The sequence below is a fragment of the Amborella trichopoda genome, chromosome 5 (genome assembly GCF_054954075.1).
Source record: "Amborella trichopoda isolate Santa Cruz 75 chromosome 5, AtrichopodaSantaCruz75HAP2 v2.0, whole genome shotgun sequence".
NCBI lineage: Eukaryota > Viridiplantae > Streptophyta > Magnoliopsida > Amborellales > Amborellaceae > Amborella > Amborella trichopoda.
This window is the reverse complement of record NC_142340.1, coordinates 21,858,637-21,930,725: the sequence shown is the minus strand read 5'-3', so window position 1 is coordinate 21,930,725 and position 72,089 is coordinate 21,858,637.

The following is a 72,089-nucleotide window of genomic DNA, read 5'->3' as shown; positions in this document are numbered from 1 at the left end:
AACTCCACCTGTTTTCGTGCTGCGGAAGGAGAACGAGCACATCTTCTTAGCGACTTACTTAGTGCTCTTCCTATGTAAATTTCTCAGTCAAGAGGGGTAGACATCATTGACCAGGTGCCTCGATCTTGCCTTTTGGATCTGGATGATCGAGCGGCACATGTCTCGGGCTTCAGCGGAGACTCAAGACGTTCTGAGATCGCTCTTTCGGGAACCTTGTCCGAGAACAAGGGTAGGTATAACCAACTGATACAAGAGGAATTTAAGGTGGGTTCTAGACTTACTCGGGCTAGCTCGTGTGGGTGCCCTTTTAGATCACGAAGAAAGCCCCCCAGTCGTAAAACTGGTACAACATCGCCTCCCTTAGCTTGTATTCTCCTGTTTTCTACAATCACACACATACGGAAAAGGTTATAAGATAGGTGGATCAGTAAACCTCACCTTGCCTTCTTGATGAATACATGCAGGCGTACACATTCAAAGAAGAAATGAATAATGAGAGGAGAAAGGTGGGGGAGAAAAGAATTTGATTATGTAGGGAGATCAACACAATGATTAAGCTGAAAGGAAATTGGTCTGACATGACAGTAAAATGGGCTTGGTAACTCAGAACAGCTCAAAAGAGTTAGTACTAGACGTCAATACCGATCCTGACTAGCTAGACATAATGGTTAGTCTATTGTGGCAATAAAGTGGGCACAATAATTTTGGCACAACAATAATACGGCTAGACGACAAGGCTACCATAAGAGGCTACCCTCTTAGTTAAACAAAAGGATAACAGAAGGCATGGAAGAGAATAAGAGGAGAAGAGTGTGAGAGAAGAGAGAAGGAAGGAGAGAGGAGGGAGAAGGAAACAGTCAGTGTCAGACGTCACTGACTGTGTTGAAAGAAGAAGAGAAAGAAGACATAGTCGGTGCTAGGCATCGCTGACTGTGTTAGAAGAAGAAGAGAGAGGACACAATCGATGCTAGGTATCACCGACTGTGTTAGAGAGAGAGGGGCAAGTAGGAGAGAGAGGAAAAGTTTGGTGCTAGGTATTGGCTATGTCAGAGAGAGATGGGGCAAGAAGGACACAGTCAACGCTAAGCACTACCGGTTGATTTTTTTAAGGCGAGAGGAGAGAGAAAAACATAGTCGGTGCTAGGCATTGCTGACTTTGTTTTAAGAAGAGTAGAGAGAGAAAGACACAGTAGGCATTAGGCATTGTCAATGGTGTTTTAAGAAGAGTGGAAAGAGAAAGACACAGTTGACGCTAGGCATTGCCGGTTATGTTTTAAGAAGAGCAGAGAGAGAAAGACATAGTTGGCGTTAGGCATTGCCGACTGTGTTTTAAAAAGAGCGGAGAGAGAAAGACACAGTCGGTGCTAGGCATTGTCAACTATTTTTTTTGAAGAAGAACAAAAACGAGCTAGGGATGAGAAGAAGAGAGAGAGAGAGAGAGAGAGATGAGAAGAATAGAGAGATAGCGAGATAGAGATAAGAAGAAGAGAGAAAGAGAGATAGAGACAAGAAGAAGAGAGAAAGAGAGATAGAGATGAGAAGAAGAGAGATAAAGAGATAGAGATGAGAAGAAGAGAGAGAAAGAGAGATAAAGACGAGAAGCAGAGGAAAGAGAGATAAAGACGAGAAGAAGAGAGAGAAAGAGAGATAAAGATGAGAAAAAGAGAGAGAAAGAGAGATAGAGATGAGAAGAAGATAGAAAGAGAGATAGAGATGAGAAGAAGAGAGAGAAAGAGGGGAGGAGAGAGAAAGAGGAGAGGAGAGAGAAAGAGGGGAGGAGAGAAAGTTACCTTATCGAAGGATATCGGCCCTTTTCTTCTCTCTCCTTTCTCTCTCTCCCTCTCTCCATGACACACCCATGAGCTTAAGCAAAAATGAGGCCTTTATTGAGGATTTTACATTTTTTCTTTACAAGCTTATATAGAATTGGGCCCAAACATGGGTGGATGCCCAAAAAATACTTAGAATTTAAGATAATTACAATTTAATTGAACTAAAATAAATTCTAAAAATGGGAGCAAAAGGACTATTTTGCCCCTTCCTAACAATGTGTTGAATTTCATAACAGTCTTTACTGCTGCTCGAGAACTTGCGTGATCTTCCATGATTGATCTGGGGTGCCCATTTGATGGAAAGATGATTGTTTTCTTGTGGGCTCAGCATGGCCATCGATTTGATACCAACTTTGAGCCATGAATCATGTTTTTAAGCCATGATCATGAAACTTGAAATTTGCTTGAATCTTGAAAACTTTGGATCGATTGTGTGTTCGGTTCTCACTGTTTTTCTTTAGTTTCTTCATTGAATCACACTAATTATACGATCAAGACCATGTTCCAACAAACATAACCTGATTTCGTGTTCGGATGAAGATTTTGTCATTGTGAGCTTTTTGCCTGAATCCAGAAATTTGACGGTCAGAATTTATAGTAGCTTCGTTGCCTCTGTGTGTGAAATCCAACTATTCATCGTACATGGGGGTTGAACCAAAGATAGCCACAGACCTCACACACATAATGTAATTGGTTTCGTGCCAATCGGGTATGCGAGCGCCATGATTTGACTGCTCGAGTGAGGCATGCTACTGTTAAATTTTTTTCAATTTTCTTCATGGATCAGTGACTTTTCTCTAGCTTTTCTCCCTGCTTAGGCATCGTCACGGGGTGTACCACATATCGAAACTTCTTGATGAGAAGAACATGCTCAAAAAATTTGAGAGAGATCTGACTTGAAACGAGTGAGATATATGCCTCGAAAGTCACTGCACATGACTGCAAAAACAACCACCTTTAATGGTATTTTGGTGTAGGGTTGCCACACGGGAATAGCGTGTGGCCTATTCCTTTTGGTATTTTACCCATAAATATGTCCTAGAGTACCCGATTAATCTAAAACTTGATCCATAGAGGTTTTCGACCGTGCCAGATTCAATGGCGGTGGTTCTACAACTGTTTAATGCACCAAATTATAGTTCTAGTTCGGGGTCCATTTCAGGGTGCTAGAGACCGATTTTGCTGAAATTGTTTCCTTGTGTTCACTACTTTAGACATATCTGATCGAGATAAAACTTGATAGGTGGCCTTTTGAGTGATGATGAAGATCTTGATTGATTCTGAGGCTATTCTAAGACTGTCAAACTTTCAACTGTTTTGTAGGCTTTATTGACCTGCTTCCTCTTTATTCCGCATCGGGGACCAAGGTGTTGAAAAATGAATTCAAACAGCTTACTCCACCGAATGTTGCACTTCGAGAGAAGTGAGAAGAACAACATTTAGAAAATTTCATTAAGCTTTATTACTCTTTTTTTCCTAGTCACAAGACCACGTGAACCCCGAGGAGATTCACTCAATAGTGTAACTAGGATGCTCAAACGTAGGGATGCATTGTTTGTGGGTCCATCTTTGGAAGCTTTAAGGGAGAAGAGACTTTTTTAGGGATCTTATCGAAGTCCTCACTCTCGTGTGGACTGTTTGTGAATCTAAAGCTGAGGATTTTGTATGAACCTCGTCAATCAGAATTAGGCCTGTTTGGCAATTGAGTGCCATGTCGAAGTTCATTGTTCCCATTTCGATTGGGCTTCTTTGTCTTAGATATACAACAAAAGACCCTTTAGTCGGTGCTCATTTGTGTAATGCACCAGTTATTCCTAGGCAGGTAGGGTACCTCAGTTTATCGAGATAACCAATTTTGGGTATAACCACCCCTATCCACTGCTTTGCAGCTACGATAATCATCTGATTGCCGCTCCAAAGTTTGGTTGACTTAGCCTTCTCAGGGCATCTCCGGCATCTGGGGGTGTGCTTCATAGCCTCCTGGGAATGATGCTCTCTTTCATGAGACTTGTCTTGCTGTGTTGGTGAGTATTATGTCCTTTCAGTCCTTTTTGCGCCTGGACTCAGGCTTTCAAAATATTTTCCGTAGAGCTCGTATTTCTGGACCCTAGTATTGCAACACTAGGGATTTTTTTTTTTTTTTTTTGAGTGAGGGCTGAAGCCACCTGTTGAGGCGAGCACTGCTTCAACCTGTTTATTGGTCCAAGCGTCCTTTGTGGATTTTCACGTAAACTTTGGGAGTGGCACCATAGAGATGGTTTTCACCAACTTATTTTTATTTGGGGCTCTTTTACCCATGACCTTAAAGTCATGTTCACCCTTATTTTTCCATGCTTACTCACGATGCCCTTTTAGGTTTTCACCGTGCCCGGGTTTTATTCACAGAACTCTTTTCCGCATGGTTTTGTGACCATGCCCGTCCATTATTTTACTCGTGGCGTTACCTTATTAAGGTTTACCCATGCCCGTTATTTCAATTTTTTTTTTGTGAAGGCATGTATAAGGTCTTGCCTTCGGAACTTGTGCGAAGTCCTTTAACGTCATGAGGTCAGGATGTGCACTACAGTTTAAGGTCATAGAGCTAGACCATAATGGAGATGGATGGCAGTTGATAGAGGCCATGGAGTGAGTATGATAGTGGTTTTAGGTCACTTTTGGGGAGATGGCACGAAGATAACTATGAAAGATGGATGAGGTATGAAAGGTGGGTAAAAATGGTGACCCACTAGCTTGCAACGAGTATAAGTGGCGGGATGGTTCGCCATTTTGTGAGCACGGGTGAGACTCACTGGGGAATGATGAAGGATGATGAAGTGAATGGACTCACTGGGAAATGATGAAGGATGATGAAGTCAATGAACTCATTGGGAGGTAGTGCACACGCATGGGTCAGTTAAGGACAATGTGCATGAAGATTCACTTAAAATGGTGTGCACGTGTACGAGGGGACGCGTTTATGATCATACTTCCGGGACCTGTGCAAAGTAGTTTATTGTCATGGTGTTAGGATGTGCACTATGGTTTAAGGTCATATAGCTTGGACCGTTGTTATGCAGTTTAAAGTCACGCAACTAGGACCATGCAGATTAAGGTTGTGCAACTAGGCCTCTGCTACATTTTACAGTTGTATAGTTTGGACGTGGTGCTGAGCCTTTTAGCGTCATGCAGTTAGGATGGGTATTATAGTTTTAGGGTCATATAGATAGACCATAGCTATGAAGTTTTAAAGTCATGCAACTAGGACCATGCAGTTTAAGGTCGTGCAACTAGACCTCCATTACAGTTTAAGGTCATATAATTTGAACCATGGTGCTTAGTCTTTTAACATCATGCGGTTAGGATGTGTATTATAGTTTTAGGGTCATACAGCTAGACAATAGCTATGCAGTTTTAAAGTCAAGCAACTAGGATCATGCAGTTTAAGGTCGTGCAACTAGACCTCTGCTACAGTTTAGGGTCATATAGTTTGGACCATGGTGCTGAGCCTTTTAACATTATGCAGCTAGGACGTGTATTATAGTTTTCGGGTCATACAGCTAGACCATAGCTATGCAGTTTTAAAGTCATGCTGCTAGGACCATGCAATTTAAGGTATTGCAACTAGAACTCCATTACAGTTTAAGATCATATAGTTGGACCATGGTGTTGAGCCTTTTAACGTCATGCGGTTAGGAACTGTATTATGGTTTCATGCAGCTAGACCATAGCTATGCAATTTTAAAGTCATGCACCTAAGACCATGCAGTTAAGATCGTATAACTAGACCTCCGATACAGTTTAAGGTCATATAGTTTGGACCATGGTGCTAAGCCTTTTAACGTCACGTGGCTAGAACGTGTACTATAGTTTGGACCATGGTGCTAAGCCTTGAGTCAAAGCCCGACCCGGTCCAGCCCGTTGTTGAAACTTTACAGGTAGCGATGAAAGTTGCCTCGGGCCTTGGGCCTCGGGTCAATGCCCGACCCGGCTCATCGTGGTTTGGCTTTCCTTGGATGCGGTTGTGATTCCCATTTTGTGAGGGGCGTTTGACGGAAGTGTTGGCTATATAAGGGGGTAAAACCCCATTTTCCCCACTTTTCACTAAAGCTAAAACCTTAAACAAAATTTTTTAACAATGAGCAGAGGGTTCTCGGTGGAAACTCCGACAAGCAGGGGGATATCGATAAGAGATCAAGTGTTCCTGCAAGCCCTACAGGGAAGGTTTCGATAAGCCTGGTAGAAGTTTTGCTGGGGATTGGTGAAGTTCCGGAAGGGAGAGAGAAAAGAGAATTCTTCGAGGAGTTTTTCAAGAAACAAGAGAGCTCCGGCCGTGATGTTGCAGGTTGAAGAGGCGAAAAGTGCAGCAATGCACATTTCTGAGTGCTTTGGGTGTTTTTCCAAGGGCTTAAGTGGTTTCTCGGTGTCTTTGGTGGCCTTACAGAGGTCTTCTAGAGGGGAAGAGAAGTTCGGACGAGAAACTGAAAAGACGGGGAATGTACTGTCGTAGGAGGTGGACCGTCACAGGGAAGTAGAACAGTTGTGAATGGAAATCGTGCAACCACTAGGGAGGAAAATGGACTTATGCCTTGAAAACGAGGAGTCTCGGGAGGTGAAGAGACATAGAAAACAAGGAGTCATCGGGAGGTGAACAGCCGCAGTGAAGCACATGGCCGACGCTGACTTAGGATAAGCAGCCGGCGCTAACAGAAGCACAGCTGGTGCTGATGGTTAGAAGTATAACCAGTGCTAACAGAAGAACAACTGGCGCTGATGGTTAGAAGCATAACCAACGCTGACACGGTCTACGTTGATCCTCAAGAAAGGAAGCCAGCGCTACAAGTTAGGAGCACAGCCGGTGCTGGTCTTTGGAGGAAACAGCCGGCACTGGCTTCCAACAACATCAGTGCATGTGGCACGTGATGACACGCACAGTGACACTCGCATGTGGCAGTAAGTTACATGTGGGAATTGTTGTGCTTGGCAATGGCGTTGACATGGATAGATAAAGGGTGGTGACCAGTGGTAAGGCTCTGCTTTTGATGCCTGTTGGAAGCCATGTGCTTCAACACAACAGTGAAGTCCATGTTGTTCTATGGAAGGGCATCCACTGTGAACAGGGTATGCTCTTCATCATAGGCTTGTTCCTTGCCAGAGAAGTCTGCTTTGTATGTTTGGTGTATTCGTTAGATGAATTGAAGCTGACTAGGAATGGTTGGCTCCTTCTTTTGGCCTGTAACCGTCCTCCTATGGTGGCACTCATCAGATGAATTGAAGCTGACTCTCGCTTCTTCTTCATGATGAGGGTGCTTTTTTAGTGGGTTTGCTTCGCCTAGGAGAGCAATTCTTTCATGGGTTTGCTTCTTCTAGGAGAGAAATTCTTCGACTAATCCTTGATGTATAGCGACACGTAATGAAGGAATTTGAATTTCGACGGATAAAACTGCTTCACCCCCATAGACCAGAGAGTAAGGAGTGGAATCAATAGCATTTCATGTAATAGTACGATTAGACCATAGTGCTTCGCGAAGCTTCTCGTGCCAGTTCTTGTTTGTCTTTGATACTGATTTTCTTAAAACATTGCACAAAGTCTTATTGAAGGCTTCAGCTAAGCCATTAGCCCGAGGGTGGTACATAGTCGAGTACCTCCATTCGAAACCGATCTGGTTAGCCGTGTGATCAATGTGGTGACTCTTAAATTGAGGACCGTTGTCAAATATAATATGGTCGGGCACTCCGAACCGCTATATATGATGTGATGTCGAACGAAGTTGGCCACTATTGTCCCAAGAACTTGCTTAAGGGGGACCGCTTCAGCCCACTTAGAGAAATAATCTATTGCAACTAGAAGAAAGACATGGCCCATTGCTATAGGGGGGTCAATAGGCTCTATAATGTCCATACCCCATTGTGAATAGGGCCATGATGCTACTGTAAGGTGTAAGGGCTCTGGAGGTAGGTAAACAAGACTCGAATGTACTTGGCACACCTGACACTTCTTAGCGTAGTTCAAGGAATCATCAATCATCAAAGGACAATAATACCCCAATTTGTGTATCCTTTCATAGAGCTTAGGACCGGACTAGTTTAGTCCACAAATGCCTGAGTGTACCTCTTCTAATACCTTATTTGCGTCTTACACGTCCACACATCTAAGAAGAATGTCATCAAATGACCATTTGAAGAGGGCATCTCCTTTAAGGAGAGTATATTTGGTAGACATTCGACATACATTGTTGCGTTCAACATGATCTTCCGAGAGCCTGCCATGTTTTAGGAAACTAGTGATGGGCTCTCTCCAATCATCTACCTGCTCAATTTCTACACACATGGGGTTCAAGAATTCTGGTTCTTGGTTTCAAACCTTAGCTCCTTAAATCTGTGCCATTTCTTGTTTAGCCTTGATTACTTCTTTAGCTGTTAGAAGTGCTCCGAATGGATAAGCAAGGCACTCGGGGAAGATATTTCTTTCATCATCTGTGCCTACCTCGGTTCTTAGTTCAATGTGTCTCCATTCTGCCACCCAAACAAGTGTGGGTCCTGATGAGGATAATTGAATTGTAGTGGCAAGTTTTGCAAGTGCATCAGCTTGCGAGTTTAACCTCCTGGGGATGTGACTTAGGGATACGCCCTCCAATTGGGCCATATATCATTTTGCAATACCGTGATAAGGCTTGAGAGTGTCTTTCTTCATATATAGATCCCTTTACGCTGTCGGATAACTAACTCAGAGTCGCCATAGATCTTGAGATGCTCTAAGTTGAGGTCGAAGGCTATCTCCAACCCAATTATGAGAACAGGCCTGAGTGAGAGAGAAGAAAGTGACAATACTCCTCCTCGTGGAGTCTGGAACACTACTTCGGCACCTCCTCCGATCTGATTGGAAGGCTTCATGGAAGTACAATTCCCATGCATGAGCAAGGTTAGCACAGAACACTTCTTCATCTGGGAGGTCGCTCGATAATGGAGATTCCGTCAATACGAGGTGTGCTACAAGAAAATCAGCTAAGGCCTGGCCTTTGATAGACTTCTGTGGGACATATGTGATGTCGAATTCCATTAGCAGTAATGCCCACATAGCAAGGCATCCTGACAAGCATGGGCGTGTCAAGAGAAATTTTACAGGATCTGCTTTTAATATAAGTTTCACTTCATGACCAAGCAAGTAGTGATGGAGTTTTTGTACTGCGTAGATCAGAGCAAGGCGCATCTTTTCTATAAAGGGATAATTCCTCTCGGATCCTTGCATCCTGCGGTTGAGATAATACAGTTTCGTTTCTTTTCCCTCATCATTGTTCCATGCCAACATGCCCTAAGTGACTCATCTAGAGGGGACACGTATAGGATGAGGGGTCCAACATTGGTGTAGAAACTACTGGAAGATTGAGCAAATACTGCTTGATGTCCTCAAGGGCTTCTTGACATGCTTCATCCCAAATGAATGGGGTATCTTTCTTTAACAGGTGCATAAAAGGTTTACAGCGACCGGAGAGGTTTGAGATGAATGTATGTTAGTTGCCCTTGGAGAGAGCGCAGTTCTCGCAGTGTAGTTGGCGACGACATTTCTTGGATCGCCTTGATCTTGACTGGCAAGCCCTCGATGTTTGACAATGAACCTAAATAATTTTCCCGAAAATGCAAAAAGTGCATTTTTGTAGATTCATTTTAAGTTGATGAAAGCGCAACCACACTTGAATACCTTTTCAAGGTCTCTCATATAAGCACCCTTCTCTTCGAATTTAACCACCTAGTCATCTACATAACACTCCAGTTCTTTATGCATCATGTCTTTGAAGATGGTCGTCATTGCTCTCTAGTATGTGGCACCAACATTCTTTAATCCAAAAGGCATAGTTGTGTAACAAAAGACCCCTTTTCGAGTTAGGAACGTAGTGGCCTCCTCATCTTCAAGCACCATTCATATATGATTGTACCTGGAGTGTAGAGACCCTTGATCTTGACATCTCTACCTCCAATAGGGGTGCAGAGTAGGTCACGATGTCTGCGTCTTTCTTGAATAGAGGGACGGAAAGGTCAACCTCAAACATGAAAAGCCTATCAGGCTGTAGAAGCTTGTCTTGAAACTTAGAGGGAAATTGAGGTTTAGCGGTGGTTGCGTAGGAAGCATCTTCGTATGAATCACACGGTATTTGTACGGGTGCCTGCAATGTTTGCCCCGTGCTGGCTGATGTTTCATAGGCTTGTACCAAGTGGCAATCTTCATGAGAATAAAAATTATGCTTGCTTGATTCTTCTAGTCTCTGCTCAAAGTCGGGCTCAGGAGGCTACTGGGGTTTTTATGTTTCTTTGAAGAAGTTTGCTATGCCTTGGCTTTAACTTCCATGGTATCAGCAACTGTTAAGAATCATGCTGCCTGTGTCAGGGTGTTTCTCAATTTCCATTATGTCCTGCTTATGTTGATCCCTTCGAATTCCATATCGAGGGCCTCGAAGTCTGGACATTTCAAGGTTGTACCTACAGGAGACATAGGAGAAGAGAGATGAGAAGTAGAAGAAGAAGAAGGAGAAAGAAAGTGGGGGACTTTTAAGGTCATTCCCGTCAACGGACCGATATAGGCGGCTTGTTACGTCATCAATAGGGTTGGACATTTCCAGAGAATCTTTTAGGTTTTCCCTTACTTAGACAATTGAGGAGTGCTTTTAACGTCGTCACCCTCATTGGACGTGCACTGAGTGGAACATGGAACAAGAACTTCCTCTTGATGTGAAGGAGAAGGAAGAAGGATCATGCCAGGGATAAAGTCCAGCAAAGTTGGCAGTGGGGGAAGGGGCTTGAGAAATTCTTCCTCAACTACTGGTTGAACCGTCTTGTTTCTCCGTCGAGCAGCCCTGGGTGCTTGTCTCCTAATGGTTTTTTGAGGTGGTGTTTAATTCGTTTCACTCCCGGCTTGTGAACAGCCTTAGCTTGGTGAACAGCTTCTCGCCTCAAGGACATGAGTTTGCTTCGCCCGTGGTGGACTATCCATGGATGGGAAGTCAAGGGTTCAGTAAAGTCTAAATCATTGTTAGGAAGGTCTTGTGTTGGGAGCTCCTCCTCTTGCACTGATGGAGTAGTGGCCTGGGGATCACTTACTAGAACATCATAAAACTTCTAACATTCCCTCATTTTCTTTGTGCATATGTCATGGAAACTGGTGCATTCCCATAGATAATGACCACTTATCTAGTGATATGGGCACCAACAGTCCTCAGTCCCCTGAACAAGGTGTCTGGGTTGCCTTGCAGGCTTCGGTGGGATTATGCCTTCGTGAAGCATTATAACAAAGAAGGCATGAAGGATATTAGGGGCTTCGTCTTCTTCCTGGATGGTTATTGCATTGGAGGCTTCTGCTACCCTGAAGGCCTTCTTTAAGTCTTCGAGCTTCATTTGACCCTTCTGGATCAGGGCCTCGATAATATCGTTTAACGTGTAGAAGTCATATGTGGAATGATTCATCCTTCTATGATAAGCGCAATAATTAGCTTGAGTGTCAAGGCCAACTTGCTCAGTGAACTTGGCTTTAAGAAGCCGAATCATATTCTGTTGCAATAATAACTTTAACAGTGCAGGGACCCATTCCTTATCAAAGGGGTAGACCTTGTTTCTATGCCTGTTGAAATAATCATCTCGACTAAGATTCAGCAGTGGCGGTACTCGATTCTATGGCTGTTGTTGCTTGCCTGCCTGAGGCATTGTCTTTGATGTGCTCACCCCTTTGGAGAGGTCAAAAGTTTGAGAGGGGGCCTTCTTTAGATCAGTGACAGTGACAGCTGCACTGATTACTTCTTTCTATTGGCTGCCCCGTGTGTTGTTCCGAGAACTACCATTGCCTCGGTTGTTCTCAGATCTTGCAGGTTGTTGTCGTGACCTACCGTGGTGGTGTGATCGACTTTCTATTCAGACTGATTTAGAGATCAACTCTGACATGGAAGTTTGATTAGAGGCCTCGACGTGTAAAGCACTTTCAGGTCGCATGTTGCGCACACAAGTTTGGACTACTTCCTTCTCAAGCATAGGATTGGGATGGCGAGAGCCCAAATTTCTCCATCTGGATAGGAACTGGTCCATGGGCTCATCGGGATCTTGAGTCAAGGTGAGAAGCTCAATAGTTTGGACCTCTCTCTCGACCTCATAGAAGTGCTGATATAACAGTTTCTCCATCTCTTCCCATATATGTACTGAGTTTGGATGGAGTCGAGCATACCATTGAAAAACTGGGCCGTCAAGGATTTCAACAAATTGATGGAGAAGGAGTCTCCCATCAGCCGCTGTTTCTCGACATGCTTCCTGGAAGTGGGCAATATGTTGGTTGGAGGACATGGTCCTGTTGAATAGGGGAAACTTCCCTTTTTTGTAATCTAAAGGGAAGGGACCTAGTCAATAAATGAGGGATACGACCTTTGATAAGGTGTTGTGCCCTGTAGTCCCAAAATTTGCCTGTTCTTTAGGCTATGGGTCACCATAGCATCAATGGCTACCTGAGAGACGGGGTGAGGGACAAAATTGTCCTATGAGGCCGAGGGAGGGAGCTGCCTTGGAGGTGCACCATCTGAGTGATGGGAATTGACCTCATGGTTAGCTAATTGGCATTCAACGTCTATACGATCGATCTTTTCCATCATCGTGCGCACCATATCTTCGAATTTATTCATGGGCTCTTCAAGTGCTTTTCCAGGCTCGCTCACAACCACTATGCTGATTGTCTCTTTATGGAGGTCAGCGTCAATTGCAGCTGAGGGCTTGCAAACTTGACTGGTCGTAGATCGGTAAGTAGGGGACCAGCGTGCCCCGACTAGACTCGACTCTTGTATGCTGATCGTGTGAGGACAGGTTCTCGAGGGGGCTGGGATCGTGGCTGGGTAATCTTTTATTACGCTAACCACAGTGCAGGGCACATGGCCTTCTTCTTTAAACTTCATCATCTGAAGTGGGTAGAAGGGATTCCGGTGGAGAAGGTTATCAAAGCTGGTTGCACCAACTACCTTGGTCACTTTCTTGGTCAGAATTTGCAGACCTCTATCATGCCTAGCATTGAGGCTTTGATGGACTTCGCGTCAAAACTGTGATCGGGACTGTAGTTGGTCAGGTCTTCTTACACAAGAGAGAGCAGTCTCCATCAGCAAAGGATGAGGGCTTGGGACTAGGGCCATCTTGGTTCGTGGAGGATGAAGCACTCGATCTTCCATCAGGTCATTGCCCCGAGCTCTCTAGAGAGCTCTAGAGACACGACCAAAATGACGGGGCTGGTTCAGGATGGCACTCTTGGGGAAGGTCTTCGAATACCAAGGCTGAAGATGCTTGCTCGAAGAAGTAGCAGCAGGCAAAAGCAGGGTTTACCCATGAGGGGTCTGAGTGGAGGGCGAGGAAATGTCTGTGTCGAAGAAACGTGTGCGCCCCTTCAAGAAGGATCATGGGGGACCTGAGGGTTAGCCCAGGCTTGAGCAAGTGATCTGGCCTTAGGAGGCTAAGCATTACGAGTAGGTGTTTGTAAGAGGAAAGGTGGAGACCTGCCCCTTGCAGGGTGTGCTTGTGTGTGCTGAGTTGAAGGGCGAGGAGGTTGTCTCTTGTGTACTCGGGTTGGCGCAATGACGGCATTGCCCCGAGTAGTGGGATGCATATGAGCAGCGTTTGCAGGACCTGGCCTTGGGAGGTCTGATTCTGGACACAGACTCAAGGTAAAATAAGAGTTGCCCCAAGGTGTGGCTCGGGTGGGTGACCCACGAGCCTTATGGTGTGTGTGAGAGGTGGAGGCCACAGGGCCTCTGCCTCTATGTGTCGAGCCTCTAAGAATAGAGACTTGTGGTGGTGCAAGAAAGCGGGGGCCAGCCTTGCAATGACCCACATAAGGAATGACAAATTGCTTGCCTTCTGTCGAGAGCGACTGAGCAGCCTTCTGACGTAGCACCGACAAGTGACTTACCAGTGGTTGGGTGCATGCTATGTGTGGCAATAGACGTGCTGCCAATGCAGGGTGCCTTGGCGGAGGTTCCACCAGAACGAGGAGATGGGGAGTGAGGGACCTTCAAGTGCCTCCTCACACCGATCAAGGTTAAGACCTGGAAGCTAGACAAGGGATCTTTGCTCAGAAGTATGGTTCAGAACGATCTTGGAGGAACTTGTTCTCTAGGGACACTCGCGAATGTGAGGATGAGAAAATCCTTGATCCAAATGAATGGGTTACAAAATGTGAAAGCCATACGTGATGTGTGAATATAGAAAATAAAAAGGAGAAACTAGTCAAACGAGTATGATCCGACTTAGGGGTAGTAAGTCCCCAGTAGAGTCACCAAGCTGGTTAGGTGCCTCAATCTCGCGCTCCGGATCAGGATGATCAGGCGGCATGTGTCTCGGGTTTCAGGGGAGACCCGGGACATTTTGAGATCGATATCTCGGGAACCATGTTCGAGAACAAGGGCAGGTGTTACCAACCGATGAACGAGGAATTAAAGGTGGGTTCGGGACATACTTGGGCTGGCTCGCATGAGTGCCCTCTTAGATCACGAAGAAAGCCTCAATTGTAAAACTAGTTCGAAATCGCCTCCCTTGGCTTGTATTCTCCTATTTTCTGCAATCACACACATATGGCAAAGGTTATAAGACAGATGGGTCAACAGACCTCAACTTGCCTTCTTAATGAATACATGCAGGCGTACACGTTCAAAGAAGAAAAGAATAATGAGAGGAGAAAGGTGGGGGAGAAAAGAATTTGATTAGGCAGGGAGATCGACACAATGACAAAGTTGGTAGGTAATTAGTCAGACATAGCAGTAAAACGAGCTCGGTAACTCAAACCGGCTCAAAAGAGTTACTACTACACATCAATATTGTTATTGACTAGCTAGACGTGATGGTTAGTCTGTCATGGAAATAAAGCAAACACAATAATTCTGGCACAACAACATTACGGCTGGACGACAGGGCAATCATAAGCGGCTAACCTCAAACCCATTTAGTCAAACGAAAGGATAACGAAAGGATAACAAAAGGCATGGAGAGAATAAGAAGTGAGAGAATAAGAGGAGAAGAGAAAGAAAGAGAGGAAAGGAAAGAAAGAAGGAGAAGATTGTGAGAGAAGAGAGAAGGAAGCAAAGAGGAGGGAGAAGGACACAGTCGGCACCAAGCGTCGCTGGCTGTGTTGGAAGAAGAAGAGAAAGAAGACATAATCGACGCTAAGCATCGCCGGCTGTTTTAGAAGAAGAAGAGAAAGAGGACACAGTTGGTGCTAGGCATTGCCGACTGTGTTAGAAGAACAAAAGAGAGAAAGAGAGATAAAGACAAGAAGAAGAGAGAGAAAGAGAGATAGAGTTGAGAAAAAGAGAGAGAAAGAGAGATAGAGATGAGAAGTAGAGAGAAAGAGAGATAGAGCTAAGAAGAGGAGAGAGAAAGAGAGATAAAGATGAGAAGAAGAGAGAGAAAGAGAGACAAGAAGAAGAGAAAAAGAGAGATAGAGATGAGAAGAAGAGAGAGAAAGAGAGATTGAGATAAGATGAAGTGAGAGAAAGAGAGATTGAGATGAGAAGTAGAGAGAAAGAGAGATAGAGATGAGAAGAGGAGAGAGAAAGAGAGATAAAGATGAGAAGAAGAGAGAGAAAGAGAGATAGAGATGAGAAGAGGAGAGAGAAAGAGAGATAAAGATGAGAAGAAGAGAGAGAAAGAGAGACGAGAAGAAGAAAAAAAGAGCGATAGAGATGAGAAGAAGAGAGAGAAAGAGAGATTGAGATGAGAAGAAGAGAGAAAGAGAAAGAGATGAGAAGAAGAGAGAGAAAGAGAGATAGTGATAAGAAGAAGAGAGTGAAAGAGAGATAGAGATGAAAAGATGAGAGAGAAAGAGGGGATGAGAGAGAAAGTGGAAAGGAGAGAAAAATTACCTTATCGAGGGGTACCAGCCCTTTTCTTCTCTCTCCTCTCTCTCTCTCTCCCTAAGTTGAAGATGCAGCCACGAGCTTAAGCAAAAATGAAGTCTTTATTGAATCTTTAAGAACGAACCCCAAGGGATTTTACAATTTGGCTTTACATTCTTATCTAGAATTGGGCCCAAATATGGTTAGACTCTAAAAAACTACCTAGAATTGATGATAATTACAATTTAATTGAATTAAAAGAAATTCAAAAAATGGGTGTAAAAGGACTGGTTTGCCCCTGTCAAACAATGTGTGGAATTCTAGAACAGTCTCTACTGTTGTCTGAGAACTTGCGTGATCTTCCATGATTGATTCAGAATTTTTTTAATGGCCGTTTGATTGGATGATGATTTTTTTCTTGTGAGGCTCGGCATGGCAATCGATTTGATACCAACTTCGAGCCATGAATCATGTTTTTAAGCCTTGATCATGAAACTTAAAATTTGCTTGAACCTTGTAAACTTTGGATCGATTGTGTGCTCATTTCTTAGTGTTTTTCTATAATGTCTTCACTGAGTCACACTAAGCATGTCGTCACGGTCACATTGCAACAAACGCAGCTCGATTTCAAGTTCAGATGAAGATTTTGTCGTCTTGAGTTTTTGACTAGAATCTCTAAATTCGGCAGTCGGATTTACAGCAGCTTTGACGCCTCCGTGTGTGAAATCCAACCGTTCATCGTAAGCGGGTTCGGACTAGAGATAGCCACAAACCTCATGCACATAATGCAATTGGTTTCATACCGATCGCGTGTGCAAGCATCAATATTTCACTGCTCGAGTGAGATGTGCTGTTGTTGAATTTTCTATAATTTCCTTCATGGATCATCAACTTCACTCTAGATTTTCTCCCTAGACGGGCATCGTTGAGGGCGTACAACATATCGAAACGCTCATCTTGATGAGATGAACATGCTCACAAAATTTAAGAGCGATCCGACTTGGAATGAGGTAGATATAGGCCCCAAAATTCACTGCCTGTGAGTGTGAAAATAGCCACCTTTAATGGTGTTTTGGTGCAGGGTGGCCACACGGGAATAGTGTGTAGCCTACCCCTTTTGGTATTTTACCCATAACTTTGTCTTGAAGTGCTCGATTAAGCCGAAACATGACCCACAGGGGTTTCGACCATGCTAGATTCAATGGCGATGGTCCCATAGCTGTTTAATGAGCCAAAAATATAGTTCTAGTTATGGGCTTCATTTTAGGGTGCTATAGGCCGATTTTACCGAAACTGTTTCTTTGTGTTCACTGCGTTAGATGTGTCTAATCATGATGAAACTTGGCAAGTGGCTTTTTGGAGTGCTGATGAAGATCTTGAATGATTCTGGGGCCATTATGAGACTGTCAAAATTTCCACTGTTTTGTGGGCTTTATTGACCTGCTTCCTCTTTATTCCGCATCAGGGACCAAGGTGCTGAAAAATGTGTTCAAACAGTCATTCATCCGAGAAAAGTTTTCATGGCCAGTGACATGGCACAGGTGAAGAAGTACGTGCTAACACCACTTATTCTGTGTAGTATTTATTCTGGCGTAAGAGCCATTTCCAGGGGAAGACTGTATAAAGAGGAGGAAGGATGGAATGGCATAAATGATGGTGAGGCCTTCCCAAGAGATTTCAAGACTCCTTTCCTAGTCCATTATGTGTATGGACGGCTTGGGTTTATTTTCCAGATACATATCTCAAAACAGGAGAGCTGGAAGATAGCGTGTGCCTGTATTTGTTGAAGATTGCCAAGCAGAGGGCAGTTTTCCATAACCCCGGCCATGCACGCAGCTTGTTCTTCAATGATCACCTCTACATGATCTGGGTGGTATTCTCAGTAGGAAGTCTCATAGATCGCACGTATGTGGATGAGTTAGGCCACCAACTAGATGGTGACTTCACCAGCCCAAAAGAATTGATGTTTATGTTGAGTGTGAGAGGTGGAGTTCTTGCCTATCGCACTGTCCATGGCACCAAGCTTGAGGGCTACTTTTCTCATTGGTTCACTCGATAGAATGCGCTGGATCAGCAGTGCCGGTTCTCCATAGTCTTTGAGAAGCGGCATAGCAGGGCCGCCCAAGGGAAGAAGGACGAGTTGGGAACCCTCAAGGAAATTTGGCTCCCGAGACACATTCGAACCACCTGGAACACATGCTTGGAGGCCAACAAGGTCAGTAAGTATGTGCTGCCCCATTTTGACAGGGAGGTACGGGCCACCAAGGCCGACGAGCACTGGTGGAGGATCAAGAACGAAGGGTATCGGGATGTGGAACCCCCTTGTAAAGGGGAGGGAAGCCGCTAGAGCCAAGACACTAGGCAGCAGAAGATGGCAGTGACCCCTCCCTTAGGCGAAATGTTTACCCTAAGCTTCCTTCAAGATTGGCGCCAGGTCGAGTGGCCTCACCAAACTATCATGGACAAGTCCTCGCCAAGGTTTCTCAACATGCAGAAGGAGACAGAGAGTGTTTTTGACCACTTCTCTACTATCATCAAATGGAAGGAAGGCCCAAAAGTCCCGGGGTATGAGGGGCGTCCGGTCTAGGATTTGAATAAGCTGATAGGGAGCGGCACTCATAACAAGTTAACCGTCAGTTCTTCTAAGTCTAACACCTCAAAGGGTGCTACATCTGAGCAGACAAAAGGGAAGAAGATAAAGCACGCTGCTGCACCCGAGCCCGTAAAAGGAGAGAAGAAAAAGTGGGTTGTTGCGCTTGAGCCGGCGAAGAAGAAAAAGAAGTCTGTTTTGCCTGAGCTGGTGAAGAAGAAAAAGAAGTCTGCTTTGCCTAAGCTGGCGAAGAAGAAAAAGAAGGCTGCTGAGATCGAGCTGCCAAAAGGAAAGGAGAAAAAGAAGACAGCCGTGGCGACTATTCATACCCTAGCCCAGAAGACGATCAAGGCCTCTAGGCACAAAGGGCGTAAGGTCCCTGTGATTCGCGAGCCAGGAGACGGCTCTTCACCATCCGCTACTTCAAAAGGCTATGTGTCAACTACCATTTCCCTGTCACCATCCTCTCTTGAGGTTTCACCTTCTCCATTGCTTGAGCCTTCTCGTGATCTTTCAAAGGTTCAAGCTGATGCCTCAGAGCCTACTGCCCCGATTGAAATTACTTCAGATCAGGAAGCGACGTTCCAAGCTCAAGGGGAGGGCTCAGTCTCGATGAAAGTGAATGGGGCTGGTGAGGCTAATCTTGATGAGGCTGGTCCTGTCGAGGTGGTGGAGGCAGTGAGGGCCTCTAGAATTTTGACAGTCGTTGTGCCTGTCGAGGAAAGGGAAACCCCTGGAGAGGTCTTGATAATAGAAGAGGATGAAGCCCCAAGAGCTGAAGAGGGGCCACCCGAGCAGCAGGAGATGGCTGCCTTGAGTAAGAGATTTGTGGGGGTGCAGATGTAGGATGCCCCATGGGATCAAGCTTGCAGGGCCCTAAGGCGGCTCCCGTGACTGTAGAGGAGGCATGCGCCGTGGGAGAGCCTGTTACTGAAATGATCACTGTGGAAGACAAGGGTAGAGAAGGAGAGGGAGAGGACGTCAAACCTCCCGAGGTGGAGATGGCTCTAAAAGAGGGAACATAGGGAGAGGTCGCTGCCCGGGTAAGGAGACTACCAAGGTGCTACCCGAGACTGAGGTAGTTACTCCTGGCAAGGAGACCAGCCTTGCCTTGACTGTGGTTGAGGTTCCTGCAGAGGACGAGGCAACGGTGCCTGGGCATCAAAGGATCGAGCCTAACATTGTCATGACCATGGGACAGAGCGAGAAAACCGTTGCCGAGGTACCAAAGTAGCTTCAAGTTGCTCTTGAGCAACCTGAGAACTTGGCTGTGGCTGAGGGTGCCAGGTGTTATTCTCGTGATGCTTCAAACTGGCCTCTAGAAACTGAAGGAGTTGTCCTTTGAAGAGCTTGGAGTGACGATCCAATAGTTGAGGGGGATTGCGTTAGGGAATGCATCAAAAGTCCTTCCTTATTTTGACAGTGTTGTCAATGAGCTAGAGGGATGGAGGGTGAAGGCTCTGCGAAAAGAAGCAACTGTGCAACAACTGGAAATCTCGTGGTTGCCCCCTCTGGAGTCTTCTCTTCTGCACTACCGTGAATTGATAAACACTCAATTGCAGCAGCTGGATGCCACGAAATTCTAGAGATCAAGCCTTGCTGTGGAGGCCATCGCCGACTAGTGCTAGGTGATGGCTCTAAGGTCGCAGATTTAAGAGCTGACACAAAAGCTTGACAAGCTGGAGAAGGAGACTGTGGATTGGGAAGCGAAGGATAAAGTGCTTCTTGATAACACTTTGACCCTCCAGTCTTCTTTGGGAGAGGTGACCGCCTTGATAGAGCCGGAGGCGTGGCTAGTAGCAGAGCTGAAGAATGAAATTGAACGGGTGAAAAAATCGGTTGCAACGGACAGGGGAAAGATCGACGAAGCAATTGATTGATTTTGATGATGCCTTAGTTTTTTTTTTCATTTCTTTTCATTGTAAAGGAAAAAATCTTGTAACACCCTCTTGATTTGCTAATGAAACAGTTCTTTTGGCTTTTCTTTTTATTTCATTACCTTCTCCCTCTCATGGTTTGAGATAAAAAGGAATAGCCCACCCCTTGCTTTGCCTTATGACAGTCGGCTGTGGCTTCAGCAACCTCGAATGGGGGAGCAGTTGCTTCCTCACCCCTGAGTGTTTGATTGGAGAGGGGCTCATAATTCATGATTCTCATGATTTGATGAGCCTGCTAGCTGTAAATGCTCAAGTTTGTAGGCGCTTTGGTTTCGATTCGAGGTGCATTGGTCTTGAGCTCATCATAATTCTTAATCTTAGGGACAAACCTCTTTAAGTGCTTTGAAGCAATGCTCATGTCCTTTAATTTGCTCTGGAGGTTGTGAACCTCTCTTCTCAGCTCTGCCATGGGGTCTTATTCTTGGGAGCCTGAGGGAAGAATGTTGTCTAGCTGTACTTCTTCAACATCCCCTGAGAAATGTATGACCTTCTTTTGGTTGCTGATGACCCCCTTATTAAAGGAGGATGGGACTTTGAGTACCTTCCTTGGTGGTTGGTATGCGAGTTCTACTTCTAGAGGAGCGATGGGAACATGCAGGATCTTAAGTTGTAGGTGGTGCTCCTTCATGCATACCTAGACGATGCACAATGACAGCCCCATTCAGGAGTGTTCTGGTCAGGGTGATGGTCTCGCACGGTATTGGCTTTCCCTTTGGTGATGGTAGAACATGTCATTGTGTTGCGAACAGCGATGGCTGCGCATGGTGTTGAGTTGCACGCGGCGATGATCATGGACGACAATGTTTTGTGGGGGTCAAGAGTGATGAAAAAGGAGAAGGTTGTGTCGTCACGGTCTATTGGAAGCCATATCCTCCAGCACAGCCTTGAAGTCCATGTTGTTTGGTCGTTGGCCTATCCCTTAAAATTGAACCACACCTCGTCAGATGAATTGAAGGTCACTCAGAAATGATTGGTTCCTTCTTTTGGCATGTAACCATCCTCTTTGGTGGCACTGAAGCTAACTTCTCCAAGTGGTTTTTCCTTTTCTTCGTGAGGAAGCATTTCTTTGGTGGGTTTGCTTCTTCTTTGTGAGGAGGGCGCTTCTTTTTGGCCTGTAACTATTCTCTTATTCTCGAATGCAAGAGCTTTGTAACTTCCCTAGTAATGGGCTTTTGATTGTAACTTGTAACGCTTTTGAATGCAATCAAAGAAATGAACTGCACAGGCTTAATGTTGTTATTTTCCATTTCCTTTTTTCTTGCTGCATACACCGCATTTTAGGGATACATCAGGGATAATACTTCTTTACGTATCATCCATTAGGCATCGCCTCTCCTCCATCTGAGTTTGTCAGTACATCTGCCCCATTACGAGTGGCCTTTTTTACTATGAACAGACCTTCCCATTTGGGCTGAAATTTTCCTTTGTGGCACCCATGCATGATAATCGGTCTCTTAACTGCTAAGACTAGATCCCCAAGAGCAAACGAGTGAACCTTGATAGACTTGTCAAAGGCCCTCTTCATTCTTCCTTGATTGAGCTCGAGGTTTTGCTTGGCCTCTAGACTCTTTTCTTCAAGTGCATCCAACTCTTGGTAACGGATCTTAACCCTCTCATCTTCAGTCAGTCCTTGACGTATAACAACATGGAGTGAAGGTATTTGTACCTTGAGTGGTAGGATCGCCTCACCTCCATAGATCAGGGAATAAGGCGTGGAGTTTGTAGCATTATGAGTGGTGGTGCGAGAATCCCACAAAACTTCAGGCAGCTTCTCGTGCCAAACCTTCTTTGACTTTGAAACTGACTTATGGAGCACCTCGCACAAAGTTTTGTTGAACACCTCGATCAAACCGTTGGATCGAGGGTAGTACATAGCCGCGTACTTCCCCTCGAAGTCGAACTGGTTGGCTAAGCAATCAACTTGATGGCTTCAGAACTGGGCGCCATTATTGGTTAGGTGCCTCGATCTCACACTCCAGATCTAGGTGATCTGGTTGCACGTGTTTCGGGTTTCTGGTGAACCCGAGATTTGAGACTGCTCTCCTAGAACCTTGCTCGAGGGTAAGGGCAGGTATACCAACCAAAGAGAGAGGAATTTTAGGTGGGTTATGGACTTACTCAGGCTGGCTAGCATGGGCGCCCTCTTAGATCATGAAGAAAGCCCCTCAGTTGCTTGATCTAGTTCAAAATCGCCTCCCTTGACCTGTAATCCTCTTGTTTTTTTGCACAACACTTCTATGGTTAATTTTTAAGAGAAGTGGTTCGAAGGGACCAACCCTTGTCTTAGAACAATGCAATTCACATGAGAAGGTGCAAGGTTTGATGAAAGATAGATAGGAGAAGAGAGCTTGACGTAGGGGCGAGAGTAGTATGAGCACCATAAATTACCTACTCGGAGTTGTAGCAAGGCGGGCATGGTTATCAGGACCAGTACGACGGAAATACTACTCAAAACAGAGGTCGGAGCGTCGGTGATAGGCTAGGTCTACCCACAGTCAAGTGAGAGGAGAAAGAGGTAAGAACGAGATGGCAAAGAGAAGGGGAAATTCATACTTCAATAGACATCATGATGGGTAATGCAAGGAGATGGTGCACCCCTTGTGGACGACGCTAGTTCCTGACGAGGCACACAAGGATAGTTTCTCTTAGGTCACACGATGATAGGTGCGGGACACAGGGAGAACAACGACGAGCACCAGGCAGGAGGAAGATGCTTGTGGCGATAGTTTCTCTTAGGTCACACCGTGATAGGGGCAGGACGTAGGGAGAATGACAATGAGCATTGGGCATGCGGAGGAGGCTCGTGGCGATAGTTTCTTTTAGGTCACACAACGATAGGAATGGGATGCAGGGAGAATGACGACGAACACTAGGCACGTGGAGGAAGCTCGTAGATGATGATAGGTGTTGCCGAGGGCCCTAGCGGGCGGCGATAGGGATCGCCATCTACACTAGACATGTGACAAGAACAGACGTTGCCGTCTCAACTCTTCACCGAGAGGTCAAACCCACATCTGTGGGTGGCGATGGGCGCCGTCTACAAACTTCGCTTGAAGGAAGAAACAGGCGAGTAGAGGAGAAAGAGAGTCACACATGGCACTGCCATCGCCATGTGTGCTCTGTGAGATCTAGGGAGAGGCATGCACGACACTACCACTGTTGTGCATGACCCCTGCGAGGAACTCTGACGAAGAAGAAGGAGAAGTGAGAGAGAGAGAAGAAAAGAAAAAGAAGAGAGAGAAGGTTTACCTCAAGCCTATGGTACTGGTCATAAGTTTCTCTCACCTCACTCCCTCTCTCAAGGGTGACATAACAATAGTAAGAAAGAGAAACTTGTATTAAGCAAAAACTCTTTCTTGTGTGCGTATGCCTCTAGATCTTTTCTCCTTTTTTCTCGTACAATGATGGTATGTATATATAGAAGTGTGCCCCAAACATGGGTGCAACATCAAAAGTAACCGTAATTACTGGGAATTAAGATTAAATGGAATTAAAAGATGTTAGAAAATAGGGTGCAAAATGACAGATTTACTGCTTCCTAACAAGTTGTGGAATTTCAGAACAGTCCTTGTGTTGCCCTAAGACTTGCGTGATCTTGCATGGCTATGTCAAGGTCGTTCTGATTCCAGGTTGATCGTAAGATGATTATTTTCTTGTAAGGCTCGGCATGGCGATCGATTTGATACCAACTTCGAGCCATGATCGTGTTTTTAGTGCAAGATCATGTGACTTGAAATTTGAGTAGATCTTAAAACTTTTGATCCATAGTGTGTTCAGTCCTTAATGTTTTTCAGTGTTTTCTTTACTGAACCACACTGAGCATGCCACTATGATCACGGGGCACCAAACGCTGCTCGATTCTGTGGCTGAACGAAGGTTTTGCAAGTTTGGAATTTTGGTCGGAATCAAGGATTTCGGTGACAGAATTTGTAGTCCGTTTGTTGGCTTCGTGTGTAGAATTTGACTGTTTATCATGTATGGGGATCGAGTCACACACGGCCCGAGACCTTACGCTCGTAATGGACTTGGTCTCGCTTCGATCGGGCTAGTGACAGGTGTGATTTGGCCTTCCGAGCGAGGCACGACGCTGGTGAATTTCGTACACTTTCTTCACTGATCAACAACTTCTATTTAGATTTTCTTAGCGCTCGGGTATCGTCATGGGGCATGCCATATATCGAATCGCTCGTCTTGACTAGATGAACATGCTCAACAAATTTGAGCACTATCCATCTTGGGAAAAGTGAGTTATAAGCATCGAAAGTCACTAATCGTGACTGTCCCTTCAATGGTGTAGTATTGCAGGGTGGCGGCACGGGAATAGCACGCGACTTCACCTGTTTCACTCTTTGCCTATAATTTCCTCTTGTAGTGTCCCTGTGGGTAGAAATTTGACCCCCTGAGGGTTTTCAACCTTGCCAATCTAATGGTGGTGGTCTCATAACAATTTGAGATGCTGAAAATGTAGCTCTAGTTATAGGGGTCCATTTCAGGGTACTAAAGGCTAATTCTGTTGGAATTTTTTTCCAGTCTGCATTGCCTTAAACATGTCAAACTGCAAAAAAACATGGTAGGAGACTCTTAAGAGACCTCATGAAGATCTTGGTCAGTTCTAGACCTATTTTGAGACTTTCTTAATTTCCACTATCTGTGGTTCTGGAGCATGAGGCCTGTGTCAGGACCTCCTCTTACAGAACCTGGCCTTTTTTTAAGGCCAAATGCTATGAACCTTTGATCGGCATTGTTTGTTGCTACACCAAGTTTGATTTTGATGTTCAAGGTATCTCTTGTAGCTCCCGTCAAGTGGGGTATAGTCGGGGGACTTCTGACCCAACCCGAAAGTTTGGTCCCATGTAGCCTAGAGGATTTGACAAAGACGTACCCTGAAGCTTGTGGCAGGTTAGACCTTGGCTTCGTCAGTTTCTTACCTTCATGATGGATCTTAGCATTTCTGGAGGGATCTTTTGGTCATCATCCTCACCCTCAAGGACTCCTATTGTTGTTGAATTGGGGAGATCTTCTGCGGCTCTCACTCCTTGATAAGCCATGAAATTGGGGAGATCTTATGCGGCTCTCACTCACTAATGAGCCATGAAGCCGGGGAGATCTTATGAGGCTCTCACTTGCTGACGAGCCATGAAATAATGGAGATCTTATGAGGCTATCATTCCCTGATGAGCCATGAAATCAGGGAGATCTTATGAGGCTCTCACTCCCTTACGAGCCTTGAAACCGGGGAGATCTTATGAGGCTCTCACTCCCTGATGAGCCATGAAACCAGGGAGATCTTATGCAGCTCTCACTCCTTGATGAGCCATGAGACTGGGGAGTCAGCCAAGACTGTGGAAGTGTGTCAACCTGCTTTGTTGGTTCAAGCGCCCTTTGCAGGTTTTCACTTGAACTGGGGAAGTGGCACTGTGAGGATGGTTTCCACCAATTTCTATTATTTTTGGGCTCTTTTACCCATGAATTTATGGTCATGTCCAACCTTGTCATCCATTTTTTCTCACGGTGCCCTCTTGGGTTTTTCACCGTGCCTAGGTTTCATTTTCCATAGAGCTCTTTTACTCAGGGTTTCATGACCATGCCCATTCGTCATTTTTACTCATGGCATTCTCTTGTCCAGGTGTACACCATGCCCATTTTTTAGAGAAGGCATGTTTTAGGGTCGTGCCTTCGAGACCTGTGCAAAGCCTTTTAATGCCATGCGGCCAGTACACACACTATAGTTTACATACAGCTGGAACGTGGTCGTAAGGAATGGCAATATGTAGAGGCCACAGAGTGAGTCTGGTGACGACTTTGACTCACTTGGGAGGATAGCATGAAGTTACCTGTGGAGAGTTGATTGGGTGGTGGGTGAAAGGTGGTGACCCACTTTCTGACAGTGAATATGGGTGCTAAGATGGCTTGCCATTTGGTGAGCATGGGTAAGACTCACTGGGGGATGATGAAAGATGGTGAAGGTCGCCCACTCACATGAATGGGCCGGCTAGGGAAGACATGCGTGGAGATACATGTAAAGGTCGTATGTGCTTAGGTAAGCTCACTAGGGAGAAGAAGAGGGTACGTGCACAAAAATGGGTTGGTTAGGGAAAGCGTGCACGTGAAAAGGGTGTGCGGCTAGTGGGGGCATGTTTTAAGGTCGCGCGTCCCAAACTTGGGCGAAGCAGTTTAACGTCATGCAGCCTGGATGCGCATTATGGTTTAATGTCATATAGCTTGGACCGTGGTTATGCAATTTTAGGTCATGCAACCTGAACCGTGTAGTTTAAGGTCGTGCAACTAGACCTTCGCTATAGTTTAAGGTCATATAGTTTGGACAATGGCTATGCCGTTAGGGTCATACAGCATGGACCGAGTATGAATCGCCATGTGAGTAGGGTTGCATGGGGGGATTAGGTATGTGGACAGCAATCTGACTCCCTGGGGATAATGATAGGTAAGGCCATACACATGCGAAGAGATGTAGATGAAGGTGGTGACCCTACGGGAAGTAGTAAATGGGAGGGGCTTCACTGAGGATTAGGAGGGCCAGTGTGACTCTTTGGAGATAATGAATATCGGTGTGCATGAAACTCTGGCAGGCCAGAGCATAGATGAACCTCAATGTGGGTCGAAGGGGTAAGAATGGCCTTAATTCTCTAGAGATGACGGAGTGAGTACACCCTTGCATATATCTAACTCCGCTGGGGGTTTAGTTGGAGTTGTGTATGGACTATTTGTTGAACTGCGTGTTACAGTTTTAGAGTCTTGTCGCTCGAACCATGGCTATGCAGTTTAAAGTCCTACAGGTAGAACCATGTAGTTTGTGGTCTTACAATTAGACCTCCGCTGCAGTTTAGGGTCATATAGTTTTGAGTAGGTGCTAGGCCTTTTATCGTCATGCGGCCAGGATGTGCACTATGGTTTAAGGTCACACAGCTGGACCATGGTCGTAAGTTTAGAGTCATGCGATGAGGACTTTTATAGTTTTATGGTCATGCAACTAGACTTCATCTGTAGTTTACGGTCATATAGTTTGGATCATGTTTGGATCATGTAGTTTAAGGTCGTGCACCTGGATCAGGCAGTGCAGTTTAAGGTCATGCAGTGTTGGCTGTGCAGTTTAAGGTCGTGCAACTAGACCTCTACTGTAGTTTATGGTCATATAATTTGGACCATGGCTACACAATTTAGGGTCATGTAACATGGACCATGGTGTTAGTGGTGAGGGAATGTGAGTCCATGGGGAAGTGAGATCGTGACGTAGGGAATGAAGTTTCTGAAGATGTGAGAGGATGCTTTAAAGTGGAATGTCAAGGCTTGGGTATGACACTAAGTTAAGTCCCTTGGTGAAGCATGAAGCGACATCCCATGACATTCTGTGCAACGATGATCTCTGGACGAGATGCCTAGCAATGACCCCTAGACAAGACGCACGACGATAATCTCCTGGACAAAGCATGCGAGGATAATCCCCTGGGCGGAGCACTTGATGAAAGTCTTGAAGATGTGCGCAGCAATGACCTGTGTACGAGACTCGTGGTGATGACCCCTGGATGAGACGTGCGGCGATAATCTCTGAACGAGATGCACAACAATAGTCTCTGGTCGAGATGTGTGGTAAAAGTCTTGATCATGCATGCAACACTAGTCTTCTTATGAGGAACACGACGTAAGTCTTGACGAGGTGCATGGTGATGATGCTTCGAGTCTTGGGCTTGGCCCTCCTCGGCCTGGTCTTATAGCCATCGAGAGCTAAGGACTGGAGCATCATTTCGAGTTTCTCAGGGGCAGTCTACTGCACTGTTGGGTATAAAAGGGGAAAAACCCCAGGTTACTATTTTACTAAAGGGTAAAATAGTAGAAATCTTATTAGAGAGAGAGCCAAAGCTTCTGGCAAGGGTTTTCCAACGAGAACTTCCCGGCCAAAACTAACAGAGACAGACCCTTAGGGATTTTTCTGGCAAGCTTCAGGAGGTGTGAGGCTTCGAGGCGTGATTGCGAAGATTTACTGGCAAGTGTCGACGCTTTCTAAGCAAGGAAGAGGGTCCCTCTTGGCTTTTGCAGAATTTGAAGAGGTGCCCTGCCTGGGTTCGAGTGCTGCTCCGGCCATTCAACTGTTGAAGTGAGGGTCGCAAAGAGTTCAGAGGGCTTCATCAGCTCTTTGGTTGTTGACTGAGAAGGAGAAGGGGTTGCATTGAGTTCACCGAAAATGTAGCAAAATTTCGGTGAGCTTTGGTGAACTGCTGAAGTGGGAAACTAAGGAGAAGGGAAATCCATAGGGTCTAAGGGACGTATTTTGGGGAATTTTGACAATTAACTTTAGTAACGAGTAGAAGGCAAGGAAGGTTTTCCCGGTGGGTGGAGTTGCGTTTTCGACGAAACTCGAAGGTTTGAGGGGAAGGCGAAAGGTCACAGGAAGGTAGACCGTCGACAAGGGTTGACTGTTGGGGGAACCGAAGAGGTGTTAATGCCCCTCAGCAATGGGGAACATTGGGAACTTGGGTGCTTCAAAGACTCACAAGTCGTTAAGTCACATGCAGCACTGCCTTCACACGTCCCCAGGTCACACACGGCGATAGCCTTGATTGGGGGCATGAGGCTCGCGATGATAGTCCCCCGCGGCGTTAACCTACCCGTGGTGATGATAGGATGCGACATTGTGTTGCACATAGCGATGACCTCGAACGACGATGTATTGCGAGGGTCAAGAGTGATGGCAAACAAGGAGGCCTTGCCGCCGCGGTGTATTGGAAGCGAAGTCCTCGAGCACAACTGTGAAGTCCACATTGTTCTGTGTAAGAGCATCCATTGTGAACAGAGTATGCTCTCCATCATAGGCCAGTTCCTTGCCAGAGAAGTCTGGCTTGTATGTTTAATATACTTGTCAAATGAATTGAAGTTGACTCAGAAGTGGTTGGCTTTTTCTTTGGTGGGTTTGCTTCTTCAATACGACGGGGGCGTTTCTCTTAGGTTATAACTAACCTCTTATCCTTAGATGCAAGAGCAATGCCACTGGCTTTGGTTTGTAATCGTCCTCTAATTCTCAGATGTAAGAGCTTTGTAATGTCCCTGACAATGGGCCTTCGGCTGTAACTTGCAACTTTTTCTAGCGCAATAAAATAAATGAATTTCCTCTGAGTTGGCTTGATGTTTCCCATCTTCATTTCTATCCTTTTATTGCACACACCACGCTTTATTGCCATGCTAGGGATAATACTTCTTTAAATATCGCCCTTTAATAGGGGTCATCGCCTCTTCTCCATCAGAGTTCGTTAGTATCTAGGCCCCACATGGTATAACCTTCTTGATTCTGAATGGACCTCCCACTTAGGCTAAAATTTTTCCTTACAACGCCCGTGCATGATGATCGATCTCTTGACTACTAAGACTAGGTCCCCACAAGCTAACAAACAAACATTGACAGACTTGTCAAAGGCTCTCTTCACTCTTCCTTGATTGAGCTTGAGGTTCTATTGGGCCTCTAGTCTCTTTTCATCAAGGGAATCTAGCTCTTGGTAGCGGAGCCTGTCCCTCTCATCCTCAGTTAGTCCATGATGTATAGCAACACGGAGTGAGGGTATTTGAATTTCAAGGGGTAGGACTGCCTCACTCCCATTGACAAGGGAATAAGGGGTGGAATTCATGGCATTGCGAGTGGTAGTGCAATAGGCCCACAGAGCCTCAGGCAACTTGTCGTGTCAGTTCTTCTTTGACTTTGATACCGACTTCGAGGGCACCCCAGACAAAGTCTTGTTCAACGCCTTAGCTAACCTGTTGGCTCGAGGGTAGTACATCGTTGAGTACTTCCACTCAAAACCAACTGGTTGACTAGGCGATCCACATGCTGGACCCTGAACTGAGGGCCATTATCAGAAATTATTCGATCCAGGACCCTGAAAAGGTAGATGATGTGGTGTCGCACAAAGTTAGGCACAATGGTCCCTGAAACCTATCTGAGAGGGATTTCCTCCGCCCATTTGGAAAAGTAGTCTGTCGTCGCCAGGATGAAGCTATGACCCAAAGCAGAAGGAGGGTCAATGAGTTCTACAATGTCCATGCCCCACTAGGAAAAGGGCCATGATGTCACTATAGGTTGGAGAGGCTTTGGGGGCTGATGAATGAGACTTGAGTGAATTTGGAACACCTGGCATCTTTTGGCGTAGTTTTCGGCATCAGCTACCATGGAAGGCCAGTAATAGCCAAGTCTGCGTATGCGCTCGTAGAGCTTGGGGACAGCCTGATGCAGCCCGTAGATGCCCGAGTGTACTTCTTCGAGTACTTTACTTGCCTCTTGTGCATCGACTCATCTGAGGCGGATTTTGTCAAATGACCGACGAAAGAGGACATCCCCATCAAGAAGGCTTGGTGGACATCTGTCGCATGCCGCTGCGTTTCGCCTGATCTTGGTGCAACGCCCCATCTTTTACGAAGTCCATGATAGGCTCCCTCCAATCTTCTACTTGTTCAACCTCTGTACACATTGGGTTGAAGAATACGGGCTCTTGCTTCTTAGCCTTAGATTCTTTTCCTTGGGAGATTTCCTGATCTATCTTGATGATAATCCTAGCCGTGAGAAGTGCCCCAAATTGGTAAGGTGGACACTCAAAGAAGCCATCGCTCTCATCGTCTGTGTCAACTTCGGTTCTCAAGTTGACATGTCTCCATTCGGTTTCCCAAACTAGAGTAGGCCCCGTTGTAGACAATTGGATGGTGGCACCGAGCTTTGAGAGCATGTCAGCCTACAAGTTTAGCCTTCTAGGGATATGACTCAGGGAGAAGTCATGGAACTGGGCCATGTAAGTTTTGGATGTGTCACGATAAGGCTTGAGAGTATCCTTCCTTACATCATAAATCCCCTTTAGCTGTCGAATGACCAACTCAGAGTCGCCGAAGATGTTTAGTCGCTCTAAGTCTAGCTCCTAAGCGATCTCCAGTCCGATTATGAGCGCTTGATACTCGGTTTCATTATGAGAAAACACCTCTGCAAGCGAGAAGGATGGAGGAATTATTCCTCCATCGGGAGTCAGGAACACAACTCTGATTCCCCCTCTATCAGACTGGAATGCTCCGTCAAAGTACATCTCCCACGACCGAGTTAGCGCCGCACAAAAATTTTCTTCATCCCAGAGATCGCTTGACAAGGGTTATTATGAAGGGACCAGGTGAGCCACAAGGAAGTCTTCTTGGGCTTGACCTTTAATTGCCTTCTGTGGTACATAGGTGATGTCGAACTCCATCAGCAATAGTGCTCATTTGGCCAAACATCCTGACAAGCATGGCCAGGTCATAAGGAACTTGATCAGGTCTACCTTGGAGATTAACTTGACCTCGTCGCCGAGCAAGTAATGGCGGAGGTTTTGGACTGCAAAGATCAAGGCTAGGCACATTTGTTTGATGGGAGGGTAATTCTTCTCGACCCCTTGCATTCTGCGGTTGAGATAATAGAGCAATGTCTCTTTTCCTCCAACATTTTTCTACACCAAGAGTGCCCCAAGTGACTCGTCGAGGGAGGTCACGTATCGTTACACTTGCGTAGAGAGTACTGGTGGATTCAACAAGTATTTCTTGATGTCCTCGATCGTAGCTGACCACACTTCATCCCATATGAAGGGAGTGTCTTTCTTCTGGAGGTGTGAAAAGGGTCTGCATCACCATGAAAGGTTCGAAATGAACCTCCGAATGTAGGCTAGTTGTCCTTGGAGAGACCGCAGTTCATGGAGGGGTGTAGGCGGCGGCATGTTCTGAATTGCCTTGATTTTGACTTGCTTAATCTCCAGCACATGGTATCTCACGATAAACCCTAATAAATTTCTTGAGCATACAACGAAGGCACATTTCAAGGGGTTCATTTTGAGCTGGTGATGCCTCAACCTCTCAAACACCTTTTTAAGGTCATGCAAATGAGTGGCTTCTGTTTCAGATTTTACCACCAAGTCATCCACATAGCACTCGACCTCCTTATGAATCATGTCCTTGAAGATCGTTATCATGGCTCACTGGTACGTGGCGCCAGCATTCTTTAGCCCAAAAGGCATCACAGTGTAGCAAAAGACACCTTTTGGAGTCAAGAACATTGTGTCCTCCTCATCCTCTGGTGCCATCTTGTATGGCGCGGGGAAATCATCCAGCATCTCGGTGAAGGGAGAAGATTTGACAATGGGCTGTGGAGTCAACCAGCATCTTGGTGAAGGGCACGAGGAAATCATCCTTGGGACAAGTAGTGTTCAAGACACTAAAGTCGATGCAGACCTTGATTTGGCCATTCTTCTTCTCTACTGGGATGACATTATCAGCCATCTTGGGTATTTGACTTCACATATGAATCTAGCTTTCCTGAGCTTGTTCACCTCCACATCGATCTACATCTCTAGGTCGAGCATAAACCTTCTTGATTTCTGCTTCACAGGTTTGATAGTTGGATCAATATCTAGGCGATGGACAACAATATGAGGGTCTAGATCGGGCATCACTTGGTAATGTCAGGCGAAGACGTCCCGATTTGCTCAAAAGAGGGAGATGTAGCTTTCTTTCTCTTATGAGGACATCTTTGCTGAGATGAAGGTTGGCCTTGGGTCGGCCTCATCCCCTAGGTTGATCTCTCCAGCTCATCAGCCGTAGCTTGCCCACCCTCTTCCCACTCTTCAAGAGCCTCCTGGAGTTCCTCGTCGATGGACTCACGATTTTCGTTGATCTCGAATGTGGCCACCCATGATCCTGACATCTCGGCCTCTTGGAGGGGCACAACGTGGGAGAGGACTTATCTTTGGCTGGTCCAAGAGATGGAAGGGTCGGTATTTTCATTACCTCATGATTGGGCTCACTCTGTACTTGCCCTGAGCTAGGTGATGCCTCATGTACTTGGGTCATGTGACAGGCCTCGTGAGAGTAGGAGCTCGAACGTGGATCGATTTTGGCCCGTGTTGGCAGGGACTGTAGAGAATCCTACTGCCTGGGTCAGTATTTTTATGAGGCGTTCTTACTATAGTGTGGTGAGGCAAGTGTAGTCGAACTCTTTGTTCAGAGTGACGAATTCTGGGCACCGTCGAGCTACACTTGTAGAGAAGATAGAAGAGAAGGGAGAAGAAGAAAAGTTAGAACGTTCCGTGCAGCTTTTTACTTCATTGTCAGAATTGGACTTTTGCAGGGGGTATTTAAGGTTGTTCCTTGGCTTTGACCGTCGTGGGGGTCCTTTTAATGTTGTCACCCATATTGGAGATATCTCGAGCTGTTGGCGACTCTAATATGTCAGCCTGATTGGACGATAGGACGAGGCAAGCCTTGCTTGGATGAAGTCCCGCAAAGTCGACATCAGAGGAAGGGCCTGAGGAATTCTTCCTCCACTAGCTGATGAGGATGATTCCTTTGGTGGGATGACTTGGGAGCTTGCCGTCTCCTTCTGGGTTGCTGAGGGGGTGTTTGGACTACCTTAGCAAGATGGTGAGTGGCTCTAGCTTGGTAGATTGCCTCACATTTCAGGGATTTGATTCTACTTTGCCCATGGTAGATTACTCAGGGCTGAGAGGTCGAGGGCTCTGAAAGGTCCACTGCATGCTCATGAGGGCCTTGTAGTAGGGCTTTCTCTTGAATGAGAGCAGGGGCTTGGGTGTGTCTTAGGAGAACCACATAGGTGATGTGGCCTTGCTGGACTTTCTCTGCGACTATGACCTTGAACCCAGTGCACTCCTTGAGTTTGTGACCCCACACTTGATGATGGGGCACCAGAGTTTTTCTTGCCCCGGGCAAGATGCTTAGGCTATCTTGCTGACTAGGGTGCACTTCCTCAAAGAAGGCTTGCAGAGGGTCTTGCTTAGTTTTTTGCTGGCCTTACGTCAGGGGGTCTTCTTGCACTGCCGGAAGAGGGACCTAAGGGTGTCTTGGAGAGTCGCCCTAAACCTCCTAATACTGTTGCATCTTTTCTGTCAAGAGTTTATTAAAGCTGGTGCACTCGCTGCTGTCATGACCTCATCTTGTGCTATGTGCATCAGAGGTTTTTAGTCCCTGGAGGCAGGAATTTGGGCTGCGTTGTCGGTTTTGGGGTGGCAATTCGTTCTGAGAGCATTATAGAGAAAAATGCACGAAGGATAGCGAGTACCCCATCGTCCTCTTGGATCGTGACTATGTGAGATGCCTCAGCTGCTCCGGATGCCTTTTTCAACTCTTCAGGCTTTATCTGGTCCTTGTTGATGAGGGCCTTGATAGTGTCATTGAGCTTGTAGCAGTCGTGAGCAGGCTGGGCTGCTCTCCTATGATAGGCGTAATACTTCTCATTCGACTCCTGCCCCGATGACTCTACAATGGTGACCTTTGGCAGCTGGATCATGTTCTGTTTTACCAGCAGTTGGAGCAGTACAGGGGTTCACTCTGTGTTAAAGGGGTAAACCATATTCTGGTGCTGGGTCCAGTAGTCGTTCCACTTACTGTATTTAGGAGGTGGGATCGCATTGTAGGACTGCTACTTGCCCCTGGTCTGAGGTGTCTATGATTTAGAGAGGTCGAGAGTTTGGGGAGCTGCGCCTTTAGTGTCAGTCATGGTGATAGCCGTGCTGATCATTGCCTTTGATTACCTTGACTGCTGGAGCGAGAGTTTGAGCCGGAGGATAGTTGATAAGGCAGCCGTGGTGCTGGAACAATCCCTCGATATGAACTTCCTTAGAGATGATCTCGAACATGGAGGGTGGATTGGATGCCTCAACATGTAGGGCGATCTTGGGAAGCATGTTTCAAATGCAAGTCTGAACTACTTCCTTCTTGGTCATGGGAGTGGCATGAAAGGTTGCCTACTCTCTCCATCGGATGATGAACTTGTCAATCGGCTCACCAGGGTCTTACATCAAGGTGAGGAGCTCGATGGTTTCCACATTCCTTTGGACCTCTCAGAAGTGTTGGTAGAACAACTGCTCCATTTCTTGCAGAGTGTGCACTGAGTTTAGCAGCAGTCAAGCATACCACTGGAAGGCTGGTCCTTCAAGAGTTTTGACTAACTGGCAGAGGGGGAGACGTCAATTGCCTTCTCTTGGTAGGCCACTTAGAAGTGGGCCGTATGCTGGTGAGGCACTACGTGGTACCATTGAACAGCAGGAGTTTCCCTTTTTGGTAGTTTAGGGGAAACGACACCTGGTCAATGTACAAAATATACGGCTTTTGGTAGAGTGGCCTTTCCTGCAGGCCCAAGACATTGTTCTTGAGGCTATTGGCCACCATAACATCTATGTGGGTTTTGAAGACCTCATGAAAAGAGGAGCTGTCTTAGGAGACCAGAGTGGGAGTTTGCTTAGGAGCTGTGTCCTCACCGATCGGGGAATCAAACAAAGAAGGGGACCTGGAGGCCTCTAGGCGCTCCCTCTTTCCGAGGATGGCTTGAATCATTTCTTTGAACTTGTTCATCCTCTCCTTTTGAGCGTCGTTCGGGTCATTGATCACCATGACACTGACTGTTTCTTTTGGGAGGTCTGAGTCAAGTGATGCAGCGGACTGTCGAGGCTAGCGAGTCATACGTGGCAATTCAGTTTGGAGGGGCTCAGCTTGTCCCAACTGGACTAGAGTTTTGCATACCGATCTTGTGAGGACCGGTTCTTAACGGTCTTGGGATCGTGACTTCATGATGGCGATCACCGAACAGTATTCCTGGACTTGCTCAGGATCTGGAGTTTGAAGAGGGCATAAGGGATTACAAGGCAGGAGGTCCTCAGGGGTGGTGACCTCGACTGCCTTTGAGGTTTCCCTAGTCAGGATTTGCAGACCTCTTTTCTGCTTGATCCTGAGGGGGCTGTGGACCTCAGTCTAAAACCAAGCCTGAGACCTGGACTGCCTCGTTTTCTTAGAACAGACGAAGGCCAGGTCTATGAGCTGGAGGAGGGAGTGGGGCCCAAGGATTGAGGGTAGCTTTGGTTCTTGTCTTGGAGGTTGGAGGCCTCTATCTGACATCAAGCCATTGCCTCAAATTCCTTTGTGAGGCCCAGGTGTTTGGTTGACCCGGGGCTGGCTCAAGATGGTACACTTAGGTAAGAATTTTGAGTACCAGGGCTTGAGGTGCTTTCCTGGAGTCGGGGAAGCGGGAAAGGAAGAAGCTGGTTCATGACTCCGCCTGAGTATGGATCCGAGAGGGACTCGTAAAGATGGTGCGTGTGCACCTTTAGGGTTAGTTGTCCGAGACTTGAGGGTCAGCCTGGGCTTGATCATTGGGTTAGACCAGAGGAGGCTGAGACAAACGAGTTTGTGTTTGTGAGGGACGAGGCTGGAGCTTGTCTCTCACAAGGTGAAGCTGTGTGTGTCGGGAGGGAAGACAGAGAAGTCGACCCTCTTGTGCTCGAGGTGGCATAGAGCTAGCACTACCTCGAGCTGTGGAAAGTGAATGCGTGGCACATGTAGGGTTCATCTCGAGTGGGCCTGGCTCTAGATGCGAGCTCAAGGAAACATGAGGGTTTCCCCGAGGTGTGGCTCGAGTGGATAAACCATGAGCCTTTAAGTGTGTGTAAGGGGTGATGACCTCAGGACCTCTACCTCTGTGTACCGATCCTCCAAGTGTGGAGGCTCGGAGTAGTGAAGGAGCACAAGGGGCTGCCTTGCAGTGCACCTCAGGAGCAACGACAATTTGCTTTCCTTTCACAGGGATGCATAGGGATGCCTTCCGGTGTACAGCAGCAGTGTGATAGGCAAGAGATTTGCTAATAGCAGAGTGTTCAGCAACAGGAGTGCTACCCATGCATGGGTCTTTGTTGGAGAGTCCACTAAGGCGAGAAAGCGGGGAGGCAGGGACCTTTGAGTCCCCTCTCGCACCGATCCAGGTGAGAACTTGGGAGTTTGATCGTGAGTCCTTACTCAGAAGGACGGTAGGGAAGGAGGCTTGAGCTACTCACTTCCCTAAGACAGCCATGAGTGCAAGGATAAGGAAGTCCCTGACCCTGATGAATGGGTTAAACAGCCCAGGGGCCATAGAAATCGGTGCAGAAAGAGAAAAACGAAATTGGTCAAACAAGAGCGAACCAACTATGGGGTAGTAAGTCCCCAGCAGAGTCGCCAAGCTGGTTAGGTGCCTCGATCTCACCCTTCGGATCTAGGCAATCTAGTGGCACGTGTCTCAGGTTTTTACTGAACTAGAGATTTGAGAATGCTCTCTCGGAATTTTGCTCAAGGGCATGGGCAGGTATACCGACCAATAAGAGAGGAATTTTAGGTGGGTTCGAGACTTACTCAGGTTGGTTCTTGTTGACGCCCTCTTTTATCACTAAGAAAGCCCCCCAGCTTCTTGAGCTGGTTTGGGATCGCCTCCCTTGACCTGTAATCCTCTTGTTTTTCTACACAACACTTCTATGGTTAATTTGTAAGACAAGTGGGTCGAAGGGAACCACCCTTGTCTTAGGGAAATGCACGTTCACATGAGAAGGTGATGAAGTGCAAGGTTCGGTGAAAGATAGGAAAGGGAAGAGAGCTTGACGTAGGGGCGAGACTAACATGACCACCAGAAATTACCTACTCGGAGTGGTAGCAAGATGGGCATGGTTCTCACGACCAACACGACGACAATATTACTTGAAACGAGGGTTGGTGCGTCGATGATAGGCTGAGTCTACCGTCAGTCAAGTGAGAGGAGAAAGAGGGAAGAATGAGATGGAGAAGAGAAGGGGAAATTCGGACATCAATAGACATCGGGATGGGTAATGCAAGGAGACGACGCATCCCTTATGGATGGTGCTAGCTCCTGACGAGGCATACGGCTCGCACTGCAATAGGCGTGGGACACAAGGAGAACGACGATGAGCACTAGGCACGTGGAGGAGGCTCGTGGCGATAGTTTCTCTTAGGTCGGACAACGATAGGCACGGGACGCAGGGAGAATGGCGACGAGCACCGGAGCATGCAGAGGAGGCTCGCAGCGATAGTTTCTCCTATGTCAAACTGTGATAAGCACGGGATGTAGGGAGAACGGAGACGAACACCAAGCACGCGGAGGAAGCTCATGGATGGCGATAGATGTTGCCAAGGCCCCTAGCTGACGGCGATAAGGATCATCGTTTACACTAGACGCGCGACGGGGAGAAACCCCTACGGGGGGAAACAAACCTAGCAATATGGGCTCTTCGCAGAGACGTCAAAGCAACATCTGTGGGCGGTGATGGACAGGACCATCTACAGACCTCGCTTGAAGGAAGAAACAGACGAGGGAAGGAGACTCGTGTATGGCGCTGCCGTCACCATGTGGGCCCTGTGAGATCAAGGGAGAGGCATACACGGCACTGGCACTGTGGTGCATGAACCCTGCAAGGAACTCAGAAAAAGAAGAAGAAGAAGAGATGGGAGAAGAGAGAGAAAGAAGAAGAAAAGAAAACGAAGAGAGAAAACGTTTACCTCAGGCCTAGGGGTACTAGTCAAAAGTTTCTCTCAGCTTACTCCCTCTCTCAAGCGGACACAACAATGGTAAGAAAGAGGAACTTGTACTAAGTGAAAATTCTTTCTTATGTGTGTCTGCCTCTAGCTGTTTTCCCCTTTTTTTCTCGTACAATGATGGTACGTATATATAGAAGTGTGCCCCAAACATGGGTGGATGATCAAAAGTAACCCTCATTACTTGAAATTAAGACTAAATTTAATTAAAACAAATTAGAAAATAGGGTGCAAAATGACAGATTTGCCCCTTCTTAACAACTTGTGGAATTTCAGAGCAGCCCCTGTGTTGCTTTAGGACTTGTCTGATCTTGCAAGGCTGATCTGAGGTCGTTCTGATGCCTGGTTGATCGTAAGATGATTGTTTTCTTGTAAGACTCGGCATGACGATCGATTTGATACCAACTGCCATGGATCCTGTTTTTTGTGCACAATCATGTGACTTGAAATTTGAGTAGATCTTAAAACATTGGATTGAAAGTGTATTCGTTCCTTGATTTTTTTCTATGTTTACTCGCTGAACCACACTGAGCATGCTGTTATGATCATGGGGCACCAAACATAGCTCGATTCCGTGGCCGAACGAAGATTTTTCATATTTGGAATTTTTGCTGGTGTCAAGGATTTCAGCGACAGAATTTGCAGTATGTTCGTCGGCTTCGTGTATAAAATCTGATCATTCATCATGTACGGTGTTCGGATCAGAGCTGGCTCGAGACCTTAAGCTCACAATGGAAATGGTCTCGTGTTGATCTAGCTCATGAGCAGTCTGATATGGCCGCTTGAGCGAGGCACGACATTGCTAAATTTCGAGCACTTTCTTCAAGGATAAGAAACTTCTCTCTAGCTTTTCTTCTCGCTCGGGTATCGTCACGGGGCGTGTCATATATCGAATTGCTCTTCTTGACTTCGGAGGAGTGAGATATGAGTATCAAAACTCACTGGTCGTGACTGTCCCTTCAATGGGGTAATGCGTCAGGGGGGCCACACGGGAATAGCGTGCGACTTCACCTGTTTTACTCTTTCCCCTAGAACGTCTTCCTGGAGTGTCTGTTTGGGCTGAAATTTGACCCTTGGGGGTTTTCAACCATGTCGAATCCAATGGCGATGGTCCCATAGTAATTTGTAATGTTGAAAATGTAGCTCTAGTTAAAGGGGTCTATTTTAGGGTGCGAGAGGCCGATTCTGACCCAGTCTGCACTTCCTTAGACATGTCGAAATGCGATGAAACTTAGCAGGAGACTCTTGAGATACCTCATGAAGATCTTGGCTAGTTCTAGATCTTCCAACAATTATCAGAGATTATTCGGTCCGAAACGTCGAATGGGTAGATTATGTCATGACATACAAAGTTAGCTACCATTGTCCGTGGAACTTGCTTGAGAGGGATCGATGGGTCTTGCAATGTCCATACCCCACATTTAAAGGGCCACGATGTCACTGTATGGTGGAGAGGCTCCTGGGGTTGATGAATGAGGCTTGAGTGAATCTAGCACACCTGACATCTTTTGGCATAGTTTTGGGTGTCGGCAACCATGGAAGGCCAGTAATAGCCGAGTTTATGTATACGCTCGTAGAGCTTCGAGCCAGATTGATGCGGCCCACAGATGCCGGAGTGCACTTCCTCGAGCACTTTACTTGCTTCTTGTGCGTCGATGCATCCGAGGAGAATTCCTTCAAATGACCGACGAAAGAGGACATCCCTATCAAGAAGGGTATACTTTGTGGACATTCATCGTATGCCATTGCATTCCACCCGATCTTGAGGTAGCCTTCCATGTTTTATGAAGTCCATATTAAGCTCCCTCAAGTCCTGCTCTTGTTGAACCTCCGCACACATCGGGTCAAAGAATTCAAGCTTCTGCTCTTTGACCTTGGATTCTTTATTTTTGGGTGTTTCCTACGCTACCTTAATACCATCCTTAGCTGTGAAGAGTTCCCTTAATGGGTAAGGCGGGAATTCAGGGAATACATCCCTTTCATCATCTTCTTCAACTTCAATTTGCAACTTAGTGTGTCTCCATTCGGTTACCTTGACTGGAGAGGGCCCTGGTGAAGATAACTGAATGGTGGCACCGAGCTTTGAGAGCACATCGGTCTGCGAGTATAGCCTTCTAAGGATATGACTCTGAGAAAAGTCATCTAACTAGGCCATGTAAGTTTTGGCCATTTCATGATAAGGGTTGAGAGTATCCTTCCTTACGTCATAAATCCCCTTAAGCTATCAGATGACCAGCTCAGAACCAACGAAGATGTTTAGCTGGTCCAAGTCCAGCTCTTGGACGATTTCAAGACTAATTATGAGGGCTTGATACTCAGCTTCATGATGAGAAAATGCGTCTATAAGTGAGAAGGATAGAGGGATTATTTCACCATTCAGAGTTTAGAACACAACTTCGATGCCCCCTCTATTAGACTGGAATGCTCTATCAAAGTACATTTCCCATGGCTGAGTTAGCGTCATACAGAAAACTTCTTCATCTAGAAGGTCATTTGACAAGGAAGATTATGAAAGGACTGGGTGAGCTGCCAGAAAATCTGCTAGGGCTTGACCTTTAATTGCCTTATGCGGCACATACGTGATGTGAAACTCCATCAGCAATAATGCCCACTTAACCAAACGTCCTGACAAGCATGGCCGGGTCAAAAGGAACTTTACTACGTCTACCTTGGATATTAGCTTTACCTCATGACTGAGAAGGTAATGGCAGAGCTTCTGGACAATAAAGATCAAGGCTAAGCACATCTTTTCGATGGGAGAGTAATTCTTCTCCGCTCCTTACATTCTATGGCTAAGATAATAGAGCGTTGTCTCTTTCCTTCGATCATTATTCTGTGCTAGGAGTGCCCCGAGTGACTCATCAAGGGCGGTCACGTATAGGATGAGAGGCCTTCCAAACACTGGCGTAGAGAGTACAGGTGGATTCAACAAGTACTGCTTGATGTCATCGAGGGCAGCTTGGCACGCCTCATCCCATATGAATGGAGTGTCCTCCTTCAAGAGGTGTGAAAAGGGTCTGCATCGCCCAGAAAGGTTTGAGATGAACCTCCAAATGTAGGCAAGTTGTCCTTCGCGAGATCGCAGTTCATGGGGGGTTGTAGGAGGCAGCATATCCTGAATTGCTTTGATTTTGATTGGCTTGATCTCCAGTCCACAGTACCTCACAATGAACCCTAAGAATTTTCTTTAGCATATGCCAAAGGTGCATTTCAAGGGGTTCATCTTGAGCTAGTGGCATCACAACTGCTCAAACACCTTTTTGAGGTCTTGTATGTGGGCGTCCTTTGTTTCAGATTTCACCACCAGGTCATCCACATAGTAGTCGACCTCCTTGTGGATCATGTCCTTGAAGATGGTCATCATGGCCCGTTGGTATGTGGCACCGGTTTTCTTTAACCCGAAAGACATCACCGTGTAGCAAAAGACACCTCTTGGGGTAAAGAATGCAGTGGTCTGCCCATCTTTTGGTGCCATCCTAATTTGATTATAACCAGAACATCCGTCCATAAAGGAGAAGATTTGGCAATGAGCTGGGGCTTCGACCAACATCTCAGTGAACGAGAGGGGGATGTCATCCTTGGGGAAGGCAGTGTTCAAATCGTAGAAGTCAATACAGACCCTGATTTCACCATTCTTCTTCTTGATTGGGTCAACATTTGCCAGCCATTTTGGGTATTTGACTTCACGTATAAATCCTACTTGCCTGAGTTTGTTCACCTCAGCATCGATATACAGCTCGAGGACGGGTCTAAACCTTCTTGATTTCTGCTTCATGGGTTTGATTGTTGGATCAATACCAAGGCGATGGACAACATTCTGAGGGTCTAGATCAGGAATCTCGTGATAGTGTCAGGTGAAGACGTCCCGATTTTCTTGGAGGAGGGAGATATAACTTTCTTTCTCCTCTGGGGACATTTTTACTGAGATAAAGGTTGGCCTTAGGTCGACCTCATCCCCTAAGTTTGTCTCTTCAAGCTCATTAGTCGTGGCCAGATCGCCTTCTTCCCACTCTTTTGGAGCTTCTTGGACTTCCTCGTCAGGAGACTCACTGGTATTTTCATTGACCTCGAATGTAGAAGCCCATGATCCAAACATTTCGGCTTCTAGGAGGGGCACAGTATGGGAGAGTGCTGGTCTGTGACTAGTCCAAGTGATTGAATTCTTCAAACGAGGAGTTCATGACTTCGTGACTAGGATCACTTGGTGCTAGCCTCGAGCTAGGTGGTGCTTCATGTACCTAGATCATGTGGCAGGTCTCGTGGGATTAGGAAATTGAAGATGACTCCATTTTTTCTTAGGTTGATAGGGCATCGACGGCTGTTGAGAATCCAGCCGCTTGGGCCAGCGTCTCTCTGAGGCGCTCGTATTGTGGCTGGGTGAGGCTGGTGTCTTTGAACTCTTTGTTTAAAGTGTTGGTGTCTTTGAACTCTTTGTTTAAAGTGTCGAAGTCTTGGCACCGTCAAGCTGCACCTGTGGAGAAAATAAAAGAGGAGGGAGGAAAATAAAAGAGGAGGGACGAGAAGAAGAGTTAGAACGTTCTGGGCAGCATTTTACGTCGTCGTCGGAATTGGACATAACCAAGGGATATTTTAGGTCTTGCCCCGAGTTTGACCGTTGTGGGGTGCTTTTAGCATCATCAACCATATTGGGGGAATCCTGAGCTATTTGTGACTTGGGGATGTCTACTTGATTGGACAAAAGGACGAGGCAAACTGAGCCTAGGATAAAGTCTTGCATAGTCGGCAGTGGAAGAAGGGGCCTGAGGAATTCTTCCTTGACTGGTGGTTGAGGAGGACGATTCCTTCGGCAGGTCGAACTAGGTGCTCACTGATGCCTTTGGGATCCTTGAGGGGGGGTCTAGACCACCCTATCAGGCTAAAAAGTAGCCCTAGCTTGGTAGACTGCCTCACGTTTCAAGGATTTCAACTTACTCCACCCATGGTAGACTTTTTCAGGGCTGAGAGGTCGAAGGCTTTGAAGGGTCCAGTGTATACTCAAGAGGGGCTGGTAGTGTGGCTTCCATTAGAATGAGAGTGACAGCTTGGATGTGTTATGGGAGAACTTTGCAAATGATGTGACCTTGCTGGACTTTCTTCACGACTATAGCTTCGAACCAAGAGCATTTGTTGAGTTCCTGGCCTCATACTTGGTGATATGGGAACCAAATGCGTTTCGTACCTTGGGCAAGACACCTCAGCTGTTTGGCGGGCTTGAGAGTGAGAAGGCCTTATTGGAGCATTGCCTTGAAGAGGACCTGTAGAGGGTCTAGCTCAGTGGCTCCTTGAGCTTGCGTCAGGAGGTCATCTTGCTCATGGGGAAGAGGGACTCGAGGGTGTCCTTCTGAGTTGCCTTGAACTTCTTGGCACTGTTGCATTTTCTCTGTCAAGAGCTTGTGGAAGCCAGTGCATCCTCATTTGTGGTGATACGCGCATCAGAGGTTCTCGGTTCCTGGAGGCAGGAACTTGGGCTGCCTTGCCGGCTTGGGAGTGACGAGCCCTTCTTCGAGCATTATGGAGAAAAAGGCACAAAGGATAACAGGTGCCCCATCGTCCTCTTGGATCTTGACTATGTGAGAAACCTCAGTTGCCCCAATTGTTTTCATCAAATCTTAGAGCTTTATCTGACCCTTTTTAATAAGGGCTTTGATCGTGTCATTGAGTTTATAGCAATCATAAGTTGGGTGGCATACCCTCCTATGATAGGCCCAGTACTTCTCATTTACCTCCTTCCAAGCCGACTCCATAGTATTGGTCTCTGACAACTATAGCATGTTTTGTTCTAACATCAGTCGAAGTAGTGCAGTCGTCTACTCTGTGTAGAAGGGGTAAACCTTATTCTGGTGCTGGGCCAAGTAGTCGTTTCACCTAGAATTTTTAGGAGGCGAGACGCTATTGTAAGATGGCTGCTTTCCCTCTGCTTGAGGCATCGGTGCCTTGGAAAGGTCTAGGGTTTGAGAAGTCGCGCCCTTAGTTCCTGCGACAGTGATGGTTGTGCTGATCACTGCCTATTGGTTGCTTCCACTGTTGGAGAGAGAGTTTGAGCTGGCAGGTTGTTGACAAGGGCTGCCATGGTTTTTGAACAGTCCTTCAATACAAACTGTCGTAGAGTTCAGCTCTGACATGGAGGGTGGATTAGATGCCTTGACTTGCAGAGCGATCTCATGAAGCATGTTCTGTATGCAAGTCTGGACCGCTTCCTTCTCGGTCATGGGAGTGGCATGGAAGCTTGCCAACTCTCTCCAACGGGTGATGAACTTGGCAACCGGCTCACCAGGGTCTTGCATCAGGGTGAGGAGCTCGATGGTCTCCATGTTCCTTTTGACTTCGTAGAAGCGTTAGTAGAACAACTGCTCCATCTCTTTCCATGTGTGTACCGAGTTGGGAGGTAGCTGAGCATACAACTCGAAGGTTGACCCTTCAAGAGTTTTGACGAACTGGCGAAGGAGGAGTCATCTGTCAGTTGCCATCTCCCGACGGGCCGCCTGAAAGTGAGCTGTATGTTGGTGCGGAGACGTAGTACGATTGAACAGGGGGAGCTTCACCTTTTGATAGTTCAAAGAGATGGGTACTTGGTCTATATATGAAGGGTACAACTTTTGATAGAGATGGCGTCTCCTACATGCCTGGGACCTTGTTCTTGAGGCTATGGGCCATTGATGTTGGTTTGGGAGACCCCGCAGGAGGTAGAACAATCTTGGGAGGCTGATGGAGGAGTTTTCCTGGGAACTGTGTCCTCACCCGTAGGGCAATTTGTCAAAGAAGGGGACTTAAAGGCCTCTAGGCATTATATCTTTCCAAGGATGGCTTTCATCATTTCCTCGAACTTGTTCATTTGCTCCTCCTGAGTGTCGTCTGGGTCATTGATCACCATGACACTGACCATCTCTTTTGCAGGGTAAGAGCCTAGCGGGACAGTGGACTGCCAAAGTAGTGACAAGTCAGCATGGAGGGGTTGGGCCTGCCTCGACTGGACTCGAGCCTCGTACGCCGATCTTGTGAGGATCAGTTCTTAACGGTCTTGGGACTAGGGTTTCTGAGTAGTTTGGACTTGGTTAGGCTCTGGAGTTGGAGTAGGAAAAAGGTGTTACGAGGTAGGAGGTCATCAAAGGTGGTGGCCTTGAATGTCTCGGAGGCTTCCTTGGTCAGGATCTGAATACCTCTCTCCTACTTAACCTTAACACAGTTGTGGACTTCACTCCAGAATGGAGCCTGAGACCTGGACTGCCCCGCCTTCTTCGAACATGCAAGGAGTGGGGTCCAAGGATGGAAAGCAGCTTAGGTTTTTGCCTTTGAGGTTGGAGGCCTTTGTCTGACATCAAACATTGCCTCGAGTCCCTTTGTGCGGCCCATGTGCACGACTGACCTATGGCTGGCTCAAGATAGCAATTTTAGGGAAGACCTTTGAGTACTAGGGCTCGAGGTGTTTGCTTGGTGTCTGGAGAGTGACAAAGGATGCAACTGGTTCACAACCCCATCTGAGTTGAAGTCAGAAAGGAACCTACTAAGATGGCACGTGTGCACTTTTAGAGCTAGTCGTTCGTGTGACTTGGGGGTCTAGTCGGGCCTGGTCAATAGGTTTGATCTGAGGAGGTCGAGACCTACAAGCTTGAGTCTGTGAGGGGTGAGGTAGAAGCCCATCTCTCATAGGGTGAAGTCGTGTGTGCTAGGAGGGAAGATAGAGTGGTCGACCCTCATGTGCTTGAGGTGACATAAAGCTAGCACTACCCCGAGCTGTGGTTAGCAAATGCATGGCGAGGTAGAGTTCGGCCAAAGAAGGCCTAAAGTTGGATGTGAGCTCAAGGCAACATGAGGGTTATCACGAAGTGTTGCTCGAGTTGATAAACCACGAGCCATTTGTGCGAGGGTGAAGATCTTAGGACCTCCGCCTCTATGTGTCGACCCCCCAAGTGTGGAGGTTCGGGGTATTGAAGGAGGTTCGGGGTATTGAAGGAGCAATAAGGGGTTGGCTTTCGACGAACCTCAAGTGCGACGACAACTCACTTGCCTTTTGTGGGAGTGATGGGGGCAGCCTTCCGGCGTGCCTCAGCAATACGACCAACAAGAGATTTGTCGGTAGCAGGGTGTGTGCTGTGTGTTGTGGAAGATGTGTCACCGATGCAAGAGGCCTTAGTGGAGGGTCCACCAGGGTGAGGCAGCGGGGACGCGGGGACTTTTAAGTCTCCTCTCGAACCGATCTAGGTGAGAACTTGGGAGCCAGACCGTGAGTCCTGACTCAGGAGGAGAGTAGGGAAGGAAGCTTGAGAAATTCGCTTCCCTAAGATAGTCACGACTACGAGGATATGGAAGTCCACAACTCGTATGAATGGGTTGAACAACCTAGGTGCCATAGAAATTAATGCAAAAATTAAAATTGGATACTGGTCAAACAAGAGCGAACCAATTAAGGGGTAGTAAGTCCTTAATGGATTCACCAAGCTAGTTAGGTGCCTCGATCTCACCTTCCAGATTTAAATGATCTGGGGCACGTATCTCGAGTTTTGGTGAACCTGGGATTTGAGATCACTCTCTCGAAACCTCGCTCGAGAGTAAGGGCAGGTATACTAACTGATGAGAGAGGAATTGAAGGTAGGTTCGGGACTTACTCGGGCTGGCTAGTGTGGGTGCCCTCTTAGATCATGAAGAAAGTCCCCCCAGCTGCTTTAGTTGGTTCGAAATTGCCTTCCTTGACCTGCAATCCTCTTGTTTTCTGCACAACACTTTTATGGTTAGTCTGCGATACAAGTGGGTCAAAGAGAGCCACCCTTGTCTTAGGGCACTATATGTTCACACGCGAGGGTGATGAAGCCGAAGGTTCAAATAAAGATAGAAAAGAGAAGAAAATTTGACGAAGAGGAGAGACTAGCATTGCAGCCGGGAAGTCATCTACTCCGAGTGGTAGCAAGACGGGCATGGTGCTTAGAATCAGCACGACGACAATACTACTCGAAAGCAAGAGTGATATGGTGGTGCTAGGCTAAGTCTGCCCTCAATCAAGTGAGAAGAGATAAGAGAATGAAAAGAAGAGACGAGACGACAGAGAAATGAGGTCTCGACGACATTAGGCATTGTCGCTCATGACCGTGGAGTAGCAGTGTCGTGCCCCTTGGACGGTGCTCAACACTAATGCTCATGGCTAGAGAGCGAGGAATGAGCTACGGATGGTGCTAGGCATGGCTGTTGGCTACATAAGAAAACAACACCCCCCCATGTGGACGGCGATAGTTTATAATGAAGCGAGCAGCAATGGTCATTCGTGAAGTGCGTGACAGTAATCCTCACGAGGCGCATGATTATAGTTTCTGATGAAGGCACAACGATGGGTATCGCTGTCTGCTATAGACGCGCAATAGGGAAGGACCCCTACGGGCGGCAAAGGGTTTCGCTGTCTGGGTTCTTCACTAAGATGTCCAAGCTACGGGTCTGTGGACGGTGATGGGTAACATTGTCTACAGGCCCCACTGGACGAAAGAGATAAAAGAAAATAAAGGGAAGGAGACTCAAGCATGGTGCTGCCATCGCCATGCACGACCTATGTAACCTCAGGGGAGGCATGCATGAAACTGCCACTGCCGTGCATGACCCTCGCGAGGAACTCAGACGGAGTAGGGGGGAAGAGAGGAAAGAAGAGAGAGAATAAGTAAAGGAAAAGAAGAGAGAGAAGATTTGTCTCGGACCTAAGGCTACCAGTCAAACGTTTCTCTCACCTCACTCTCTCTCAAATGTGACCCAGCAATGAGAAGAAAGAAAACTTGTATTAAGTAAAAAATCTCACTTTTGTGAATGGTTTGAGTCCTCTAGTGCGTACAGTGCTGGTACGTATATATAGAATTTGCCCCAAACATGGTTGGATGATCAAATAACTGTTGGAAATTAAGATTAAATTATATTAATAAAAATTAGAAAATAGGGTGAAAAATGATAGATTTGCCCCCTTCCTAACAGTTCGTGGAATTCCATAGCAGTTCCTACGTTGCCCTAGAACTCGTGTGATCTTGCATGACTGATCTGAGGTCGTTCTGATGCCTGGTTGATTGTAACATGATTGTTTTCTTGTAGGGCTCGGCATGGCCATCGATTTGATACTAACGTCGATCCATAGATCGTGTTTTTGGTGCATGATCATGTGACTTGAAATTTGAGTGGATCTTGATAGTTCAGATCGATAGTGTATTTGTTTCTTGATGTTTTTCAGTGATTTCTTCACTGAACTACACTGAGCATGCCGTTACGATTGCGGAGTAACAAACACAGATCGATTCCGTGTCAGAACAAAGATTTTGCAACTTTGGAATTTTGGCCGAAATCTGAATTTCAGCGATAGAATTTGCAGTCGCTTTGTCAGCTTTGTGTGTAGAATCCGACCATTCATCACATACAAGGTTCGGGTGAGTGATAGCCTGTGACCTTACACACACGATGGAATTGATCTCCCGACGATGGGGCACACGAGTGCCATGATCTGGCCTCTTGAGCGAGGCACGACGTTACTGAATTTCCTGCACTTTTTTCATGGATCAGCAACTTCTTTGCAGCTTTTCTTCGTGCTCGGGTGTCGTCACGGGACGTGCCACATATCAAATCGCTTACCTTAACTAGATGAACATAGTCACCAAATTTGAGCATGATTTGGCTTAGGACGGGTGAGGTATGAGCGTTGAAAGTCACTGGTCGTGACTGTCCTTTCTGTGGCTTGGAGTTGCAGGGTGGCCGCATGAGAATAGCGTGCGGCGCCTCCTATTTCACTCTTTTGCCTATAAATTCTTTTTGAAGTGTCCGTTAGGGATGAAAATTAACCCCTAGGGGTTTTCAAACGTGCCGAATCTAATGGTGGTGGTTCGCATAGTAGTTTGAAACACCGAATATGTAGCTCTAGTTATAGGGGTCGTTTCAGGGTGCTAGAGGCTTCCCAGACTGCACTGCCTTAGACATGTTGGAATGCGACGAAACTTGGCAGGAAACATTTGAGAGATCTCATGAAGATCTTAGCCTATTCTAGGGCTATTCTGAGACTACCGAAATTTCTACTGTTTGCTAGGCTTTATTGAGTAGGAGCCCCATGTTGATGAAAAATACCTTCCAATAACGTACAACAAATAAAATTGGTGCTTCTGGTGTAGGGACGACTACAAGGTCCAACGCTTTTCCTAACGATGCATCTGGTTGAAGTTTTGGTCCTAAAGTATTTGGAGCATGTACCTTTGAAATTGTTATTTCAATATCTAGAGCTCCAGCCATAGCCTCAGTCTCATTTTCAAGAATATTCCCTTCCTCAATGATGGTGCAAAGAAAGTCTCCCTAACTCAATGATGAGAGAATCATAGACTGCACTATTTTAGGCCCAATGGGTTTATCAGTGAGAGGGGCCTCTATTTCTACCATGGGAGGAGTACTCTCTGATCAACGACTGAAGCTGAGTGAAGTTTGAGCAGATTGACTTGGTTGAGCCACAACAATTGCAGGAATTCTATTGAGCAGGCATTGTTACCTTTGATGGCAGAGACAGGCTAGTTGAAGCCTTCATTTTTGCATGCTTCTTTGGCTTAAGAGGTAAATCAACTCCTTCACTTGAAGTAGATGGAATTGAAGGAGATGCACCTAGGCTTGACAAAGCCCTCTTACTCAGTCGAGTACTTTTTCTATGAACTTCAGGTTCTACAGTGGAACTGGGTTCAAGGCCCTTTATGTCCTTCTTCTTCTTTGTCCCCTTCTTCTTAACCCCTTTCTCTGGAGTTGCCTCATTCCCCAACCTTAAAGGGGTACTCTTGGTCTTTTGACCATGACGATATTTGGTAATTGGAGTAGAATGAGACCTACTCCCTATCAAAGCACTGAGGTCTTGGATTGAATTACAAACTTCTCATAACAAAGTCGTTTATTATTATACCCACTAACCAATATACTATTATTAGTTAGTTTGACAAAAAAGAATGGCGTATATTATATATAACTTTTTTTAAAAAAAAAAAAAAAAAAAGAGTTTGTCAAATCGATTTTTGGGCACTATTTTAATATTCTTTACATTATGGTAAAGATTACAAAATAATTTGGTCATTGATAATCCCTTTTATATTTTTCCATCTTTTTTAGAAAATTTGAAAAATACCCCTGGCCACAAATCGATTCATTAAAATTCATTTTTTCATTCATTTTCAACTTCACTTGAGTGTGTTTTTTTTTAATCACATTCTTTATACGCTTTTCATGTTCTAGTATAATTTTTTTGTAGCTTTTTTATTTTTTTCAATACTTTTTTAATCATTTGGGACTTGTCCGGTTCGAGCGGTTGAATCGACCGGTTTATCGGTTAGGCCGGTTAAATCGCTTATGGGCCCATGTTCGGTTAACCATTTCGGTCTAATTTGCGAACACTGATTAAAATACTCTTGGATTTGGTCTTGGTCTCTGAGTGTAGGAGATGATAAATTTCAAACAACTCATGAAGACCTACAATGGGTGGTTCTCCATTGATGGACTGATTCTCAAAAATGACTTCATTACTGGGTATGAATTCTTCATATATGGCCCCCAACAATGGGCAGTCCACCATTGAAGCACATATCAAGGAGGGTGATTTCTCCTTCGCCATGGTCAAGGTGCCAACTGTTAGTCTTGTAGCACCAGGTTTCCAGTAAATCTCTGATGATGTTTGAGAACTTGTCATAGTAACCAGCTGAGAACTGACATGCTGCAGCTAAGGCACATGCTTCTAAGTCTTTGGCATGTGACTAGAGGACATCAAACATTCATGTGCTATGTCCCTGCATGTACTGGTGCTCCCCCTCAAAGTGAAGTCCACCAGATGCCCAATGAAGACCTTTCTTCTTCTAGGGAGATCCTGACTTGAATCAAAATTCCTGTGAAGAGCATAGTACATGCGTACACCATCTCCCTAAATCACAGGCTCATCATTTGCATCTTCATAACGATAAAATCGAGCGTCTTCAATTGTATAGGTGGTGCTTGAGGGCCACTCTAGCTTTTGAGTAATCTCAACAACACCAAGAGTTGTAGACCTTGTAAAATAAGCACCTGTATATGCATCGGTGCCCAATTGTCCAAGATGCGGTAATTAGTTCACTTCAAGAATATTGACTGCAACAGAAGCACTAAAGAAAGAAGTGAGCAAGTGAGCAAAGATGTCAATTGTCCAAGATGCGGTAATTAGTTCACTTCAAGAATATTGACTGCAACAGAAGCACTAAAGAAAGAAGTGAGCAAGTGAGCAAAGATGTCAGTTCATAAGAAAGGGTTTTTCAAGGGAAAGAAGAAGAGAAAAACATCAGGAATTTTTCCAAATTTCGTCAACATCACCCCTCTATGCAGAGGGTTGAGAAGGAAGGTTTTTGGCTAATCCAAAGCACCCTGGAGATTCTAAGAAATAGTGAGTCCGTGAGTCAAATGGCCATCACGAAAAGTGACCCTGAATAGCTTCCTTTTTTATCAAAGAAGTATCCAATAATGCTCAAGATTGCATAATTACGCATGAAAATTCTTAGATATGCATGAAAATGTTAAAAAATGCATAACAATGCATGAAATTGTTCAAGAGATGCATTAGGGTGCTTATCTATGCTCAGTTATGCTCAAACATATCAAATGATGCATGAAAGTTCTCAGAAGTAATTTTTAGACGTCATTTTTTACGACCTTACATCTCCCACGTGGATAAGGAAAGACCTACTAAAAACTTGGTCCTGCTGGTACTCAAAACACTGACAGACCAAAAGTTGTGCTGTGAAATAAGTCTCAAACCAAGCAACCTGGGAGGAATGCTATCGTGCCAAGGAAAGACCTTACAGCTATAGCCCTATGTTAGTGGCTTCAAAACAGTACAAAACCATTGTCATTGCATTGAGAACATCGAAAAACCCCCGAGGACTAAATTTGGGCTTAATCAGACTATCCAAAAGGGCTCTATGTCCATACTGCCTCAAAATAGGTAGTTTTACACTATCGCGGTGCGGCTTCACTGAACCAGTCCCCAAGCATGGAGACTGCAACATCGCATCTCAAGAGGGACTTTAAGGACCCACAACCACCTTCATCTAAAATCATAAAATTTTTAGATTTTGACATGTACTAGATCACGTCAGCCCCATCATTTTGACCTAGAGCATGCACTGTGGCATCACCCAGAGTCAAACTTCTTCTACAAAGAAGGTGACCACAAAACCAAAAATATCAGGGTTTTTAAAAAAAGACATCTCGAACCTCATGAAGCACAGCTCAAAATCCGCACATAGGATCATCGCGAAGATGAGGTCAATGCAACAACTTCGTGAAGAGATGAAAACTGGTATAACTATTATACCTGATCCAAGGTCCGATAAGCACAAATCCCAAGCTTACTAGAAAATCAAGCCAGCTCGATAGTCGGAATCCCTTTTCCCGGTGACCTCCCAAATTAGGAAACACCACAAATAAAGACCAAAATAGACCAAACGTGGTGCAAAACTACTATGATAGTCTCTTTCATTTTCAAGAAAATCAAAGACTCAGAGCATCGCCAATCGAATGGCATTAGTGCCCAAAGTTGATGGATCTGGCCAGACTTCCACCACGTGGGAAAAAATTACCTTAGCACGACTAAAGGGCATCAAAATGCTCACAATCAAATATGCACTGAGGATATAATGACAAATTAGCTGAACCATCGCTACAAGTCCATGAAAAATCTTTCGAGATCTGGAAATTGCGGGAGGACCCTCAAGAGCGGATGGTTTCATCATTAGCATAAAAGGACTTAGGGGCATTTTGATCATTGCACCTAATTTCAAGATTTTATTTTAATTTTTTAATTGTAATTAAGTTTTTTTTCTTTTAGCATTCACCCCTGTTTCATGAGTCCTCTATATAAGCAAGCATAAGTCACTTATAAAAGTGCTGATTATTGAGCATCATTCATCGCTAAAACAGAGGCATAACTTGTTTTCACTTATCTTTTTCTTATGAACCCTTATTCTTGTCGAGAGGAGAGAGAAAACTTTACCAAAAAGAGAAAATAAGCCTGAGTGCGTGGTCTCGTTTCTTCTCAGAGAGAGAAAACATCTCCGAGTGTGTGGACCTAGTCTCTGTCTCTCTCAAGTCGAGTCACATCCCAAGCCCTCTCTCCTCCTCCACGCATTGTCTGCCCCAGGTAGCAACCAGCATCGGCCAAAGATGTGCAGTCCCGAGCGAACCCGGGAGCTCCAATCCTCGGTCTCTCTCGTACCCTTTCGCCAGCCCGCCTGCACCTTCAAGAGGGAACCATCGCAGGGAGGGATAATTGAGCCCCATTATAGTTGCATGTAGGAGAGAGAGAAGAGAAATTTTGACGAGCTGAAGACAGGCCCCAACCAATTGTTGACTTCACTGTGGACATGTCACCGTATCATTGGCTCGGACTGTTTTTAGGTAACAAACTACCCTCTTTCTCTCTCTAAAATTGCAATGGGATCCTGTTATCCCTCCTTTGTCTAGATTGGGGATTTCTACATCCCCGCATTTTAGACTTTACCTGTGGTGAGTGGATCAGTAGATCTTGCCTCGCTCACATTCTACTCGAGCGGCCTGGTTGACCCTGGTATTCTAGTCCAACAAAGGAAATCCTGAGGCACGAGCACTCAAGCCCCTTGCCTCTATTTCTTCACATCAAAGGGAAATCGCCTGATCTCAATGGCATAGGTGGCGCTTCCGCCACTCCTTAGCATAAGCACCCTGTCACTAGTGAACACCCCGACAATCACAAACTTCAACGTGGTCCTCGCACCACTACTCCCTTTCGCTTGGTGAGCCCCATCAAGGCCACTGTCTTTGCCAGTAACCAAAAGGTAACTCCACTTGCGTCGTCCAAGGGCGTTGCTTGCATTGACACATCCTTGCACACACCACACTCTGGCAATTTCTACGTCAGCTTGCGCGGCCCTGCAACCGCCGTGCGCACTTACACATATGTCATCGCTGATGGTCTAACCTTCACTGTGACGAGTCGAGGCAGGCTAAAACTGCTTTAGGTTTTTTCCAACCCAAACGGAGCACAGGTGCTCCTAAAACCACCCATATCGTGCATGCTAACCCTGCAGCTCGGGGTAACCCAAAGGCTATTACCAAATGAGCACATGAATTTTGAGACAATCAAAAGTCTCACGAACAAATACACCTGCATGCTGGAGGCCTTAAGGCTTCCCAAACTAAACGTGTAAGTATTGCTAATAAATACTCAGCCGCCTGCTTCACGAGGGGTTCGACTTAGAATCAACCAAACACCATTGTGGATTATGTAAACACATGCACGTCTAAGAACACTGTCGGCAAAAAAGGGAAACAAGCATTCGCTGCTCCCCTGACAGCCCTAAAGTCGCTCACTATATGGTACTTGAAGAAGTTCCTCTCGAGCACCATCCTCTCCGGTCCTCTTTCCATGCATTCGCAACCCAGCCCACGGGGCAGGGCATGAGATGGGAGGACTCCATCGATGACGACCAGTCAACCCCCCTTTTTTCAGACAGCCCTTAGCCACAGAAGTTGCCTGCGAACTCCCTCCTTGGGCACCACACTTTGCCTGAATTGATTAGCTTTGCTAGTGTGTCCGTCGAGGGGCCCTTCAAGAAGAATATGGGAATCATATCTGATTTTAGGGGAAGATATACCGGAGCTTGCGGCTTAAACAAGAAAAGGTGATGGAAGTGCCACCCCTCCAACAAAATGTAGAGTCTTATGTTTCAAAAGACCTACAAAAACAAAATCGGTTCCACCTGTTGCAATGCATGGGGAACTCGAGACAAATGACGTTGTTCTTTCCATTGTCATTGAGGTCCAGGAAGGTGGACCCACTTCAATCGACCCATGGCCCCAAGGCCATCAAGAGCCAATGGATGAGATATGGCCCCAAGGGTGTCTTACACCCATCCAGGTTAAATCATGGCCCCAAGGCCTTCAAGCGTCAGGCCCGACACCAGTCCGGCCCCCAAGGCCGTCTAGACCTGGTACTCACATGTGCCTTAAAGCAATCTTAGGCTGAAGCGGGGCAATCCCAGCCTTTGCTGCTAGGGGTGCCAGATCGAGGCATGATGAGGACCAAGGTCACCCCGTCTGTCAAACTACCTGACTCTGGTGAGCAAGTCATGGTAATGGTGGTGAGCCATGATGGGGAAGACCATGAAAACCCAATGGCTCACTTCGAGAATGTACAATGTACTAAACAATATTCTAGACAGGCTCAAAGGGCTTGAAGATGCCGGCCCGTGGTCTCTTCTCATCAGGAGGCAAACTCTTCTTTCGAGTTGCCACATGGAGAGGAGGAAAGACCTCTGCCTCCCCCTTTGGCGTAGACCTCAAGGCCTCCAAATCCCCTTGTAACTCTTGAGGATCAGCCCAATGTCGCATCTCAACTTACGCCATCGATGTTCACATAAGAGGATTTCCAAAGGATGATCAATAAATGCATCCAAGGCCTACAAGCGTCATGGACACAGGAAAGTGTTTCATACCAGAAGCCTTATCCTCCTTTTATTGATCCGATACTCTTTCGAGTATCAAAAGAGAGATTGTTGGTATTCGATGGCATGGGCTCTCCTTAGCAGCACGTGGCCCATTTCATGTCTACATGCCAAGAGTCAGCTTTTTACCCTAGATTGCTACTCCAACAGTTTGTAGAAATTCTGATTGGGCCCCCCTTCAAGTGGTATGCCCTCCTTCCGCTAAACTCGTTCACTCTTGTCAAGAAATGGAGCAGTTGTTCTATAAACACTTCTACGAAGCAAAGCTGGATGTTCAAGCCATAGACCTCCTAACAATGACCCAAAATGTGGATGAGGTGGTTAGATGCCTCGATCTCGCCCTCCGGGTCGGGTTGACTTGGTGGCATGGCTCTGGGTTCGAGATAGACCTGAGACCTGAGAACACTCTCTCATGAATAGTGTAAAGAAGATACAGGCAGGAATACCAACTGGTGAGAGAGGAATTTAGTCGTGGGGTGGGACATACCTCATGTGGGTTCACGACATGCTCGGGCTAACTTGCATGGGCGGTCGCTTAGATCACGTAGAATGCCTCCTAATATGTGGATGGTTCAGAATCATCTCACTTAGCTTATTTCTTCTTACTTGTGACCACACACACACATTATAATACATACAAGTGGGTCTGAGGAGCCCACTTTGTCATAGGGTGAGCGCATACATGCGTGTGCACTCGAAGGAAAATGAAAATAACATGATGGAGTCCCTGTCAATTCGACAGCCTTACGGCGTCTCCTTGATGAGGGACTCTTAGTACATATCTTACAGTAAAGAAAGAAAGAAAAGAGTGAGATATAGAGAGTGAGAGAGAAAGGGAAAGAAAGAAGAAAAGAAGAAAGAAGGAAGAGTTTAAAGGTTGGTTTACTTTTCACCCAGCTCCTTCAGAGATCGAGAAAAATAAGTATTTTCTTAAGAGTGAGGAAAGAGATGAAAGAAGGTGAAAGAGAGAAAAGAAGTTTGACTTGGTGGCAAGACTGACACAGTGGCAAGACCAACGCGGCGGCTGGTCTGATGCAGCAGGTAGATGGGCACGGTAACTAGATCGACACAATAGCTAGGTTGCTCGATGATAAGAGTGGCACCACAACTGGTCTGGCACAACAACTGATCTGACACAGTAGTTAGACGGGCATGGTAACTAGACTGGAATGACAACTAGGCTGCTCGGTGTCACGACTAGCATGGCAGCACAAGGCTCATCCTACCCTCTGGTCAAGTAAGTAAAGGAGAGAGAGAGAGAGAGAGGAGAGAGGAGGAGGAGGTTGTGCTCGACAGTATGCACTGCCGTGCAAGATAGAGAAAAAGGAGAAAGAAAGAAGTGTCACACCCGATAATGTGTGCTGCGGCATAGGATAGAAACGTGGAGATCACTCTCTGCGGTGCTCACAATCGTGCACAATAGAAAGAAGAAAGAAGAGAGAGAGGGTCACGCTTGGCAGTGCTCACTGTGAAGACCCAAACTCTTCCCGGCAAGTTGGAATGCATGGCGGGTCAAGGAGTAAACAAGTTGTGCCCAGTGCCAGTTCGATTGTGCAGCACTGGCTGGGTAGGAGTGAGAGGCCAGCACGGCTGGAGCTAAGTGAAGAGGCCAACGTCGGTTGGGTTGTCTAGTGCTTGCTATGAAGGAGAAGGAGGCCAGCGTCGGTAGGGTTGTCCAGAGCCGGTTGTGGAGGAGAAGAACCGCCAGCGTGGGTTGCCTAGTGCCTGTTGGATGTGGGCAGCGCCGGCTATGAAGAGGAAGAGCCCAGTGCCGGTTATCCAACGTCAGTTGCTCTGTGCTGGTTGCCCAGTGCCGGTTGTGTAGAGGGCCTGCACCGGCTGTGTTTCTGACATGCATGAGTTGGAGGTGACACTTGTTTAATGCAAGCTAATGTGAGTGCCACTTGTCCATCTTTTGAGCCCCTTGGTGACACTTGGCCAGCCACCCCAAACATGGGAGTACTTAAGCCTCTTCTCTCACCCACACCCCTCATTCTTCCATCTTTCTCTCTCTCTAAGACACAAGTGGAAGAGTGACTTTGGGAGCAGCCACTGTTGGGCGGGTGAGAACTGTGAGCAAAGGTTTGAGGAGGCCCTATTGTTAAATAGGTAAGTGGATCCATTACGCCTTTATCTTAATGAAAATTTGGGGGTTTTATTCCATAATAATAATGAGTGTAATAATTAAGTTGTGATTCTAAGATTATGTAAGAAATTCATGTTATTTGTGTTCACCTTGTGAGAGAATGGAGGTTATCATGGTTATGGAATGCATTCTTGACACATGTTAAATGAAACCATTAAATTCCAGGAATATGGGTGTTCCCGAAAGAGGATTTCGAACAGTCAAATGGAGTTCGATTGACCTCAAACTACCAACGTTGGAAAGATACATGAGCCTAGTAAATTGCATTTTGTACCCACTTTGGAATTATTTAGAAAAATGATGTTATGTTTCGAAATAAGAGGGTATGTCACTGTGGACTGTTTTCCCGGATTTATCATCAGTAAATACGGTTTTCATTGATTTTAACTAAAAAATGACATCTATTTTAGGCCAAACCATAGCAATTTGAAAGATATTTGAATGGGTTAAAAGTTAAATGTAGAAACTATTTCAAAATTCTCTTTAGATTAAAAGTTACGCTTTGTTTTATGAAGGAATGTTGATGTGGACAGTTTTAGCAAAAGCACAGATTTGATGCCCCTGATGTCACTAAATTTGACTGACTATAAAATATCCATTTTAGCCCAAACACTAGCCATTAGAACCAGTTATGAGTCATATTTAATTCACATGTTGAGCACTTGTTGAGGTTCCTTCTTGATTTTGAAACATGGGCGGAATTTTAAAGACATGTCACTATCTTCACTGCACAATAGATTTGAGACTAAGTGTCTCTGTTCTTGGGTTCTTTTGAGGGGTCAAATAGTGCCCAATTGTGGTCAAGCCAACCCTATTTGAAAGATAGTTGTGTCTAACATAAAATTTAATGAAACTATCTTCAAATTCAAAATGGACTGAAAGCTATAGCCTTGTTTTGAATTGGATATCAAGGCCTGAATTTTTTGAAAGCGTGACATCGATACTCTGATTCTATTATATGAACTCTGATTCTGTTATAATAGCTCTGCTTACTGTTATATGAACTCTGATTCTGTTATCTTAACTCTGATTCTATTATAAGAGCTCTGACTACAGTTATATGAACTCTGATTCTGTTATATGAACCCTGATTTTTTCATATGAACTTTGATTCTGCTATCTGAACTCTGATTATGTTATATGAGCTCTGATTCTGTTATATAGGCTTTGATTCTGGCCGTTACACAATGGATCCTCCATTGGTAGTGAGCCCTTTGATTATGAAGTGTGAGCATGGACTTGTCACATGATCTTTCCTTGGCTCCCGATAATAGGAAGGGAGCAAGGCTCTGATTACATTTGGGAGGTCGCACCCCCCAAGATTTCTAGGCACTATCCATCGAGACCCCTTTAGTAGTGTAATGTCCTCTATTGTGGAGAGAGTAAGAGGGCAGTTTCTTGCAAAGCCTCAGCCTATCAAAAACCCCAAAGCGTGTTGGGGATGTGTGTGTGAGTGAGGACACTATGAAGTAGGGCATCTACTTGTCATTGTCCTCCCTTCTGAACAAGGGTAGAAGTTCCAAGCTCAAGATTGGCTTAGCCTGGTTACTATGGCTTCTACTTCGGGAGTTAACTACTTTGTTCTACTTGTCTCGATTTTGTATTCTCTAAGATTACCTCACTGTAACTGTGATATGCAAGTAATGCTCCATTAACTGATTTTGATTCTTGTTATGGCCTTCATGTGTGCTCTATTATGTGACCTTACTCTCTAAGACAAAACACGATTTTTATGAACTATGAGCATGTTAACGTGTATATATTAATAGTTAGGAATGCAAGGGTAGTGATTTGCTTATTGGGCATTTGGCTCATTCCATCTTAATTTCATAACTGTGGAGTGAATGGTGGTGGCAGCTGTGCGTAAGGTGGGTGGAACTTTTTGAGGGTCTGAAGCCTGAAAGCAATAAGTTTGAGAGGCCGTCTTCTGAAGACTTCCACAGTATGTTTTTGTGATTTCAGTGATATGATGTATTCCTCATTTTGTGTATCTTTTGAGACAATAGTGACTTAATGATCTTGTAAAGACGTTGATTTGGGGAAGAAATGATTTGGCTATACTTTTTGGATTGATAATTGTTGGATGTATAGATTTATTTTAGTTTTCTTTCGTGGTTTTCTCTCAATTTTGTGTTTCATGCGCTGAGCCACTCCCACCTGAGTGACAATCGCGACCTTCGGTCTTGATCTCGCTCTCTGTCGCCCTCCGGCAGGGGTCAGGGAGTGGGGTCATGACAGTTTATGGTATCAGAGCAGCCAGGATAATATTCTTGACCTAGGGAGCTTAGAAGTGTCTTTAGAATAGTTTGGGTAGAATAATAACTGAATGTTTGTGTCTTAAGTTTAAGATGCTAAGGACGAGGGCCAACAATGCCAGCCCCAGTAACAAAAATACAGATGGCCTCGGAGAGTTGGTCAAGGCCTTCAAGGCCATGACACAGATGATAAAGGAAGTGGTGCCAGCCCCATCTACCCCTGCCCTTAATTCAAATGATAGTGGTTTATTAGAGAAGTTTAAGAGGTTGGCCCCTCCGACCTTCTTGGGCTTGGGGGAGTAGAAAAGGCTAAGAGATGGAGGAGACAGATAGAGAAGATACTCAAAGCTTTTAACTACATTGACGAACAGAAGCAAGACTGGACACTTTCATGCTTGAAGGGGATGCTGAACACTAGCAGGGCTCGTTAAAACAATCTGGGGAAAGATCATGGACTGAGATGACGTGGGAGAATTTCCTACAAGCTTTCAATGAAAAGTACTTTCCTGATTCTGTGAGGGAAATAAATGAAGTGTTGTTTATCGAGTTGCAACAAGGGAATCTAACTGTGGGGCACTACGCAGCTAAAATTGTTGAATTGTCGAAGTATGTGCCACACGTCATTATTACTGAGGCGTGGAAGGCTATAAAGTTTGAAAGACGCCTCAGCTCGGAAATGAGGAGGGGGGTGGTATCAGCCAATTTAAAGACCTTCTCCCCTTTAGTGGATCTGGCCATGAGGATAGAAAGGGAAGAAGAAGAATCTCAGGTTGGAGGAAACTAGAAGATGAGACCAGCCCAGTATGGAAACTCGGGGAGGAAAGCTTGACCACCATTGAAGAGGAACTTTTGGGGAAAAGAAAATCAGAGAGGCAAGAAGATTTTGAGAACATTACAGGGCGATGTAAGAGAAAATTGGCACCCGATCTGCCCGCATTGTGGGAAGGACAATCACTCAACCACTAATTGCCGATGAAAGACGGGGGCATGCTTCAGATGTGGCAAGCTGGGCCACCAGACTAGAGATTGCCCAGTATTGGGGCCTTAAGACCTACCAAAGACTTAAGGTCCGGTGTTTTCTCTTACCGAGCATGAAGCTAAGGCATCAACCTGAGGTACGCTCTCCGTTTGTGGCATTGAAGCAAAAATTTTGATTGATCCTGCATCTACACACTCTTTGTTTGCACCTCACTTTACATGCCACGTAAATGCTAGAACTTCTTTGCTTGACTGGATATTGGTAGTATGCACACCTATGAGAGGATCTATAGAAACTAATATTGTTTATAAACATTGTGGGGTTTTACTTGAAGGATTTGAGCTGTATATAGATTTGATATTGTTAGATATCCAAGAGTTTGATGTTATTTTGCCCATGGACTGGCTATCCACACATCATGCTACTGTAAATTGTCGTGATAAGACTGTAACCCTTAGACGCCCAAACTAGCCGGTGTTGAACTTTATTGGCGTCAAGGATGTTCCTCTGCATTTCATTTCGGCTATTTGGGCTTCCTGTTTTCTAATTAAAACTTGTGTTGGGTATGTAGCTTACATAGTGGAAAATTGAGATGACCGGTCTAACTTAGAAGAGATACCGGTGGTGAGGGAATATCCGGAGGTCTTTCCCGAGGAGTTAACCTCTATGCCCCTAATTAGAGAAATAGAATTTGAGATAAATGTGATTCTTGGTACTGTCCCTATCTCTAAATCCCCTTATAGAATGGCCCCAGCCGAATTAAAGGAGTTAAATTAGCAATTACAAGAGTTACTAGAGAAGGGTTTTATTCGACCTAGTGTGTCACCATGGGGAGCGCCTGTCTTATTTGTTAAAAAGAACGACGGTTCTTTGAGGTTATGCGTAGACCATCGGCAGCTAAACTAGGTCACTGTGAAAAAAAAGTATCCCTTACCTACCAACTCCAAGGGGGCCAAAGTATTTTCCATGACCAACCTTCGGTCGGGTTACCGTTCGCTACAAGTCAAGGAAGAAGATGTATCTAAGATTGCATTCAGAACTCATTATGGTCACTATGAGTTCTTAGTAATGCCCTTCAGGCTTACTAATGCCTCGGCCATTTTTATGGATTTGATGAATAGGGTGTTTAGACCCTTTTGGATTACTTTGTAGTGGTTTTTATAGATGACATTCTGGTGTATTCTAGGATTCTAGAAGAGCATGAACAACATTTGAGGATGGTCCTCCAAACTCTAAAAACAGAGAAGTTATATCCTAAACTGGGGAAAAGTGAGTTTTGGCTCTCAAGTGCGGTCTTCCTTGGGCATGTTATTTCTAGGGATGGGGTCGTAGTTGACACTTGTAAGATTGAAGCCGTGCTTAAATGGGAAATACCGACAAATGTGATAGAAGTCTGCACTTTTTTGGGTCTGGCAGGATACTATAGGAATTTTGCGGAAGGATTTTCAAAGATGGCACTTCACCTTACTCGCCTGACCTAGAACGGGGTAAAATTTATATGGACAGATGACTGTGATAAGAGTTTCCAAGAATTAAAGAAGAGATTGACTACGGCCCCAATACTAACCCTGCCTGGGGGAAATGAAGGTTTTGTAATCTACACTGATGCTTCCCATAAGGGATTGGGGTGTGTATTAATGCAGTAAGAGAAAGTTATAGCTTATGCCTCCAAACAGTTAAAGCCGCATGAGCAAACTTACCCAATTCATAACTTAGAGCTCGCGGCTGTGGTTTTTGCCTTGAAAATTTGGAGACATTATCTTTATGGAGCCAAGTTCAAAAATTTACAGATCACGAGAGCCTCAAGTATTTATTTTCTCAAAAAGAATTGAATATGAGACAAAGGAGATGGATGGACATACTGAATGAATGTGATTGCACCATCAACTACCAATTGGGGAAAACAAATGTAGTCGTTGATGCCTTGAGTCAGAAACCCTCAAAATCAGTGGTAAATTTAATGATCCGAGAAATGAAATTGATAGAGGATGCAATGGAGTGGCGCCCGACCTTACCCTCTATTTCCAAGGAAGGAAGAACTGCAGGTATAAGGGTGGAACCTCAACTCTTTCAACAGATCAAGTAGCTCAAAAGGCACCCTCAGCTAAGTAAAATTCTGGGAGACTTAAAATAGGAAGGAAAGGGGGTTTTTTTTATCGGTAGTGATGAGAATATAAAAAGAGCTATTCTTGAGGAAGCGCACCACTCTCGTTATACTGTGCACCTAGGAAGCATAAAAATGTACCAGATTTAAAGAAGACGTTCTGGTGGAATAACATGAAGAAAGATGTCGCACAATTTGTTTCTAAATGTCTGACCTATCAGCAAGTGAAGGCTAAGCACTAAAGACCGGCTGGACTGTTGCATCCTTTACCTATGCTTGAATGGACGTGGAAACACATCACCATGGACTTTGTGTCCGGTTTGCCAAGATCAGGTTTCGGTCATGACAGTGTTTGGGTTAATGTGGACCGATTGACTAAGGCTGTGGATTCCGTACCAGTCCGCACTACTTATACCCTTGATAAACTAGGTCAACTGTATGTCAAGGAAATAGTAACGCTGCATGGAGTACTTGTCAGCATTGTGTCCGACAGGGACTCTAGATTTACTTCAAGGTTTTGGGGCAGTCTGTAATCAATCTTGGGGATAAGACTTACCTGCAGTACTGCTTTTCACCCCCAGATCGATGGACAGTTAGAGAGGACCGTTTAGACCTTAGAAGATATGTTGAGAGATTGTGTTACTGACTTCAAAGGAAATTGGGATGATCACCTACCCTTAGTAGAATTTGAATATAACAACAGTTTCCAAGCAAGCATTCAGATGGCACCTTTTAAAGATTTATATGTAAGAAAGTGCAGATCACCGGTTTGTTAGAATGAAGTCAGCAAAAGGACACTCTTAGAGCCGGAGATTGTTCAGGTAACATCAGAAAAATTGCCCTAATTCAAGAAAGGCTTAAAACTGCTCAGAGTCGGCAGCAGAGTTATGTCGATAATCACCAAAGGGACCTTGAATTTGAAGTATGAGATCGGGTATTCTTAAAAGTGTCACCAACAAAGGGAATTATGAGATTTGGTAAGAAAGGGAAGCTAGGTTTGCGATTCATTGGACCTTTTGAAATATTAGAAAGAATAGCAGACGTGGCATACCAACTAGCCTTACCACCCAAGTTGGCCAATATTCATGATATTTTTCATGTTTCATTATTAAGGAAGTATCAGCCTGATCCGTCCCATGTCTTGAACTATGAGCCAATCCCTTTCAAGGACAATTTAACTTTTGTGGAGCAGCCAATTGAGATTCTGGATAGAAGGGTTCAAGTTTTGTGCAAAAAAGATATTCCCTTAGTCCAGGTTTTATGGCAGTATCATTCATGAGAAAAATCAACGTGGGAGTGAGACGATGAAACTTAGGCACTATACCCCCATTTATTCGATTAACAATTTTGAGAACAAAATATTTTTAAGGGGGAGATGATATGATGTCCTAAACTCTTCCCGGCAAGTTAGAATGCATGGCGGGTCAAGGAGGATAGAAGTTGTCATCAGTGTAGGTTGGATTGTGCGGCACGGGCTGGGTAGAAGTGAGAGGCCAGCACCAGCTGAAACTAAGTGAAGAGCCTAGTGACAGTTGGGTTGTCTAGCACTGACTGTGTAGGAGAAGGAGGCCAGCGCCAGTTGAGTGGCCCAGTGTCGATTGGACAGCATCGGTTGCCCGGTGCTGGTTGGGTTGTCTAGCGCTGGCAGTGGAGGAGAAGAAGCACTAAAGCTAGTTGCCCAGTGCCTGTTGGATGTGGGCAGGTCCAGCTGTTAAGAGGAAGAGCCTAGCACCAGTTGCCCAGCACTGGTTTTGTAAAGGGCCAGCGCTGGCTGTGTCTCTGACAAGCATGAGTTTGAGGTGACACTTGTTTGAAGCATGCTGATGTGAGTGCCACTGGTCCAGATTTTTGTGCCCCTTGGTGAGACTTGGCCAGCCACCCCAAATATGAGAGTACATAAGCCTCTTCTCTCACCCACGCCCCTCATTCGTACCTCTCTCTCTCTCTCTCTCTCTCTCTCTCTCTCTCTCCCTCCCTCTAAGACACAAAGTGGAAGAGTGACTTTGTTAGTACCCACTGTTGGGTGGGTGAGAGCTGTGAGCAATGGTTTGAGGATGCCCCATTGTTAGATAGGTAAGTGGATCCATTACGCCTTTTTTTTAAAGAAAATTTGGGGTTTTTGTTCCATAATACTGATGAGTGCAAGAATTAAGTTGTGATTCTTAGATTATGTAAGAAATGCATGTTATATGTGTTCACATTGTGAGAGAATGGAGGTTATCATGTTCTTCATTATTAAATGATGGTTATGGAATTCATTCTCGACACATGTTAAATGAAACCATGAAATTTCTGGAATATGAGTGTTCTTGAAAGAGGCTTTTGAACAGCCAAATGGAGTCCGATGGACCTCAAACTACCACCATTGGAAATATACACGAGCCTAGTAAAATTGTTGTTCTTACCCACTGTTGCAATTATTCAAAAAAATGAAGTTATGTTTCGAAATAAGAGGGTATATCACTGTGGACTGGTTTCCTAGATTTGTCATCAGTAACCACCATGTTCAACGATTTTAATGAAACAAATGACGAAAATTTATGGAAAAACCACATCCATTTGAAAGATATTTGAATGGGTTAAAAGTTACATGTAGAAAGTATTTCGAAATTCTATTTATATTGAATGTTACGCTACGTTTTATGAAGGTATGTCGCTGTGGACAGTTTTAGCAAAAGCACAGATTTGATGCCCCTGATGTCACTAAATTTGACTAACTAAAGGTATCCATTTTAGCCCAAACCCCGGCCATTAGAACCGATTATGAGTCATCTTTAATTCACATGTTAAGCACTTGTCGAGGTTCCTTCTTGATTTTGGAACATGGGCGGAATTTCAAAGACATGTCACTATCTTTACTACACAACAGATTTCAGACTAACTACACAACAGATTTCAGACTAAGTGTCTGCGTTCTTGGGTTCTTTGAATGGACAAATAAGGCCCAATTGTGCTCAAACCACCCCTAATTGAAAGGTAGTTGTGTCTAACATAAAATTGATTGTGAAACTATCTTCAAATTCCAAATGGACTGTAAGCTATAGCCTTGTCTTGACTTGGATATCACTGTCTAAATTTTTAGAAAGAGTGACATCGATACTCTAATTATGTTATATGAATTCTGATTTTGTTGTAAGAGCTCTAACTTCTGTTATATGAAGTTTGATTATGTTATATGAACTTTGATTTTGTTATAAGAGCTCTGACTACTGTTATATGAACTATGATTTTGTTATATGAACCCTAATTTAGTTATATGAACTCTGATTTTGTTATCTGAACTCTGATTCTGTTATATGAGCTCTGATTCTGTTATATGGACTCTGATTCTGGCCGCTACACAATAGATCCTCCTTTGGTAGTGAGCCCTCTGATTATGTAAGTGTGAGCATGGACTTGCAACATGATCCTTCCCTGGCTCCCGATGATAGGAAGGAAGCTAGGCTCTGATTACACTTGGGTAGGTCGCACCCCCCATGATTTTTTAGCACTATCCATCTGGACCTCTTTGGTAGTGTAACGTCCTCTTGCGTTGAGAGAGTAAGAGGGAAGTGTCTTGCAAAGCCTCAGCCTATCACAAACCCTAAAGCACGTTGGGGATGTGTGCGTGAGTGAGGACACTATGAAGTAGGGTGTCCACTTGCCATTTTCCTTCCTCTTGAATGAGGGTAGAAGTCCCAAGCTCAGGATTGGCTTAGCCTGATCGCTGTGGCTTCTACTTTAGAAGTTAAATACTTTGTTCTTCTTGTTTGAATTTTGTATTCTGTAAGATTACCTGAATGTAACTGTGATATGCAAGTAATGCTCCGTTAACTAATTTGGACTCTTTTTATGGCCTTCATGTGCACTCTGTTATGTGACCTAACCTTGTAAGATAAAACAACATTTTTGATGAACTATGAGCATGTTAACGTGTATATACTAATAGTCAGGAATGCAAGGGTAGTGATCTTGTTTATTGGGCTTTTAGCTCATGCCATCTTAAATTTGTAACTATAAAGTGAAGGGTGGTGGCAGCTGTGCTTAAGGTGGTTGGCAGTTTTTGAGGGCCTGAAGCCTGAACTCAAGAAGTTTGAGAAGCGATCTTTCGAAGACTTTCGTAGTATGTTTTGGTGATTTAAGTGATGTGATGTACTCATCATTTTGTGGATGTTTTGGGCCAATAGTGCCTTAACAATCTTGTAAAGACTTTGATTTGGGGAAGAAATGATTCCACTATACTTTTTGGATTGATAATTGTTGGATGTATGGATTTATTTTAGTTTTCTTTCATGGCTTGCTCTTAGTTTTGTGTCTCATGCATTGATCCAGTCCCACCTGAGGGACAATCGCGATATCCGGTCGTGATCCCATGCTCTGCCACCCTCTGGCAGGGGTCAGGGAGCGAGGTCGTGACAATTCACTGCCGTGTGAGATCTAAAGAATAGAGAAGAGAGAAGAGAGAGAGGGTCATGCTCGACGGTGTTCATTGTCATGTGAGTTAGAGAGAAGAGAGAAGAGAATAGAGAGAAGAGGCAAGAGAGAGAAAGTCGTGCTCGACAGTGTTCATTGTCGTGCAAGACAGAGAGAAGAGAAAGAAAGTCGCGCTCGGTAGTGTTGCTACCGTGCAAGACAGAGAGAAGAGAAAAGAGAAAGAAAGTCGTGCTGGCTAGTGTTTACTACCATGAAGACAAAGAGAAGAGAGAAGATAAGGAAAGTCATGCTCGACAGTGTTTGCTATTGTGCAAGATGTAGACAAGGGAGAAGAGAAAGAACGTCATGCTCGACAGCATTCACTGCCATTTCCAACAGAAGAAAGATAGAAAAGAGAGAAGGTTGTGCTTGACAGTTGGTTAGATACCTCGATCTCACCCTCAGGTTAGGGTGACCTGATGATGTGGCTTCGGGTTCGATATTGAAGTGGGACCTAAGACCGCTCTCTCGTGAACCGACATGGGCAGGAATACAAACCAGTGTGAGAGGAGTTAAGGTGTAAGATGGGACTTACCTCACCTAGGTCTGCGACACACCTGGGCTTACTTGCGTGGGCGCCTTCTTAGATCTCACTGGAATGCCCCTCGGGTTTATGACCAGTTCAAAATTGACTCCTTTGACCTATTTCTTCTTTTCCTATAGTCACACACACACACATTAGAAATACAAGACAAGTGGGTCTGAAGACCCCACCTTGTCATAGGGCGAGCACACACGTACATGTATACTCAAAGGAAAGTGAAAAAATATTATGATGGAGTTTATGCGGATTTGACAGCCTTACAATGTCTCCTTGATACGGGACTACCAATACATATTTTACAGTAAACGGGGGAGAGAATAAAAGGGTTAGATAAAGAAAATACATTAGAAGGAAGAGAAAGAAAGGGAAGGAAGAGAGAGAAAGAAACAACAACGACGACTTGCTACCGTTTGTGAAGAGGGAAAAGAAAGAAAGAACACAGACAGAGGCTTGTTCCCATGTGTGAAGAGGGGAGAGAGAGAAAGAACACAGACGGTGGCTTCAATGCTATTTGTGAAGAGGGGAGAGAGAGAAAGAACATAGACGGCAGCTTGAGTGCTGTCTGTTAAGAGAGAAGAGAGACGAAGAACATAGATGATGGCTTGACTGTCACTTGTGAAGAGGGAAGAGAGAGAAAGAACACAAACGGTAGCTTATTACCATTTGTGAAGAGGGAAGAGAGAGAAAGAACACAGACAGTTGCTTGACTGCCATATGTGAAAGGAGAGAAAAAAAAGAGAGAGAAAGGAGGAGAGAGAATATAGGGATGGTAACGAAGCCCTCCCTCATCACTACCTTTGTGAGAGTAGATAGATAGATAGGTTATAGAGAATCGAGAAAGAAAGCAAAGAAGAGAAGAAAGAGGAAATAAGAGAGGAAGAGGAAGAAAAGAAGGGAAGGAGGAGAGAGAAAAAGAAGAAAAGAAAAGAAAGAGGAAAGAAGAGAGGAGAAAGAGGAAAAAAGAGAGGAAGAAAAGAAATGAAGGAGAGAGAAAGGAAAGAAAAGAGAAGGATGAAAGAAGAGAGGAGAAAGAGGAACGAAGAGACGAGAAAGAGGAAAGAAGAGAGGAAGAAAAGAAAGGAAGGAGGAGTGAGAAAGGAAAGAAAAGAGAAGGAAAGGAAAGAAAAGAGGAAGAAAGGAAAGAAGAATGAGAAGAGAGAGAAAGAGGAGAGAGATGAGAGAGAAAGAGGAGAGAGAAGAGAGAAAGAGGAGAGAGAGAAGATAGAGAAAGAGGAGAGAGAAAGAATACAGATGGTAGTTAAGCTACCGTTTGTGAAAGGAGAGAGAAGAAAAAAAGAGATGCAAGAGAAAGAACATAGACGGTGGTTGGCTACCATCTGTGAAAGGAGAGAAAAGAAAAGTAAAAGAAGAGAGAGAAAGAACACAGATGATGACCTAGCTGCTATCTATGAAAGGGGAGAGAAGAAAAGAAAGAGTGGAGAGAGAAGAAAAGAGAATACATGGATGACAACGAGGCCCCCCAAAAAGGGTAGGCCCACGTCACTACTTTTGTGAGAGTAGAGAGACTGAGAGATTACAAGAACCATGACGAGGCCCACTAAAAAGGGTAGGCCCACATCATTGCCCCTATGAAGAGGGAGAGACAGAGAGAAAATAGAGAAGAGAGAAAAAGAAGAGAAACTAGAGAAGAGAGAGAAGTGGAGTGAAGAGAGAGAAAGAAGAGAGAAGGAAGAAAGAGAGAGAAAGAGAGAGAAAGAAGAGAGAAAGAAGAGACAAGAAGAATAAAGAGAAGACGAGAGAAAGAATAGAGAGAAAGAAGAGAGAGGAGAGAGAAAATTCTTAAGGGTACCTATCTAAATTTTTCTCTCTCCTCTCTCATTCTCCAAGACATGACCTAAAACTTCTAGAAAAAGGGATTGTTTTATTGATCAAAAGAGGGTCCTTTACATGTAGATGGTACGTTCTTATATAGAAGTGGGGCCTAAACATGGGTGGATGACTAAAAATTAACCTAATTGATGGAAATTAACAATTAAAAAAATTAAAGAAAATGAAGAAAATAAGGGCAAAATAATGATTTTGCCCCTGCACCAACAATTCATAAAATTCCAAACAGGTCCCTACAATGGCCACGCAATCTTCACAATCTTTTGGGATCTGTTCGGGGTTCTTTTGTTCTTCGTTCGTCCAAAATATTATTCTTTTCTTGATCGACTTAAGAAGACGATCGTTTTGAAACCCTTTTCGAATCACGGATCGGACTCTCGGACCATGATCATGACACGACAAAAACATGGAAAAAGGTGTGGTGGACATGTATGGAGGCATGTTTAAGGTCATGCCACGGGGATGTGAGCTGAGAAGTTTAATGTCATGCGGGCGCTATGTACATTATAGTTTAGGGTCATACAACTAGACTATTGTGCGAAGCAGTTTAACATCATGCGGCCAGAACGTGCACTATAGTTTAAGGTCATACAGATGGATAGTTATGCAAAGCAGTTTAACATCATGAGACCAGAACGTGCATTATAGTTTAGGGTCGTACAGCTAGACCGTTGTGCGAAATAGTTTAACGTCATGTGGTCAGGACATGCACTATAGTTCAGGGTCATACAGTTGGACCGTCATGAGAAGCAGTTTAACGTCATGCGGCCAGGACATGTACTATAGTTTAGGGTCTTACAGCTAGACCGTCGTGCGAAGCAGTTTAATGTCATGCGTCCAATATGTGCACTATAGTTTAAGGTCATACAGCTGGACTGTCGTGCGAAGCAGTTTAACATCGTGCGGTCAAGACGTACATTATATTTTAGCATTATACAGCTGAACCGTCGTGCGAGTCACCATGTATGGTGTTCACCATCTTAGGGGTGGACTCGTTGGGAGATGTGAAGTGGATGATGCTCCATAGGAAATGAGCCTGTAGATGGTGGTCTGACTCACTGGGGATGAAATGGCCGAGGTCATCCATGGGCATTGGGTTCAGATGGTGAAGGTGTCAATGTGGGATGGTAGGAAAAAATGGACTCATTGGGGATTAGAAAGTGGGTGTGACTTCCTGAGGATAAGAGATTAAGGAAAGAATATGAATCCAATGGGGATGGTGAGGCCACAAAGGGAAGGCATGCGCGAAGGCACATGTAAAGGGCATGGGTGCAGAGGCAACAGGCTAGTGGCAACATGGGAACACACTCACGATGAGTTGCATGAGCATGTGGGGCAATCTGATGTTTATGAATTCAAAGACGGTGGTTGAAGGTGAACACACACAACAACCTCTTGGTGGCACGGGCACTCACCGTGGCTACAACATGCTGCGAACACTCACGGTGGCTTTGTGATGATCCAAACACTCACGGCTGCTACGTAATACTCTGAACACTCACGACGGCTTCATTGTGTTGTGAACGCTCACGATGACTTAAGCGTTCGTGGTGGGGAACATGCATGGCGGTTGAATGGGGGAGACGAGATGCTCACAGCTGCAGCTGAATAGCCGCATCCTGGGCTTGGACTCGGGTTGGCCCGACTTGGCTTAGTCCACTGTAAATTGATTTCTTCAATGCCCTGAGCTTCTGAAAATTCCCTCGGCCTTTTTAAAAAATTATACCCAAGTTATCTTG